This window comes from Bidens hawaiensis, unplaced genomic scaffold (assembly GCF_021521415.1).
Source record: "Bidens hawaiensis isolate Kalapana, Puna unplaced genomic scaffold, B.hawaiensis_p1.1 tig00015811_1, whole genome shotgun sequence".
NCBI classification, from domain to species: domain Eukaryota; kingdom Viridiplantae; phylum Streptophyta; class Magnoliopsida; order Asterales; family Asteraceae; genus Bidens; species Bidens hawaiensis.
Window position 1 is genome coordinate 195,215 of NW_027492412.1, and position 72,089 is coordinate 267,303.

The 72,089-nt window shown below is 35.3% G+C and overlaps 3 protein-coding genes across 3 annotated transcripts; all 3 read left to right on the forward strand.

Moving 5' to 3' along the window:
- The first annotated feature begins 8,326 nt into the window (after positions 1 to 8,326).
- LOC143549815 (uncharacterized) lies at positions 8,327 to 16,230 on the forward strand. The gene is made up of 7 exons (XM_077040614.1): positions 8,327 to 9,404; positions 9,891 to 10,016; positions 10,543 to 10,679; positions 13,494 to 13,704; positions 13,782 to 14,019; positions 14,121 to 14,271; positions 15,925 to 16,230. Exons 1-7 carry the CDS (start codon positions 8,327 to 8,329, stop codon positions 16,228 to 16,230), a joined length of 2,247 nt encoding a protein of 748 aa, XP_076896729.1.
- A 3,537-nt stretch (positions 16,231 to 19,767) lies between these two features.
- On the forward strand, positions 19,768 to 35,149 carry LOC143549816 (uncharacterized). The gene is made up of 8 exons (XM_077040615.1): positions 19,768 to 20,386; positions 27,908 to 28,330; positions 28,818 to 28,943; positions 29,470 to 29,606; positions 32,413 to 32,623; positions 32,701 to 32,938; positions 33,040 to 33,190; positions 34,844 to 35,149. The coding sequence occupies exons 1-8, from the start codon at positions 19,768 to 19,770 to the stop codon at positions 35,147 to 35,149; spliced, it is 2,211 nt and encodes a 736-aa protein (XP_076896730.1).
- Positions 35,150 to 38,687: 3,538 nt separating this feature from the next.
- On the forward strand, positions 38,688 to 45,361 carry LOC143549818 (uncharacterized). The gene is made up of 6 exons (XM_077040616.1): positions 38,688 to 39,765; positions 40,991 to 41,151; positions 43,981 to 44,191; positions 44,294 to 44,531; positions 44,630 to 44,750; positions 45,056 to 45,361. The coding sequence occupies exons 1-6, from the start codon at positions 38,688 to 38,690 to the stop codon at positions 45,359 to 45,361; spliced, it is 2,115 nt and encodes a 704-aa protein (XP_076896731.1).
- The last annotated feature ends 26,728 nt before the right edge of the window (positions 45,362 to 72,089 follow it).

Consider the following 72,089-nt stretch of genomic DNA (forward strand, 5'->3'; position numbering starts at 1 on the left):
ATTTTTGGTACCGGTATTTAAGGTAAAATTCGGGAAATATCGGTACCGTACTGTACCGTACCGTACCGGTGCCGTACAGGTCCCGAAAACTCAAAACCTTGGTACCGACGGTACCAAATCGGTACCGGTACCAATCGGTACCATATCGATTTTTGCTCATCCCTAATGTTTTCTGTAAATCGTTTGATTATTACTTGTTTAATAAATGGGCAATTTCATAAATCGTAACCAAGTTTCAAAAGTTTTTCAATGAAGTCACTCAAATTTAAAAAGTGTTCCAATTAAGTTACTCAACTTTCATATTTGATTAAATTAAAGGTTTTAACATGGTTTTTTAACCTTTTTATTTTTTGTTTCACACCGTAAATCTTTTTTTATCTTTTTTTATGTTGACGTTGAGTGGTGACGTGAATTTTATTTTTAAATTAATATAATTAACGTTTTCTTTTTTAAATTTAACTACATATATTGCAAATCTCGACCCCACATCTTATCCTTCATTTCTTTCTTGACACACAAAAATCAGTGAGACTTAATTTGAAGATTTAGTGACCCAATTTAAATAAAATATGCATAAATGATCTAATTGAAACACTTTTAAAACTTAGTATTTTATGATATATTTTCTTTAATAAAGAAGAGAAAGTATGGAGGCAATAGTAAATCACATGTCTAGATCATGTTGATGCAAAAAGAAGATATTTTGACCATCTAGTTAAAAACTTAAAATATTATAGTTTCGTCAACGGCCTAGATTATAGCTCGGTTAGAGTACTCCCACGATCGGGTTTTTTTAATAAAGAAAATATAAAAGCATTTAACCCAAACAACCAAGGTCAACCTAAGTCGGTCCACCAATGTCACAGCCCCTGACCCCTATACTTTGGGAGGGGAGTCGTGAACATTGAGTGATGGTATCGGTGTTTATTAAAATAATTTGCAGCGGAATATCTTAACAGAACTGTAGTTAGGAAAAATGATCAGAGTTGTAAAAACACCATAATCCTTATTTCATAAGTTTTATAGGGATAAACCCTAATTTACAAAACACGTTTCTTTATTCTGGTGGCAAGCCACTTATTTAAGCTGGAAGCCCGCGGGCATCATTCTTTTGTCTCTAACAAGTCACCTGAAACATGTTTAAAAATATTTGATCAGCAGGAAATACTGGTGAGTACATTCATTTATAAATAACACATTTTACAGTTACAGCATTAAGATGTTTTTACATCTGTCTGCTTACAAATTACCGAAAGGTACTTGTCACTCGACCGTATCTGTGACTGTGGTCATGTTACTTATTGGCTAACACTTGTCCAATACGTAACGTGTAATAGCCCAGCAGGCAAGCCTTGTATACAAAACCCCACAATACCAATAGTAACCATCCCGTAAGTCTACAGAGACTTAATCACTGTAATGTATTTTAAATCCTTTTAAAATATTTAAACTATTCATCATGAGTTTGATGGTTTTGGAAAAGCATCATGACAGTGTTGGAAAATCAATTGTCTTACGCAAATGTGAGTTATGCAAAAATTCGAATGTCTCACCTTGCAAGTTTATATTTAACAAGCCTTCTGGTGTTAAGCACCTAGATTAAACACAATGTAGTATATCTCTATTAGTATAAACCCATAATCATAACGATAATCACGAGACATGAAACTTTACACGATAGCACAATGTCATACCCTGGTTAGGTAGAGCTTTTGGATTCGTGTTATAAAAGTTCCTTTCGATCGGAGAGGTACCGTTACAATTACTTGGTATAATACTAGCCTTATATAAGAAAATGTTAGAGAGAGATCAAAAGTTTTTGAACGATTTGTGCAGTCCAAGATGCCTCCCTATTTATACTCGAAATTGAGCACTCCCTATTTATACGCGAAGGTGCAAAAATACTAAGGCGGCCCTTAAGCGGCGATGCGAAGTGCAAAGTGCGCCATCAAAGCGCTACCGTGCGCGTCAGGTGCTTCGCATCCTCCACTAGGACTGCTAGGTGTGATTTGGCACATAGGAATATTATCATGTGAACTCTCTTCCTTATAAAGAGCTTACAAGTTTTGTAATCTAGCGATGTGGGACAAGAGTTAGAAATCTTATTTATACCATGGTGGAAGCCTTCTATTTTCTTTCCTCCACCAATGTGGGATGAAATTTTCCTTTATATTTTCCATTCTTCCTTTTTATTTCTTCTCTTTTCTTTCTCATTTCTTCATTTCTTTCTTTGATTATTTTATTTCTTATTATGGTTTGTTATAACCAACCAAAGGGTCGGGTTTGGTTGCGCATTATTTATATATATATATATATATATATTAATTATGAACTTTCTTTTACTCACATTTTAGTACTGTGCTAGGCCTACAACATTTACTGCATTGTGTACAATCATGTGATGTATTGTTCTCACGAATTTGGAGGTTTGACAGTTAATGTGAATTGTCAAAGGATTCTGCCTTTATAGCAAAAATGTACAGCTCATTCTGCTTATGGTACAATCACATGAAGCATTCTATTAAATCCATTCTTTATTTCAATGAGAAAAAGGAATAGTGGCGTTGAACGAGCTTGATGATGATGATGATGATGATGATGATGATGATGATTCGACGTCAACATAGAGGACACCGGTAATCCACAAATCAATTCCACCTTCTACTCCTGATCATCTCTAATCTTCTTAAATATGTTCAACTTGGTTGTTTTATGTGTCCATTTTTGCTTCAATTCAATCAGCCATGGTAAAGGTATTATCGCCCAATTTTGATTATATCTTGACTCTGTTATTGTTATATTCAAGAAGCTGATTATTTGCTCAATTTGATATATGAAACTAACAAGATGGGCTTTGATTGATTTTAGCTATCATTTATTATATTATGCACATAAGTTTTTCGATATAATGCTCCAACTGAAACCACTTCGGTTGCAGCCTATCCAACTACTCCATGGCTTCTCTTAGTTTAGCTTTGATACACAGTTTCCAGATTCTTAAATGTTTACCCCTTTTCATTTGCAGGTTTTTCTTTCATAGGTAACAGCTACTGACTTTACAATTATGCTTATTTTTCTTTTTATTGTGTGATCAAAAGTGCATAGCCCATTTACATGCATAGGTTTTTGTTAAAGGTTAGAACTGGACGAGTTGGGCTACAGGTGAAAAATGGTTTGGTCGGCCAGGCTACGAGTCAAGACTAGGCGGATCCGTGGGTTCTGGTTCGGGTATGTAACATTTGCACTTTATTGAAATTTTAGTTTGTTGCACATTTTGAAACGAATTTGGGTTTCGGTTTTCTGTCCTTGAAAATAAAGATGACATATTAAACAAAACTTTTGAAGTAAAATTGCTCGGCTCCAAACTGATTGGAAAATCTTTTTGAAGTAATTAGATAGTGCAATTGTCTCATTACAAAGACTATATGAACACGTCTAACACAAACAAAACATAAACAAAATATGGCCCCAACTTAGCCCGCGGCAACGCGCGGCGGCCGCATATAAATTTGTTACTGCTTAAATATATATTATATTACTAAAACTTATCATCAAAAACATCTAATATTATGTGATTCATAAAAGCTTTAAAACTTTTTATATTTGAAATAAGTAACTTATTAGTTTCTAAACAAAACAAATTAATTTTAATCTCTATATTAGCTGCATGTATAGAATAAAGAACCACATTTATATTTAAAATAAGCCTTAAAGCTAATTATAATATGTGTTATATTCATAAAAAGAAATGGTTTGGTTGGGTTGTGAACGGGAGTATAAATTTGGGTTTGGTTGGGTTTAGATGAAAGAAAGAGAAATTAGTTTTTTAATAAAAAGTTGGGTTAAGTTAGATTGTGAATGAGAATAGTCTTAGTTTATGATATTTTATGTGTATTTAGGTGGTCACTTGGGGCCCTCATAAATCCAAAAATGAACAACCCAGATTAACCATATATTCTTTTCATAGCCCAAATTAGGGGCGCCATCGTATCGGGTTGGCGGGTTAATAGGTTTTGGGTTGACAGGTTAGCGTGTTGAGATTCTTCAACCCTAACCCAATCCATATTTTTATTCGTGTCATGTCGTGTCGATTCATTTAAATTCGTGTCGGGTTGTGTTTCTGGTAAACCCATTTTACATTCATATACGAGTATAAGTAATACCTATTGACTTGGTAATAAATTAAACAATTACTTATTCTTAGTCATAAAATCTTGTTAATAATTTGTGATAAATCTTATTGTTTTTGTGTATTTATATCTCATTATCAATTAAAAAACTTAGGTTCACATATTTAGCTCAAGATAAGAACAAATGAATAAAGTAACTAGAGAATAAATAATTAGAACTAATAAAATGTAACTGTTGTAAGTAAAAAGTAGATACAAATGGTATAAAATAAATTAGTTTTACTTTTAAAATTTAATTGATATATGAAAAATTAAAAATGTATGTATTTAACTTTAAAACTTAAAACTTTTTATATCTAAAATTAAAATATTAACTTCTCTAAAATTGTTAAATGGGTTAACATGTCAACCAACTTTTTAACGGGTTAGGTTCGGGCTGACCAGTTTTTTAAACGTGTCGGGTTCGGGTTGAACTGTTTAAGAAAACGAGTCGTGTCACCAGACCCAAAACCTATATTTTTTTTGTTTCGGGTTTCGGGCCGTGTCAGGAATTGACACCCCTAACCCAAACCAATTAAGTTATTAACTGTATAAAAACTTTTTTTTTTTTTGGAATTTATGGTCTTTATTTGTTGAAATAATTTTGGTTACTTTATGTGTAATATTTTCGGCACCCCAATTTAAATATTTATGTTCCGCCATTGGCCTTTCTCATCCATTATAAATCGTATAAGTAACCAGAGCGAGGCCATACATGAAGACAAAAAACCGGACAGTTGATCAACCATTTACAAAACACAAGAAAACCAAGGCTTTAATGTTTTCAATTTTAAGAAAACCATACTTTAATTTAAGTTAATGTTGACGTCCCAGTCCTCATTCTCCATCTCTGTTTCTACATATATACACACACATATATTATAATTTCTTTCTCTTTCTTTCGTTCACGAGATACAAACCGCAATGCTAGAAGTGCAATCTATAATTTTGGGGATGTGAATAATGAATAATGAATCTTTATATATAAAGATTCACTATTGCAAAATTCTTATATTTTGAAGATGTGAATAATGAATCTTTAAATACTATTGCAAAATTCTTATATTTTGGAGATGGAACTTCGTTTGAAAATTAAAGTAGAAAAAATTTCTAAAATTTTGAAAAACTAAATGCAAGAAGACTCCAATGTGAATCCACTAAGACAACAATGTGATACTATAGGTCTATGGTTACTTTCGTTTATGTTTTCTTGGTATTTTAGGTGCATAACTTGTAAGTATTTTTTTAAACTTCTTTCTGTATTATATATATATATATATATATATATATATATATATATATATATATAGGGTAAGGATCCTAAGAGAACTACTGGTAAATTGAGAACTTTGAGAACCACTTTGGACAAAAAAAGCCTCTAAAAAATATTTAAAAAAATTATAAAACAAAAAAAAACAAAAAATGTAAAAAAACCAAAATTCTTATATTTCATTGCGGTTTAATTAAAAAAAAACTGAAATTTTTTTTTTCTTTTTAATTCGTGTTATACCTATACACATATGTATACTTTCATTTAATCTCTAGTTACGTAATGTACACATATGTACATTATCATTTACCTTAAATTATACATATGCGTATAGGAAAAAACATGTGTGTATGTATTATACATATATGTATAATAAAAAAAACTGATTTTTTAATTCGTATTATACCTATACATATATGTATACTTTCATTTAATCTCTAGTTACGTAATGTACACATATGTACATTATCATTTACCTTAAATTATACATATGTGTATAGGAAAAAATCATGTGTGTACATATATGTACATATTATACATATATGTATAATTTAGCTACATCGAGAAATTTTTTTTTTTTAGAAACCGGGATGATAAATAAGAACTTTGGTTTTTTTACTTTTTTTATTTTTGTGTTTTTTTTGTTTTATGATTTTTTTTTATTTTTGGGTTTTTTTGTGGTCCAAAATTGTTCTCAAAGTTCTCAATTCCCAAAAAGTTCTCACATGATCCTGATCCTATATATATATATATATATATATATATATATATATAGGAGAAATATAGTTTGAAAACCCTCTTGAGTTGAGAAAACCCGTGAAAACCCTATGTAACATCGGTTTTTTTTGCTACATATAATATATGTTGTAACATTTAATACAAAACATCGAAAACATAAAAAAAAATGTTTTACTATTTTTTTAGTAATTTTTATATATGTTTTCAAGAGAGAGAAAATGTAAATAAACTTTTATATTTTTTATTAACTTTAATTGTGGACCACAAGATTTAATCTTTAATTAAAAACATATGATTGAGAATGAGTTTCTAGAGTTTTCTTAACTCAAATAGGTTTTTATTCTAACATGACCTATATATACATACCAGATGCAAGTTGGCTTGTAGAGATAAATTAAGATCACATGGGAAACAATGACCGTTGTATGAAAAGAGGGTCACCATTGATCTTTGGTCAAAAGAGAATGGGTCTCATTAATGGATAAACTCCTACTAAATAGAGGACACGACATCTTTGAAGTCAGTTTTGCTAATCAGAGTCACCATTGATCTCTGGTCAAAAGAGAAAAAGAGAATGGGTCTCATCACCAACTAATTAGAGGACACGACATAAATTATATCTTTGAAGTGAACTTTGCTAAAAAAAAAGAATAAAACATCATTAACTTTAACAACTAAATAAATAAAAAATGATCTTGCCCTTCATCCTTCGTGCGCATTCTTTTCTCGAATGGTAAATTTTTGTAAAAGGCAAGGCCAAAATCTGAACAAACAGAGACAGCCTCTAATTATATGGAAACAAAATTGACACAACCTTTCCATATAACTTACTTATCTTTAGACCTATTTTTAACCCAAAGAAATCCAATCACTTTTGACATGTTTGTTTGTTTACAAAGGTCACTTCGTTCTGAGCTTTCTACAAACACCACAATATGTAATTATACTGATTCCGTGCACTACTTTTTTCTTTGCCGATCCGGACTATATATATTTGTGTAATTCAAGCAAGTCTATTATTGAAAATCAAATATTTGTGGTATGTTGCACCACCTGATCATGAGATACCAAAGTCTCGCAACCATAAAACATGAAGCGAAAAGATGACCCTCCGTCTCTGTAGCACTATTACATAGTACACATAGATGTTAATCCACCTGAACATTCGCCCTCCACCCCCAAAATGTTACATTTGCGGGGGAACCATTTGCATCCTTCCATAACAAGAGTTTGCTCGCATCTATTTCCGAGGCCATGATGTGCTTAACTGATTAAACCAAGAATTGCCGTGACTTGCCGGCCAACCACGTCTAGACTCTAGAGTCTTTTCGATTTGAGGTCTTTAACAGTTAAGAAGGTTGTAGCATTGTTTTAGTTAGCTTATCTTAGTATTAGTTCGCTTATCTTAGTATTTAGAGTAGCGGACACGACTCATGCTTTATTCTTTGGCTCGGGTAATCCATAGCGGCAATGGTTGTGCCAAGAGTGTGCACGGGTGTCTTAGCCGACGTCGAAGCTAGGTACTTTTGACAAGCCAAAGACTTCCAAACAGGAGGGGACGATTTAAGGGTTGTAGGAGATTACAACATTACTTGCAAAAGTATATAAATCAGTATTTATTAATTCATAATAAATAAAAATCAACAATATTCATTATAAATATAGGGTTTGAATCACATACAAATGAAATTAGCGTGATAATCGTAAGAATCAAGTACTAAAGTAATTATATATACAAGTAGAGTAATTATGTAATTACACCATAAAGTAATTTAGCACGTTAATTTAATTTGTACGTTAACTTTCCCCTATATATCATTCTATATTTCTATTCCTTATTTCACCAAATAATAAATATACAAGTATAAATAGTTTTGGCACGGTTTAACTACGTACAGTTTAATCACAGTAAGCGTATCTTGGATAATATTGCTTAATTAGTGTCTGACACTTGTAATATCATATATTAATAGTCACATGAATAATTGAATGTGTAACTGATGTGATACATAGTTGCACTTTCAAAAAGTAATTTTACTTTCAGATATTTATGGAGGGAAAGAGTTAATTAAAACTTGAATATTAATACAGAATGACTGGAGGAGCAAGAAGTTGTAACCAAATTTCCTTGTAATTGTTTTCCAAATTCATGACTCTTCTACCCCTCTTCATCATCCTCTCTTTACAATGCAAAACTTCAACATCACAACCATGGATCAAAGCCGGTTATTGGTACACTGGAAGTGTAAACCCAACACCCAACATAAACTCGGCTCTTTTCACTCACCTCATATGCGCTTTTGCATACATAAGCCCTTCAACCCACAAGATGGTTTTACTAGAATCAGATGAGCCATACATATCGACGTTTGCGTCCACGGTCAAGAGGCGCAACCCATTGGTTAAACCACTTTTATCAATTTCGATAGCGAACGAGACATATGAGAAGACGGTGGGAGATTCATCCAACTTTTTAGTAGTGGCAGAAAACCCCGCTTATCGAAAGATTTTCGTTGAATCTTCAATAAAAATGGCTCGTGCTTACGGGTTTGAGGGACTAGATCTTTCTGCTACTACTTTATTAAGCACAAAAGGAAACATGACCAGTTTAGAGATCGTATTTAAGGAGTGGCGAGTTGCGGTGGACCGAGAAAAACTGATCTTGACCATGGGAGTTCATTACTCGCCTGATCTCGACTCAGTGAGTTACCCGGTTGACTTGGTAAGCAAGACTTTTGATTGGGTGCATGTTCGATCATACGACTATCATACACCGATGATCAGTAATTTAACGGCAGCTCATTCAGCCCTATACGATCCATCTAGCCACATGAATACAGATTATGGTATAAACCAATGGATCAAAAGGGGACTGCCTGCTAGCCAACTGGTGCTTGGTTTAGCATACCATGGCTTTGCTTGGACCCTTGTGGACCCTAAACATAATGGCATCGGTGCACTGGCTAAAGATCTGGCTATTACACCGGATGGGTCCATGAGCTATGAGTATATCAGGAAGTACATGAGAAGTTACAACATTTATTCGGTTTATAATTCAACGTACGTGATAAATTATTGTGTGATTGATTCGTTTTGGATCGGGTTTGATGATGTGGAGGCTATCAGAAATAAAGTTTCTTACGCGAAAGAGAAGGGACTTTGTGGTTATAACGTATGGCAGGTCGCTCATGACTACAACTGGGAACTCTCAATAGCTGCTGGTATGTGCTATAGGTTTATGATAAATGAAACTTGCTAATGATTTACACAGGAATATATGATCGTAAACTTGCTAATTATAGATTACTGATCGTTATATTACAAATGAAGGGGATAAGTGAAAGGGCGTGATAACCCTTCTTGAAAGGACGCACTGAACTCCGGATTAAATCAAATCAATATTATGCTAAGTAGTAAGTACTAGCAAGTACAAATCAGATGAGGTGAAAACACTTTTTATCCCAACCCTTCTTGGTAGGTAATTTCAGTTCTAATATGATTACAAAATGGGCGTTTTAAGGAAAAGCTTTTCATTTTCATGAAATTAACGACTTTTGGAAAATATAATCAATTTTTAATTAAAAGGATTTAGTAGATTATATGGATTAACAATATAATTTAGTGACTTTGGACCCCTTTGACCAATTACTATACACACAAAACTACCAAAGTAGTTTAAAAAGAGAATGCACTTACCATGACACACTTTGCAGCTCAAGAACAAGATATATACAGCCACCACAAGCTATTATTGGTGATTACTTTGTGCACAATTGCTTCTTTTATCCTGCTACTAGGCTGCATAATCTATTACCTGAGAGAAAGGATCATATCAAAAGGTAAACCTTTTATCTTCCAAATTTACTTGTCAATTTCCACCATTCCCAGAAAACAAAATATATTAGAAATTGTTAGGATCTTGGTTGTTGCAAACACCCACACGATCAAAATGCAGAAAAATAAACGAACACGAGACACAAGGATTTACATGATTCGGTCTAAGCTAACCTACATCACGGGCTCAACCAGCAATTTATTGTCTTTCATCTCTCGTGATAAGAGAATACAAGTACAAGGATTACAATATATAGAGACATATGGCAAGCTACGAATAGCTTAGGGAACAGAAAACATAAACGGACCATAATAAAGAGATGTAGAGCCGACTAAAAACCTCAATGTTTTCTATCTGCATTAGACCCAAATAATAATCCTTTGAGTAAACAGGGCGCAAACCGAGCCCAAGCCTCCACAAACTTAACAAAAATGATTTTTGGCTTTATGTTTATAAAGATGATATTGATATCATATACTTAACATCCTGTCATCATCGAATTCTGATAACATATTCCATTTGTTTAATAGTGAAACAGGTGATGAATCAAGGAAAAATATCATATCATAACCACCAAGTAACTAGCTTTGTAGACATAAGGGAAGCTACGAATAGCTTCTCAGAAGAAAATAAGCTTGGCGAGGGAGGATATGGACCCGTTTATAAGGTACTTATTTCTTTTAGTTTAAAATTAGTACCAAAATCTTATATTCAACTATGATTCAAACGACTCTGCACCAACATCAACATAAGTGTTACACGTCTGTAAAAATGTGAGTACATTATACTCGTTTGATTACATAGGGACCATGGTGTAGTGATCGAGCCATCATGATAAATATGTAAATCACATCTTGAGATGGAAATATCATAGGTAAGATATGTAGCCCGGTATCACATCTCACACAAATGTTAAATGGGACTCTAAAATTTCTAGAGCATGCACAAGCCCTCAATATCATGAGGAAAAATCTCTAATGCATAATGCATTATACTATCATGGACAAGTCTACATGTTACATGCGAGACCAGTACCATGGACGTTGTATGGATATTTCTAAATTTAGTATACTAGTAAGTAAGAAATACTATATAAATAGGGCTGCTCATTTGAGCAAGACACCTCTAAAATTAATCATCAAGGTTACCTTGTATTGCATCCTTCTAAAAATAAAGCTTTCTTTGGTTACGACATTTTGTATTTCGCTATAATCACTTCATTTCAAATCCGTGTAGAGTTGGGACAAAAGGTGAACTTAGAAAGAAAGTGCCAAACAGAAGAGTTAAAGGAATAACTCCCTCACAACTAGCATGCTAAGAGAAATATTGTTGTTGCATGTCAATTATTTTACAAGAATATATTAGTTAATCTAGAACATAGAAATGGCTTATCTACTAGGAGTGACTACAAATCAACCAAAATAGATCTGTAAGACCCTGAACTCGGTGCCCTACACCGGACGTTGGATTTACTCATAAACACAGTTTTAAATATCAGAGTGAATTAAAAATTTTCGCGGAATACATAACATTCAACTATATCTTACATAACCATTCGCTTCTTGTCTTAATTAACATTCAATTTGTCTTACATAAATAAAAACATAACAAAAGAAACATCATCACATTCCTCCTCGAGATGCCATCCTCTTCAGTCCAATGCCATGTGTCTCCATCTAGCCAGCTGTTTTAACCTATTTGCCTACGTGCATACTAAAAGTCTGCTACGCTGAGTGAGTTCTAGTTAATCAGGCAACATACATCACATTCGCATACTTAAATATACGTATAAGAAGATACACATTACATACTTAACCTGCTTACCTTTCTTTCATACATACATATATACATTCTTACTTTCATACTTTCATACATTCATACTTTCATTCTTTTATACTTTCTTGTTTTAACTTACCTAATACATACATAATTATCTCCACGTTTTAAAGAGCCTTTTGTCCTATAACCTCACATATATTATAAGGGTTTGGTCCCCACTCTCGTAGATATTATTAGGGCCTGTTCCCACATTCGTAGATATTATTAGGACCCATTCCCTACATTCGCAGATATTATCAGGGCCTGCTCCGTAAATTCGCAGATATTATTAGGGTGATTTGTTCCCTACATTCATAGATATTATTATGGTCTGTTCCCTCCTTCTTTCCATACAACCATTCATACATTTCCATTATACACACACACACACACACACACAACTCCTAACATTTCCTTCATACATTCCACATTTCTGTATCATTCATAAAACATTCACATAACATACACTTACCACTTAAGGTAAGTTATTAACTAGTCACATAGGGGTATGCACACAACGCCGAAAAACATAATAGAGAAAGGTGCTAGAAACTCACCTAAATCACGTTCCTCTCTGAGTTAATGGTAATTTCTCTCTTCAACTAGGCACGACTAACTGTTTAACAAGTATATGTGCCAAATAACTATCTTTCTAACTAAACCATGCTGCCCAAACTAGGGACTGATTTAACTTAGTGAATGGGCTACTGTTCTGAACTAAATCGCATATGAAACCAATCGGATCGTATATTCAATCTATCGCATCGCATATGAAACCAATCGGATCGCATTTGCAACCAATCGGATCACATATGCAACCAATCAAAATTTTAACCAATTGAATCGAATCACATTTCAACCAATCGAATCAAATCGCATTTCAACCAATCAAATCGAATCACATTTCAACCAATCGAATCGAATCGCATTCTTATGAATGCGATCCAAAATGGGTTTTCTTGTTTTCTTTTAGTATAATCGTTTTCTTTCGACCCTCTAAGACTCATCTTACCATTATCACGAGTTCTGGGCTACAACGACTTCATCTACTAGTTCTTAAACGGTCCGAACATACTTTTTCATACCAAATCACACCCGTTAACTCTTTTACTACAAAGTTTATGCTTTTCATACATATTATAACCCGATTTGTTACTCTACAAAGTCCTACAGCAAAACGACCTCAAAATCTAGTGTTTTAACCTTAAAACGTACCTTAAGAGATTAACACTTGAATCTTGGTATGTTCCTTGCTATTTGGTGAAGATTGAACCACAAAACATCTTGGTTTCTCTTGGATCTTGGATCCGATTGAGAGAAGGGAGTGTTTGCATGTGTTTTTGAGTGTGTGGAGGCAATATGATGGAAATGAGGATTTTTGGGTTTTGAGAAGGTTTGTGGTGCTTATATAGGATAAGCTCATGGACCTTAAGTCCCATCATAACCATTCCCTTAATCCATCTTTTGATTCCAAGCCCACAACTCCACTTATTATTATCCTAATTATATGACAACGCTTAATTAAGTAAATGAAACTTCTTTATTTATTATTTTAAAAAACGAATGTTACAAGATCACTATATAACTTTTTTTTTCATGGTTATCTCAGCTTAATGCTTGATCTTAAGGCTAAGATATATAATTTACTTGTAATCCCAACCAGGGAAAATTATCAAATGGACAAGAAATAGCAGTAAAAAGACTTTCACATAGTTCTAAACAAGGAATTGAGGAGTTTAAGAATGAGGTTACGTTTGCAACCAAACTTCAACATGTGAATCTAGTGAAACTCTTGGGGTTTTGCACCGAAAGGGAAGAAAAGATGCTGATCTATGAATATATGCCAAATAAAAGCTTAGACCTCTACCTCTTTGGTGACAAACTTTCTATATTCCTAATATTAAATTGATTATATGAACTCACATACTGTTTTACTTAAAATTACTTGTAGATCCAACTCGTAGGTCAATGTTGAACTGGGAGAAATGGGTTGAAATAATTGAAGGGATAATTCAAGGACTTTTGTATCTCCAAGAATACTCGAGACTTACAATAGTTCATAGAGACTTGAAAGCAAGCAACATTTTACTTGATGCTAATATGAAGCCTAAAATATCAGATTTTGGTATTGCAAAAAGCCTTCAAAACAATGAAGTTGAGGCAAATACTGACAGGATTGTTGGGACCTAGTAAGTACGCTCAAAAGTTGATATTATCATTCCACATACTTTTCAATATTTACAATATCATGATTCTTTAGTCTTATTACTATTTTCTTGGTGCAATGCAGCGGATGTGTTCCTCCTGAGTATGTAAAAGAAGGTTTATACTCTCGAAAATATGATGTTTATAGTTTTGGGGTTCTCCTTCTGCAGATCATAAGTGGGAAGAAGAACTATAACGTCTATGGACCACATCAAAACCTAAATCTCCTAGAATATGTAAGCTTCTTTCCCTTGTTCTTTTATCTTTTAAATTGCAGAATACGTAAGCTACACTGCTAGAAAAATACGCCTTTACCATAACTAAGATCTGTTGGTTGGCATTTTCCATTGGTAATTTCAATTAACAATGGGAAGGGGTTATCAGTAAAATCTGTATGGATAAACACATTACCAATGGAATTCATAACTTCTTGGTGGTTGGTGACTATAATTTATCCTTGGTAGCCAAGTCCCTGTAGTCAAATACTAAATTTATAATTTACTGAATTTAACGGTTGTGTTAAAAGACATTAGTTTCTCCATATAATTGTGAGTGAGTCCTCTATATTATATATAGTAGTTATAAGTGGTTGTGATTGGAGGAAATAGAAAAACTTTTGTTTATGAGTAAATTTAGAGAAACAGTGTTCACTCTCTATAATTTCTTAATGCTTCTTGAAAGTGATTATGAGTGGACGAGGGAGAAAATGTAATGATAAAAGTATAAAAAATATTATTTAATTGAAAAGGAGAGAGAAAATACAGCTTTTGTTATATAATTATAGAGATGGAGATATAGGTGCTGCTAGGAATGCTATTATATCTTTAGTAACAACCTACAGTTTTAGCTTTAGTCTAACACTAACTTATTATTTGGTTATCATTGCATTTGAAAATAATTGGTTTGCTGTACTTAATCCAAGTGAAGATCCGCTTTTGGATTGATGCATGGATCATTGTGTAAGCTTAAGAAATAACTGATAGGTATCGTTAGTATACAAAATTGGTGAATTACTTGACGTTTTGTTGATAGTTGAACTTTATATTATGCCTGTAAAATTCCGCGAACCAAATGGACCCTTAAGGTTTGAGTGCGCGTGATAGTTTTTGCGCCCAACCAACCGAAAATCTTAAATCGAGTTGAAAGAAATCCTAACAACCAAACTTAGTGACTTAATTAGTGAACCCCCCTGGGGAAAAAATTCATTCACTGATCCTTTCTTCATAAATCACAAATCCATTCTTCATGTAAATATTAAAACATTAACAGCCCAGATTTTATTTTCGAAACAAAAAGAAAATATATCTGCCTTAATAACCCAAATTTGATCCAGAATATTTGTAGTCTCAAGTTAATGCTGTTGCACAATTAAGTCACTAAGTTATTGCTAGTGTTTATATAACTTATTTATTTGGCCTACAAGCATTTTATCTAATTAAAAACAAAAAGAAGACATATAAAAGGACTAATTAGTAAGACAACAATGTATTCAAGATCGCTTCTAGGAGTACATGATTTTTCATCCCATTTTTTTATCGTTCACAACGAACTCCTTAAGTTCGATTCTGAATTTGTTTTTTGTTTTCTTTTTAAATCTGAATATTTGCATATGCAAACTCGTATTATAAACATGAATTCCATGTCTGGGCAGTTTTGCTGATTCTGAAATTTTCTTATTCTTGGGAAAAAATTTTCAGACACAATAATTGGACAGAAAAAACACGACGGAAAAACTTGGACAGAAAGTAAATTAGGCAACTAGTACTTTTTCTCTTGCCCATATTCTGACTTGTTTAATATATTTTACAATCAACGGTTATACTGACATCCTGTTTGCACAAATGATCAGCACAATGTTTAATTATGATGTCTGACTATGAATAATGCAGGCCTATGTTCTATGTAAAGAAGGCAAAGGAATGGAGTTTATAGACCCTTCATTGGATGATGAATCTTCAACATATAAATTAGCCAGATGCATTCAGGTGGCCCTGCTATGTGTTGAAGAGCAATGGTCACACAGACCATCAACGCTGGAAGTTTCAGCCATGCTAAGGAATGAATATCAAAATCTGCCTATGCCCAAAAGACCTGCTTTTTCAACAAATAAATATGATGAAGAAAAGAAAAATAAAAGCAGTGGAAATGCCTCTTCTGTTGATATTGCAACCATTTCCCAACTTTTACCTCGTTGATCGTTTACCATTGTGACCAGCAGTGGTGGAATCAAGGCATCTTTGACGAGTCTAGAGTTTTTTACGCCTATATTATAACTTGGGGTTCCAACTCAAATTCTCCTAAAGATATCACTTTTAGTGCTCGATATGGATTGACCACCACCTTGTGTGTGAACGAACGATTGGGTTGTAATCCTCATTCGAAAATTGGCAAAGCAAACAATCACCGTATGTTGGATATGTTATACACAATCATTTATAACTATACCATATAACTTACAAACCTCACTCACATAATTATACGGCACGAGCTAAGAATGCTCTCATAGCCATATCGTTTACAAAACTCACTCACATAATTATGGGACACTGGTTGAGAATGCTCTAACTAGTTCTAGTGGTACCATAAATCATAATATTTTAAGTTTGCCTTATATATATAACAACAATCATACATAATAAAAATCCCACTGTTAGCAAAACTATTAACACGGTCTTGGATGATGGAATGTAGGTAAACCGTACCTCTATCCAAAAAATAAAGATGTTGCATCCATAGAAACCACTAGATCTAAAACTATATGTATGGAGTTGTATAAAAGAAACACAAAAGTTCATCACTAGACCTCTAGAAAGCAAAGACAAAATCAATCAATGTATAGGTTATAATAATAATAATAATAATAATAAGGAGGAAGAGGAGGAGATGTTTGTAAAAATCCCAATATTTATTATAAAAGAGTAATGATTTGATACGTCGGTCTAAAATATAAAACCTAGCATGACGAATACTAAAGTATAAGAAAATAATTTAAAATAAAATATCACAATAATATTTCATTTGGAACTTAAAAATAAATAGATAAATACCTAAACATATTACGTTAAGTTGAATTAATAAAAATATGACGATAATTAATCAAAGCGACACGAAACATAATAAGGTAAAGAAACATCCTAAGATATGTTTCTATAAAAAAACAACTATGCATTGCCTTAGAATTCTTTAACGTTAATCCTACGTCTTCAAAAATTCTTATCCTCAACCAGGTCCTCGGATAGGTGCATGTCTATCAAATCATGCGTAATCCACTCATCCAAAGTTAGTTTGGTCTATCTCTACCACTCCCTTCTATAATAATCTTTTCTACAGACCTAACATAACAGGAGTTATCCCCTGTATTCTCTTCCCGTGTGTATCAGCAAGGACTACCTTGCAAGGCTAAATACTCCTGGGTGACCAATAGCGAAGTAGTACCGTGAGGGAAGGGTGAAAAGAACCCCATCGAGGAGTGAAATAGAACATGAAACCGTAAGCTCCCAAGCAGCGGGAGGAGCCGGGGGCTCTGACCGCGTGCCTGTTGAAGAATGGGCAGGCAACTCATAGGTAGTGGCTTGGTTAAGGGAACCCATCGGAGCCGTAGTGAAAGCGAGTCTTCATTGTCACTGCTTATGGACCCAAACCTGGGTAATCTATCCATGACCAGCATGAAGCTTGGGTAAAACTAAGTGGAGGTCTGAGCCGACTGATGTTGAAGAATCAGCGGATGACGGGATGAGTTGTGTCCAAAACCATCTCATATCCCCTCTCTTATCTTATTTGATATCCTAGTCATCCCTAATCTCGCTCGAAGACACCATTTCTAATTTAGTTCAACCTTGTGTGCCCACACATCCACCTTAACATTCTCATATCTACCACCTCCAACTTACGCGAATGTGTCTTCTTGATGGCCTAATAATCTCTTCCATATAACATCACAGGTCTAACTGCACCCATGTAAAATGTCCCAATAGTTTAGTTGGGAATCTCCTGTCATACAAAACTCTAGTAGTAGCTCAACATCTACAACTATCCCCTATTCCACACTGTATGTTCGTTTGTATTAAAATTTAAGTTATGATTTTTTTTATTAACTTTTTATTTTTTTTATTGTTATAAATTCTTTTCATTCTTCTATTTTTTGTCTCCTCTTATAAAATAACTTGACCCTTATCTATATATCCTGATTGTTCCTGATAAAATTTTGATTAAGGCCTTCAATTGATTCCATAAATATATAAGGGTCTTACCACTTTCTTGTTTCACACCCATTCACACACATATTTTCAATAAATCAAATTTGAATTGATAATAAGTCAAGTTCATAGGAATAACTTGATTGTAGGTCTTAACGAGGTGGATCTAATAACTATTTTTGGATCAATCAAACTCGGTGCTAGCGAATATCACACCAAGCCATCATTGGTCTCGAATCTTGAAGTTTATTTTCGGGTAGGGAGTAAGAGTGAGAGCAAGAAAGATGGAAAGGTAGAATATTAGAATTGGACAAAAAGTTTGTTATTCTCGTGACATACTTCCTATTTATAGGAAGCATGCATGAGAACTTTATTTCATATAATAATGCCCATTGGGCTTATTTACAAGGCCTTGGGCTCAAAAGCATACAAATACACAACGCGAGCCCAAACACATATATATTTCAATACAAAAGACTCAAATAAACAAAACGGGGCCTAACATTGACATTTTCCTCCACTTTCTTGTTTCACACCCATTGATACATACTTCCAATAAATCAATTTTGAATTGAAAAGTCAAGTCCATAACAATAACTTCGTGGCAAACCTTGAGAATTCACATGAAAGTTCTATCAAAAGATTAGTTGATAAGCTACCTTTACGTGGAAGAATTGAATTGTCTTTAGGTGATCAATACAAACAAAACAGACGACTTCCACCTCATAAAAGTAACAACTAAACAAAATAATAGGATATTACGATGCTTATATATATATTTAGTAATATTAATACACATAAATCATATAGATCAATATACATTATATATATAGTATAAAAGAAAAGTTTGGTGCCACAAAGTTTGTATTTTGATAAACTTTTATTTTGGTACATAATAGATAGTTTCCACTTAGAAAATAACTTGACTTCTAGCATGTTGGTTGTGTGGAGATGTTCTTATGTCTAATATAGTTTGCCACCCAAGTTCAAATCTTTCCAATGGAATATGGTTGTTATTTTCTTAGCTTTTTTTTGCTAAATTCAATTTGGTGTGTTGTGTATACCTTTTTTATTTTTTTGTTTTAGACCAAATTTGTTTAGACTCACCGTCTCGCGCCTGGGTTTTACAAAGACTGAGTTTTACCAACCGACGATACGCCCATAACGCACATAACCAAAATCACCTGAATTCGCGTCGACTTACAAATTCAATGCCCGGGATTGACAACACTTGAGTTTTACCACCGTCCGAATTTACCCGGTGCAACGCGCCGGTAAAACACTAGTTATCACTATTTTATATTAATTATCATGAAAACAAACCAAAAATATTACCATAATCCAGGATAACATCTATCATCTGACCTATACATAATAATAAAATAAGTATATTTATAGTAACAAAATAATGATGTAAAACCAGTCAAACATCACAATTAATAGAAAGCATGGAGGAGTAGTTTCCTGCATATAAAGAGTGACTCGACTGCCTAAACAAAAAACAACCAAATTGGCATTTAATTGTTGTCCAAATTGATGAGCGTCCTTTCCCTTATACTCCTCTTCATCTTCCTCTCTTTACAATGGAAAACTTCAACATCACAAACATGGATCAAAGCCGGTTATTGGTATGATGGTAGCGAAAACCCGATGCCCAACATAAACTCAGCTCTTTTCACTCACCTTGTATTTGCTTTCGCATACATCAACCCGTCAACCCACGAGCTGGTTCCAATAGCATCAAATGAGCCATATATATCGTCGTTCGTATCCACGGTTAAAAAAAGCAACCCATCGGTTAAACCACTTTTGTCAATATGGACACAAAATGAAAACCCTGGAAACAATGGGAATTCATCCAACTTTTTATTAATGACTCAAAACCCCGCTTATCGAAAGATTTTCATCGAGTCTTCAATAAAAATGGCTCGAACTTACGGGTTTGAAGGGCTTGATCTTTATGTTACAACTTTGTTAAATACAAAGGGAAACATGACCAGCTTAGGGAACTTATTTAACGAGTGGCGAGTTGCAGTAGATCAAGAACACCTGATCTTGACCGTGGGAGTTCATTACTCGCCTGAACTTAACTCAGTGAGTTATCCGGTTGACTCGGTGAGCAAGAATTTTGACTGGGTGCATGTTCGATCATATGACTATCATACTTCTATGACCGATAATTTCACTGGGGCCCACTCAGCCCTATATGATCCGTCTAGCCACATGAATACTGATTATGGTGTAAATGAATGGATCAAAAGCGGATTACCTTTTATAAATTGGACACCTTTTATAAAAAAATAAACGAACCGATCCAATGTTAAAAAAACAAATGAACCGATCGACTTTTTTAACTAAAATAAACGAATCGAACAATATTTTTAAACAAAAATAAACAAAACGGTCTACTTTTTTAACCAAAGTAAACGAACCACTTTTCTAACAAAAATAAACGAGCTAGACCACTTCTATTCAACAAAAATAAACGAACCGAACAAAAATAAAGGAACCAAACCATTTTTTTAACAAAAAGAAATGGACCGAACTAATTTTTTTAACAAAAAATAAACAAATAGAACTACCATTTCAACAAAAATAAACGAACCGAACTAATCTTTCTAACAAGTATAAATGAAACGAATCACTTTTAAACAAAAATAAACGAGCCGAAGTAATCTTTCTAACAAGCATAAATGAACCAAATCACTTTTAAACAAAGATAAACGAACCGAACTACATTTTTAACAAGAATAAATGAACCGAAAACTTGTTTTAACAAAAATAAACGAATCGAACCACTTTTTTGAACAAAAATAAATGAATTGAACAACTTTTTTTTAACAAAAATTAATGAGCTGACCTACTTTTTCTAACAAAAACAAATGAACTGAACCACCTTTTTTAACAAAAACAAGCAAATCGAACCACCTTTTTTTAACAAAAATAAACAATCCGAACCTTATTTTTGTCATATAAGTGATTCGGTTCATTTGTTTTGTTAAAAAAGTGGTTCAGGTCGTTTGTTTTTGTTAGAAAAAGTGGTTCAGTTCGTTCGTTTTTGTTAGAAAAAGTTGTTCGGTTCCTTTATTTTTGTAAATAAACGTGGTTCGGTTCTTTATTTTTGTTTGAAAAAGTAGTTCGGTTCTTTTATTTTTGTTAAAAAAAAGTGGTTAGATACCTTTATTTTTGTTCGGTTTGTTTATTTTTGTTAAATAAAAGTGGTTTAGTTTGTTTATTTTGTTAAAAAAAGTAGTTCGATTTGATTTTTTTTTGGCTAAAAAAGTGGTTTGGTTCGTTTATTTTCGTTAAAAAAAGTAGTTGGTTTTGTTTATTTTTTTGGTTAAAAAAGTAGTTTTCATTTATTTTGTTCAAAAAAGTGGTTCGGTTTGATTATTTTAGTTAAAAAAAGTAGTTCTCCGTTTACTTTTGTTAAAAAAAACTAATTCTGTTCGTTTATTTTTGTTAAAACAAAGTGTTTGGCTCGTTTATTTTTGTTAAAAAGTATTTCGGTTGTTTTATTATTGTTAAAAAAAGAGTGGATCGTTTTGTTTATTTTAGTTTTAAAAAAGTGGTTCAGGACTTTTGTTTTCTATTAAAAAGGTAATTCGGTTCGTTTATTCTTGATAAAAATAAGTTAATGAATATATATATATAGGGGATGGATCATGCGAGAAGTGATATTATAGCGAGAAGTGCGAGAAGTCGATCTCAACCATTGATTATCTTTGATTTTTTTAATGCATTAATTCCTTTAATTTCTCCTAAAATATTCTCCATATTAATTCTTGTATAAAGTTACAAATTTGAATTATCTATTACCTACATATAAAAAATGTATATGTAGGTGAATTGTATTAAATCGATCACCTACACAAGTAACATAATAATCTACGCATAGCTCATATTCAATTATACAAATTGTTAGTTATTTTTATCAAAATGTAACTCGTATTTAACAACACAAATTATTTTCTCCTACACTAATTTTGTTTCTTTTATTTTTCACCAACACATAACTAATATTTATCTACACATATATCGTATTCACCTACACAGCTTGCTAGTTCATTTTGTTTTCACCTACATAAATAATATTCATCTACACATAACTCGTATTTGCCTACACATAAAAGACAGATAATAAATAATTAAAATTATAAAAAAAATATGATGTGTCCCTACATTGCGAATATTTTACAAGTTTAGGTTAATACTATTAATTGTATGTGATATCATGAATAAGGTTTGCTTGTATAGGTTAATATTCTGATATGTGTAGGTAAATACAAATGGTAGGCTATAACATTCTGTTAATTTGTATATGTAGGTTATTATTGTGATTTGTGTAGGTTAACATGAATTAGTTATGTGCACATATATAAATATTGTGATCTGTGTAGGTGATAACATGAACTAGTTTTGTTTGTTTAGGTTAATATTATGATTTGTGTAGGTATTTGTTTTTATGATGGTTAATATATTTATATTTTTTATATTATGAGTATGATGGTTTGTTTTATGAATTATTTAAAGATTAAATCAAATATAAAAAAAATAAATGAATAATCATTTGTAACTTAACATTAAATAGTATTAATTACTAAAAGAAACTCCTAAACTTTTTACTAATATACTTCTACAATTAAATAATCCTAAATTAAAAAGAAAACTTATGATTGGCCAGAATCTCTTCTCGTACTTCTCATACTTAAAACACTTCTGAAAAGAATCAAAGCCTATATATATATATATATACACACACACATATAACTCTTTTTATTGCAAAATATATTTTAAATTTTGGAATGGTACAAAATCTTTAATTATATTACACAAATAGTCTATTAAGGGTAAAAAGACTAAAATACTTATATTTGCACATGAGATGATTTAACAGAAAAACTTAATGTTCATTATTGTAAAGGACTAAAACTGTGACAAACATGTAAATAAAGAATTAAAAGTGAAACTCATTTTTGAAAATAACCCATTCTATAGTTTTGATAATTTAAAAGAACAAAAATTATAATTTTCTCCATTAAAAAGTGATGTAAATATAAAATTCGTCCATTTATTCTTATATTTCAACATCGGACTTATTCATACGTATTAGAAAAAATCTTCTGGAGTCATTGGTCCCCCCGAATGCCTTGTTTCACACCCATTAATACGTATTCTCAATAAATCAATTTTGAAATGACAAAAAGTCAAGTCATAAATAATAACATGCGTGGCAAAGCTTGAAAATTTTACATGAAAATTCTATGTAAAGACGAGTTGATAGCTACCTTTACGTGCAAAGAATTGAATTGTCTAGAGGTCAGCAAAAATAAAGGACTTCTCTGTTTGCACTCATAAAAGTAACTCATTTTTTTAAATAACCAGTACTCCGAATTTTGTGAGGGGTACTGGTTAATTTTCTTATTTTAAGACTCAAGCCTTTGACCTTCCTCATATATGATCAAATATACATCATCTCTATTTTATATTAATAATTATGAAAAAAAACCAAAAGTATTGCCATATACTTTAATCATTGAAAACGATGACTCAGAAAGAAAAGAAGCAAAGATGCAGAGAAAGAAAATTTTATTTCAATCAGAATGAAAGTTACACATACAAATAACAAGAAAACTTCTCGCGAACAAAATAACAGTCAATCTCTATGTGTTTAGTTCGCTCATGAAAACAGGACTCTTGGCAATATAAATTGCAGCCTGTGAGCCAACTTGATATTTTGGTATTATCGCCACAAAGAAGAAGAAAAACTTTCAGATTTTTTTTATTCTTATCTTCATAGCAGATTGAATCGGAAAGTAAGAAGTTTCAAACTTTCTATTAAATATCCGTTCCAACCAGTATTTGGGTGTTTTTGCTTGAGCTGTACGAGATGAAAGTCTCATATACAGTTCTCGGAGGGGGGATCGCACCTATCTCAATAAAGTTTATGATTGGTTTGAAGAGCGTCTCGAGATTCAGGCGATTGCGGATGATATAACTAGTAAATATGTTCCTCCTCATGTAAACATATTTTATTGTCTAGGGGGGATTACGCTTACTTGTTTTTTAGTACAAGTGGCTACAGGATTTGCTATGACCTTTTACTACCGTTCGACCGTTACTGATGCTTTTGCTTCTGTTCAATACATAATGACTGAAGCTAATTTTGGTTGGTTAATCCGATCAGTTCATCGATGGTCGGCAAGTATGATGGTCCTAATGATGATCCTACATGTATTTCGTGTATATCTCACCGGTGGATTTAAAAAACCGCTATCACATTTAAGCTTGACAGGATGCAGCCTGACTATCACATTTAAGCTTGACAGGAGTAATATTAGGAACATTGAACTCTAAGAGAAGTCTTGTCAGCCAAGCAAGTTCAGCAGACACCCGTCTAAGAGATCGATACTCAGCTTTAGCCGAGCTTAAAGAAATAGTTGGATGCTTTTTAGACTTCCAAGAAACTGGAGAGCCCCCAAGAGAAACATAAAAACCACTGACTGATCGACGAGTATTAGGACATGCTGCCCGGTTTGAATCATGAAATGTTTGCATATCAAAGAAAGAACTATTATTGAAGAATAATCATTGAGATAAAGTTACTTTGACATATGAGAGGGTATGAAGTGCCGCATTCCAATGAGAAATCTTCATATCTTGCAAGAACTGACTTAGAAACTAAATTGCAAAAGCAAGATAAGGTCTTGTGTGAGTAAGCTAATTAAGATTTCCAACAAGCTTCCTATACTGTAAAGGATCCTCAAGAACAAGTCCCTCATGAGTTTTAAGTTGTAAATGATGAGGCAACGGTGAGTTTGTGACAGGAAGATTGGAAGTATCAAACTCAGAAAGCATGTCCTTAACAAACTTCCTTTGAGGCATGATAACACCTTTGGTAGTATAAAGAACTTCCATAACCAAAAAAATAATTGAGACTTCCTAGATCTTTGATTTTGAAAGTTGAGTCTTGGAAACTCTTGAGATTAGTGATCTCTTCCAAATTTTTCCCAGTTACTAATATGCCATATTCTTTATTTTGAACAGTTTTATATCATTTATTCTTCATTCTCACACAAAAACTTGTCAAACTGTTCATTATCTCCTTTGCATCGTATATCTTCTTTTCCGTATATCTCTCACGTCGTATAAGTCAATTTTTTGTGAGCGTGTAACTTAGACACCACATAAATCTTATACGCTGACTTATACGTTGTATAAGTCAATCCAACGTATAATTTGTTCTTTTCCACTTCTTCTCGTGCGTTTGTTGAGTTCAATGGTATACTCGAACAGTTCTGTTGTTCCAAATATGTCTATCAATTCTTCGAACCCTCTTTACCTTCACCCTTTGGATCATCTGGGTATGATCCTAGTTTCACAATTCTTTGATTGTACTGGATCAGAGCTTGGAAAGAGCAACGACGATTGCTCTGTCGGCTAAAAACAAGTTTGGTTTCATCAACAACACTTTAACCATGCTGAATAACGAGCAACAGTTGGCAGTTTGGCAACGTTGTAATGACATGGTGATCTCATGCATTCTTAACACTCTCACTCATGACATCAGAAATAGTGTCAGCTTAGATTCTTTGGAATGAGCTTAATTCTTGCTATGGTCAGGCAAATGGTGCTAATATTAAGGTCATAGCTAGGATTAAGGCCAACAAGAAATTAAGTTCATTCCAAATAATCTGAGCAGTTTCAGCATACATGACACTATTAATGATGTAACGAGTGAGAGTATTAAGAATCCATGAGATCACCATGTCGTTACAAAGCTGCTAAACTGCCAGTTGTCGCTCGTTATTCAGCACGGTTAAAGTGTTGTTGATGAAACCAAGCTTGTTTTTAGCTGAGAGAGCAACGTCCATTGATCTTTTCCAAGCTTCGAATCCAGTATCATCAAAGAATTTTGAAATAAGGATCATACCAGGATGATCCAAAGGGTGAAGGTAAGAGGGTTCGAAGAACCGATAGACATACTCGGAACAACAGAACTATTTGGGTCTGCCATTGAATTAAACAAACGCACGAGAAGCAGAAGCGTAAAAGAACAAATTATACGCTGGATTGACTTATACGACGTATAAGTTAGCGTATAAGATTTATGCGGCGTGTAAGTTACACGCTCACAAGAAAATGACTTATACGTCGTGAAAGATATGCAGAAAAGAAGATATACGACGTATAAGGAGATTATGAACAATTTGGCAAGTTTTTTGTGTGAGAATGAAGAAGAAATGATCAGACACTTTGAGAAACTGTTCAAAATACAGAGTATGATATGTAGAAAACTTTCTGGTGAGATTTGAACGGTTAAATCTTTTGGAATAAAGAAACATGATAGAAAAGAGATGAAATCTCAAAAGAGATTGAATGAAACAAACGAAATTGGTCAAAGAACAATCAATTCCCGAACAGAACACAAAAATTATCAAAGAATATGATCAAAGGAAGATGAGAAAATCAGCGAAACGAGGGAACCGGTGAGGCGAAGAGCAGGATAAAGAACCTTCCTCTGATACCATGTAATAATTGAAAACGATGACATAGAAAGAAAAAAAGTAAAGATTTAGAGAAAGAAAATTGTATTTCAATCAGAATGAAAGTTATACATACAAATTAAGAACAAGAAAACTATATATGTATATATATACATAACACATATGCGACGCATATGTTATACGGCGTGTAAGTTACACACTATATAACATATACGACGTATAGTGTTTACAAACACAAGTGTATAACATATGCGCTTATATATGCCAGGATAACCTCTTGATTAATAGACCTTATACACTATTCTAAAATAAGTATTAACTATAATAACAACATAAATTATGTAAAAATAGAAACATTACAATTAACACAAAATACGGAGTAGTTTCCTACATAGAAAAATTACAAGTAATACAAAATATGGAGTGGTTTCGTACATATAAAGACACGATTGCCTAACCAAAAAAAAAAAAAAAACAAATTGCCATTTAACTATTGTCCGAATTCATGAGTATCCTTTCCCTTATGGTCATCTTCATTTTCCTCTCCTTACAATGGAAAACTTCAACGTCACAAGCATGGATCAAAGCCGGTTATTGGTACACTGGAAGTGTAAACCCAACACCCAACATAAACTCGGCTCTTTTCACTCACCTCATATGCGCTTTTGCATACATAAGCCCTTCAACCCAAGAGCTGGTTATAATAGCATCAGATGAGCCATACATATCGACGTTTGCGTCCACGGTCAAGAGGCGCAACCCATTGGTTAAACCACTTTTATCAATTTCGATAGCGAACGAGACATATGAGAAGACGGTGGGAGATTCATCCAACTTTTTAGTAGTGGCAGAAAACCCCGCTTATCGAAAGATTTTCATTGAATCTTCAATAAAAATGGCTCGTGCTTACGGGTTTGAGGGACTAGATCTTTCTGCTACTACTTTATTAAGCACAAAAGGAAACATGACCAGTTTAGAGATCGTATTTAAGGAGTGGCGAGTTGCGGTGGACCGAGAAAAACTGATCTTGACCATGGGAGTTCATTACTCGCCTGATCTCGACTCAGTGAGTTACCCGGTTGACTTGGTAAGCAAGACTTTTGATTGGGTGCATGTTCGATCATACGACTATCATACACCGATGATCAGTAATTTAACGGCAGCTCATTCAGCCCTATACGATCCATCTAGCCACATGAATACAGATTATGGTATAAACCAATGGATCAAAAGGGGACTGCCTGCTAGCCAACTGGTGCTTGGTTTAGCATACCATGGCTTTGCTTGGACCCTTGTGGACCCTAAACATAATGGCATCGGTGCACTGGCTAAAGATCTGGCTATTACACCGGATGGGTCCATGAGCTATGAGTATATCAGGAAGTACATGAGAAGTTACAACATTTATTCGGTTTATAATTCAACGTACGTGATAAATTATTGTGTGATTGATTCGTTTTGGATCGGGTTTGATGATGTGGAGGCTATCAGAAATAAAGTTTCTTACGCGAAAGAGAAGGGACTTCGTGGTTATAACGTATGGCAGGTCGCTCATGACTACAACTGGGAACTCTCAATAGCTGCTGGTATGTGCTATAGGTTTATGATAAATGTAACTTGCTAATGATTTACACAGGAATATATGATCGTAAACTTGCTAATTATAGATTACTGATCGTTATATTACAAATGAAGGGGATAAGTGAAAGGGCGTGATAACCCTTCTTGAAAGGACACACTGAACTCAGGATTAAATCAAATCAATATTATGCTAAGTAGTAAGTACTAGCAAGTACAAATCAGATGAGGTGAAAACACTTTTTATCCCAACCCTTCTTGGTAGGTAATTTCAGTTCTAATATGATTACAAAATGGGCGTTATTAAGGAAAAGCTTTTCATTTTCATGAAATTAACGACTTTTGGAAAATATAATCAATTTTTAAATAAAAGGATTTAGTAGATTATATGGATTAACAATATAATTTAGTGACTTTGGACCCCTTTGACCAATTACTATACACACAAAACTACCAAAGTAGTTTAAAAAGAGAATGCACTTACCATGACAAACTTTGCAGCTCAAGAACAAGATATATACAGCCACCACAAGCTATTATTGGTGATTACTTTGTGCACAATTGCTTCTTTTATCCTGCTACTAGGCTGCATAATCTATTACCTGAGAGAAAGGATCATATCAAAAGGTAAACCTTTTATCTTCCAAATTTACTTGTCAATTTCCACCATTCCCAGAAAACAAAATATATTAGAAATTGTTAGGATCTTGGTTGTTGCAAACACCCACACGATCAAAATGCAGAAAAATAAACGAACACGAGACACAAGGATTTACATGATTCGGTCTAAGCTAACCTACATCACGGGCTCAACCAGCAATTTATTGTCTTTCATCTCTCGTGATAAGAGAATACAAGTACAAGGATTACAATATATAGAGACATATGGCAAGCTACGAATAGCTTAGGGAACAGAAAACATAAACGGACCATAATAAAGAGATGTAGAGCCGACTAAAAACCTCAATGTTTTCTATCTGCATTAGACCCAAATAATAATCCTTTGAGTAAACAGGGCGCAAACCGAGCCCAAGCCTCCACAAACTTAACAAAAATGATTTTTGGCTTTATGTTTATAAAGATGATATTGATATCATATACTTAACATCCTGTCATCATCGAATTCTGATAACATATTCCATTTGTTTAATAGTGAAACAGGTGATGAATCAAGGAAAAATATCATATCATAACCACCAAGTAACTAGCTTTGTAGACATAAGGGAAGCTACGAATAGCTTCTCAGAAGAAAATAAGCTTGGCGAGGGAGGATATGGACCCGTTTATAAGGTACTTATTTCTTTTAGTTTAAAATTAGTACCAAAATCTTATATTCAACTATGATTCAAACGACTCTGCACCAACATCAACATAAGTGTTACACGTCTGTAAAAATGTGAGTACATTATACTCGTTTGATTACATAGGGACCATGGTGTAGTGATCGAGCCATCATGATAAATATGTAAATCACATCTTGAGATGGAAATATCATAGGTAAGATATGTAGCCCGGTATCACATCTCACACAAATGTTAAATGGGACTCTAAAATTTCTAGAGCATGCACAAGCCCTCAATATCATGAGGAAAAATCTCTAATGCATAATGCATTATACTATCATGGACAAGTCTACATGTTACATGCGAGACCAGTACCATGGACGTTGTATGGATATTTCTAGATTTAGTATACTAGTAAGTAAGAAATACTATATAAATAGGGCTGCTCATTTTTGCAAGACACCTCTAAAATTAATCATCAAGTTTACCTTGTATTGCATCCTTCTAAAAATAAAGCTTTCTTTGGTTACGACATTTTGTATTTCGCTATAATCACTTCATTTCAAATCCGTGTAGAGTTGGGACAAAAGGTGAACTTAGAAAGAGTCTAAGTGCCAAACAGAAGAGTTAAAGGAATAACTCCCTCACAACTAGCATGCTAAGAGAAATATTGTTGTTGCATGTCAATTATTTTACAAGAATATATTAGTTAATCTAGAACATAGAAATGGCTTATCTACTAGGAGTGACTACAAATCAACCAAAATAGATCTGTAAGACCCTGAACTCGGTGCCCTACACCGGACGTTGGATTTACTCATAAACACAGTTTTAAATATCAGAGTGAATTAAAAATTTTCGCGAAATACATAACATTCAACTATATCTTACATAACCATTCGCTTCTTGTCTTAATTAACATTCAATTTGTCTTACATAAATAAAAACATAACAAAAGAAACATCATCACATTCCTTCTCGAGATGCCATCCTCTTCAGTCCAATGCCATGTGTCTCCATCTAGCCAGCTGTTTTAACCTATTTGCCTACGTGCATACTAAAAGTCTGCTACGCTGAGTGAGTTCTAGTTAATCAGGCAACATACATCACATTCGCATACTTAAATATACGTATAAGAAGATACACATTACATACTTAACCTGCTTACCTTTCTTTCATACATACATACATACATTCTTACTTTCATACATTCATACTTTCATTCTTTTATACTTTCATGTTTTAGCTTACTTAATACATACATAATTATCTCCACGTTTTAAAGAGCCTTTTGTCCTATAACCTCACATATATTATAAGGGTTTGGTCCCCACTCTCGTAGATATTATTAGGGCCTGTTCCCACATTCGTAGATATTATTAGGACCCGTTCCCTACATTCGCAGATATTATCAGGGCCTGCTCCGTAAATTCGCAGATATTATTAGGGTGATTTGTTCCCTACATTCGTAGATATTATTATGGTCTGTTCCCTCCTTCTTTCCATACAACCATACATACATTTCCATTACACACACACACACACACACAACTCCTAACATTTCCTTCATACATTCCACATTTCTGTATCATTCATAAAACATTCACATAACATACACTTACCACTTAAGGTAAGTTATTAACTAGTCACATAGGGGTATGCACACAACGCCGAAAAACATAATAGAGAAAGGTGCTAGAAACTCACCTAAATCACGTTCCTCTCTGAGTTAATGGTAATTTCTCTCTTCAACTAGGCACGACTAACTGTTTAACAAGTATATGTGCCAAATAACTATCTTTCTAACTAAACCATGCTGCCCAAACTAGGGACTGATTTAACTTAGTGAATGGGCTACTGTTCTGAACTAAATCGCATATGAAACCAATCGGATCGTATATTCAATCTATCGCATCGCATATGAAACCAATCGGATCGCATTTGCAACCAATCGGATCACATATGCAACCAATCAAAATTTTAACCAATTGAATCGAATCACATTTCAACCAATCGAATCAAATCGCATTTCAACCAATCAAATCGAATCACATTTCAACCAATCGAATCGAATCGCATTCTTATGAATGCGATCCAAAATGGGTTTTCTTGTTTTCTTTTAGTATAATCGTTTTCTTTCGACCCTCTAAGACTCATCTTACCATTATCACGAGTTCTGGGCTACAACGACTTCATCTACTAGTTCTTAAACGGTCCGAACATACTTTTTCATACCAAATCACACCCGTTAACTCTTTTACTACAAAGTTTATGCTTTTCATACATATTATAACCCGATTTGTTACTCTACAAAGTCCTACAGCAAAACGACCTCAAAATCTAGTGTTTTAACCTTAAAACGTACCTTAAGAGATTAACACTTGAATCTTGGTATGTTCCTTGCTATTTGGTGAAGATTGAACCACAAAACATCTTGGTTTCTCTTGGATCTTGGATCCGATTGAGAGAAGGGAGTGTTTGCATGTGTTTTTGAGTGTGTGGAGGCAATATGATGGAAATGAGGATTTTTGGGTTTTGAGAAGGTTTGTGGTGCTTATATAGGATAAGCTCATGGACCTTAAGTCCCATCATAACCATTCCCTTAATCCATCTTTTGATTCCAAGCCCACAACTCCACTTATTATTATCCTAATTATATGACAACGCTTAATTAAGTAAATGAAACTTCTTTATTTATTATTTTAAAAAACGAATGTTACAAGATCACTATATAACTTTTTTTTTCATGGTTATCTCAGCTTAATGCTTGATCTTAAGGCTAAGATATATAATTTACTTGTAATCCCAACCAGGGAAAATTATCAAATGGACAAGAAATAGCAGTAAAAAGACTTTCACATAGTTCTAAACAAGGAATTGAGGAGTTTAAGAATGAGGTTACGTTTGCAACCAAACTTCAACATGTGAATCTAGTGAAACTCTTGGGGTTTTGCACCGAAAGGGAAGAAAAGATGCTGATCTATGAATATATGCCAAATAAAAGCTTAGACCTCTACCTCTTTGGTGACAAACTTTCTATATTCCTAATATTAAATTGATTATATGAACTCACATACTGTTTTACTTAAAATTACTTGTAGATCCAACTCGTAGGTCAATGTTGAACTGGGAGAAATGGGTTGAAATAATTGAAGGGATAATTCAAGGACTTTTGTATCTCCAAGAATACTCGAGACTTACAATAGTTCATAGAGACTTGAAAGCAAGCAACATTTTACTTGATGCTAATATGAAGCCTAAAATATCAGATTTTGGTATTGCAAAAAGCCTTCAAAACAATGAAGTTGAGGCAAATACTGACAGGATTGTTGGGACCTAGTAAGTACGCTCAAAAGTTGATATTATCATTCCACATACTTTTCAATATTTACAATATCATGATTCTTTAGTCTTATTACTATTTTCTTGGTGCAATGCAGCGGATGTGTTCCTCCTGAGTATGTAAAAGAAGGTTTATACTCTCGAAAATATGATGTTTATAGTTTTGGGGTTCTCCTTCTGCAGATCATAAGTGGGAAGAAGAACTATAACGTCTATGGACCACATCAAAACCTAAATCTCCTAGAATATGTAAGCTTCTTTCCCTTGTTCTTTTATCTTTTAAATTGCAGAATACGTAAGCTACACTGCTAGAAAAATACGCCTTTACCATAACTAAGATCTGTTGGTTGGCATTTTCCATTGGTAATTTCAATTAACAATGGGAAGGGGTTATCAGTAAAATCTGTATGGATAAACACATTACCAATGGAATTCATAACTTCTTGGTGGTTGGTGACTATAATTTATCCTTGGTAGCCAAGTCCCTGTAGTCAAATACTAAATTTATAATTTACTGAATTTAACGGTTGTGTTAAAAGACATTAGTTTCTCCATATAATTGTGAGTGAGTCCTCTATATTATATATAGTAGTTATAAGTGGTTGTGATTGGAGGAAATAGAAAAACTTTTGTTTATGAGTAAATTTAGAGAAACAGTGTTCACTCTCTATAATTTCTTAATGCTTCTTGAAAGTGATTATGAGTGGACGAGGGAGAAAATGTAATGATAAAAGTATAAAAAATATTATTTAATTGAAAAGGAGAGAGAAAATACAGCTTTTGTTATATAATTATAGAGATGGAGATATAGGTGCTGCTAGGAATGCTATTATATCTTTAGTAACAACCTACAGTTTTAGCTTTAGTCTAACACTAACTTATTATTTGGTTATCATTGCATTTGAAAATAATTGGTTTGCTGTACTTAATCCAAGTGAAGATCCGCTTTTGGATTGATGCATGGATCATTGTGTAAGCTTAAGAAATAACTGATAGGTATCGTTAGTATACAAAATTGGTGAATTACTTGACGTTTTGTTGATAGTTGAACTTTATATTATGCCTGTAAAATTCCGCGAACCAAATGGACCCTTAAGGTTTGAGTGCGCGTGATAGTTTTTGCGCCCAACCAACCGAAAATCTTAAATCGAGTTGAAAGAAATCCTAACAACCAAACTTAGTGACTTAATTAGTGAACCCCCCTGGGGAAAAAATTCATTCACTGATCCTTTCTTCATAAATCACAAATCCATTCTTCATGTAAATATTAAAACATTAACAGCCCAGATTTTATTTTCGAAACAAAAAGAAAATATATCTGCCTTAATAACCCAAATTTGATCCAGAATATTTGTAGTCTCAAGTTAATGCTGTTGCACAATTAAGTCACTAAGTTATTGCTAGTGTTTATATAACTTATTTATTTGGCCTACAAGCATTTTATCTAATTAAAAACAAAAAGAAGACATATAAAAGGACTAATTAGTAAGACAACAATGTATTCAAGATCGCTTCTAGGAGTACATGATTTTTCATCCCATTTTTTTATCGTTCACAACGAACTCCTTAAGTTCGATTCTGAATTTGTTTTTTGTTTTCTTTTTAAATCTGAATATTTGCATATGCAAACTCGTATTATAAACATGAATTCCATGTCTGGGCAGTTTTGCTGATTCTGAAATTTTCTTATTCTTGGGAAAAAATTTTCAGACACAATAATTGGACAGAAAAAACACGACGGAAAAACTTGGACAGAAAGTAAATTAGGCAACTAGTACTTTTTCTCTTGCCCATATTCTGACTTGTTTAATATATTTTACAATCAACGGTTATACTGACATCCTGTTTGCACAAATGATCAGCACAATGTTTAATTATGATGTCTGACTATGAATAATGCAGGCCTATGTTCTATGTAAAGAAGGCAAAGGAATGGAGTTTATAGACCCTTCATTGGATGATGAATCTTCAACATATAAATTAGCCAGATGCATTCAGGTGGCCCTGCTATGTGTTGAAGAGCAATGGTCACACAGACCATCAACGCTGGAAGTTTCAGCCATGCTAAGGAATGAATATCAAAATCTGCCTATGCCCAAAAGACCTGCTTTTTCAACAAATAAATATGATGAAGAAAAGAAAAATAAAAGCAGTGGAAATGCCTCTTCTGTTGATATTGCAACCATTTCCCAACTTTTACCTCGTTGATCGTTTACCATTGTGACCAGCAGTGGTGGAATCAAGGCATCTTTGACGAGTCTAGAGTTTTTTACGCCTATATTATAACTTGGGGTTCCAACTCAAATTCTCCTAAAGATATCACTTTTAGTGCTCGATATGGATTGACCACCACCTTGTGTGTGAACGAACGATTGGGTTGTAATCCTCATTCGAAAATTGGCAAAGCAAACAATCACCGTATGTTGGATATGTTATACACAATCATTTATAACTATACCATATAACTTACAAACCTCACTCACATAATTATACGGCACGAGCTAAGAATGCTCTCATAGCCATATCGTTTACAAAACTCACTCACATAATTATGGGACACTGGTTGAGAATGCTCTAACTAGTTCTAGTGGTACCATAAATCATAATATTTTAAGTTTGCCTTATATATATAACAACAATCATACATAATAAAAATCCCACTGTTAGCAAAACTATTAACACGGTCTTGGATGATGGAATGTAGGTAAACCGTACCTCTATCCAAAAAATAAAGATGTTGCATCCATAGAAACCACTAGATCTAAAACTATATGTATGGAGTTGTATAAAAGAAACACAAAAGTTCATCACTAGACCTCTAGAAAGCAAAGACAAAATCAATCAATGTATAGGTTATAATAATAATAATAATAATAATAAGGAGGAAGAGGAGGAGATGTTTGTAAAAATCCCAATATTTATTATAAAAGAGTAATGATTTGATACGTCGGTCTAAAATATAAAACCTAGCATGACGAATACTAAAGTATAAGAAAATAATTTAAAATAAAATATCACAATAATATTTCATTTGGAACTTAAAAATAAATAGATAAATACCTAAACATATTACGTTAAGTTGAATTAATAAAAATATGACGATAATTAATCAAAGCGACACGAAACATAATAAGGTAAAGAAACATCCTAAGATATGTTTCTATAAAAAAACAACTATGCATTGCCTTAGAATTCTTTAACGTTAATCCTACGTCTTCAAAAATTCTTATCCTCAACCAGGTCCTCGGATAGGTGCATGTCTATCAAATCATGCGTAATCCACTCATCCAAAGTTAGTTTGGTCTATCTCTACCACTCCCTTCTATAATAATCTTTTCTACAGACCTAACATAACAGGAGTTATCCCCTGTATTCTCTTCCCGTGTGTATCAGCAAGGACTACCTTGCAAGGCTAAATACTCCTGGGTGACCAATAGCGAAGTAGTACCGTGAGGGAAGGGTGAAAAGAACCCCATCGAGGAGTGAAATAGAACATGAAACCGTAAGCTCCCAAGCAGCGGGAGGAGCCGGGGGCTCTGACCGCGTGCCTGTTGAAGAATGGGCCGGCGACTCATAGGTAGTGGCTTGGTTAAGGGAACCCATCGGAGCCGTAGTGAAAGCGAGTCTTCATTGTCACTGCTTATGGACCCAAACCTGGGTAATCTATCCATGACCAGCATGAAGCTTGGGTAAAACTAAGTGGAGGTCTGAGCCGACTGATGTTGAAGAATCAGCGGATGACGGGATGAGTTGTGTCCAAAACCATCTCATATCCCCTCTCTTATCTTATTTGATATCCTAGTCATCCCTAATCTCGCTCGAAGACACCATTTCTAATTTAGTTCAACCTTGTGTGCCCACACATCCACCTTAACATTCTCATATCTACCACCTCCAACTTACGCGAATGTGTCTTCTTGATGGCCTAATAATCTCTTCCATATAACATCACAGGTCTAACTGCACCCATGTAAAATGTCCCAATAGTTTAGTTGGGAATCTCCTGTCATACAAAACTCTAGTAGTAGCTCAACATCTACAACTATCCCCTATTCCACACTGTATGTTCGTTTGTATTAAAATTTAAGTTATGATTTTTTTTATTAACTTTTTATTTTTTTTATTGCTATAAATTCTTTTCATTCTTCTATTTTTTGTCTCCTCTTATAAAATAACTTGACCCTTATCTATATATCCTGATTGTTCCTGATAAAATTTTGATTAAGGCCTTCAATTGATTCCATAAATATATAAGGGTCTTACCACTTTCTTGTTTCACACCCATTCACACACATATTTTCAATAAATCAAATTTGAATTGATAATAAGTCAAGTTCATAGGAATAACTTGATTGTAGGTCTTAACGAGGTGGATCTAATAACTATTTTTGGATCAATCAAACTCGGTGCTAGCGAATATCACACCAAGCCATCATTGGTCTCGAATCTTGAAGTTTATTTTCGGGTAGGGAGTAAGAGTGAGAGCAAGAAAGATGGAAAGGTAGAATATTAGAATTGGACAAAAAGTTTGTTATTCTCGTGACATACTTCCTATTTATAGGAAGCATGCATGAGAACTTTATTTCATATAATAATGCCCATTGGGCTTATTTACAAGGCCTTGGGCTCAAAAGCATACAAATACACAACGCGAGCCCAAACACATATATATTTCAATACAAAAGACTCAAATAAACAAAACGGGGCCTAACATTGACATTTTCCTCCACTTTCTTGTTTCACACCCATTCATACATACTTCCAATAAATCAATTTTGAATTGAAAAGTCAAGTCCATAACAATAACTTCGTGGCAAACCTTGAGAATTCACATGAAAGTTCTATCAAAAGATTAGTTGATAAGCTACCTTTACGTGGAAGAATTGAATTGTCTTTAGGTGATCAATACAAACAAAACAGACGACTTCCACCTCATAAAAGTAACAACTAAACAAAATAATAGGATATTACGATGCTTATATATATATATTTAGTAATATTAATACACATAAATCATATAGATCAATATACATTATATATATAGTATAAAAGAAAAGTTTGGTGCCACAAAGTTTGTATTTTGATAAACTTTTATTTTGGTACATAATAGATAGTTTCCACTTAGAAAATAACTTGACTTCTAGCATGTTGGTTGTGTGGAGATGTTCTTATGTCTAATATAGTTTGCCACCCAAGTTCAAATCTTTCCAATGGAATATGGTTGTTATTTTCTTAGCTTTTTTTTGCTAAATTCAATTTGGTGTGTTGTGTATACCTTTTTTATTTTTTGTTTTAGACCAAATTTGTTTAGACTCACCGTCTCGCGCCTGGGTTTTACAAAGACTGAGTTTTACCAACCGACGATACGCCCATAACGCACATAACCAAAATCACCTGAATTCGCGTCGACTTACAAATTCAATGCCCGGGATTGACAACACTTGAGTTTTACCACCGTCCGAATTTACCCGGTGCAACGCGCCGGTAAAACACTAGTTATCACTATTTTATATTAATTATCATGAAAACAAACCAAAAATATTACCATAATCCAGGATAACATCTATCATCTGACCTATACATAATAATAAAATAAGTATATTTATAGTAACAAAATAATGATGTAAAACCAGTCAAACATCACAATTAATAGAAAGCATGGAGGAGTAGTTTCCTGCATATAAAGAGTGACTCGACTGCCTAAACAAAAAACAACCAAATTGGCATTTAATTGTTGTCCAAATTGATGAGCGTCCTTTCCCTTATACTCCTCTTCATCTTCCTCTCTTTACAATGGAAAACTTCAACATCACAAACATGGATCAAAGCCGGTTATTGGTATGCTGGTAGCGAAAACCCGATGCCCAACATAAACTCAGCTCTTTTCACTCACCTTGTATTTGCTTTCGCATACATCAACCCGTCAACCCACGAGCTGGTTCCAATAGCATCAAATGAGCCATATATATCGTCGTTCGTATCCACGGTTAAAAAAAGCAACCCATCGGTTAAACCACTTTTGTCAATATGGACACAAAATGAAAACCCTGGAAACAATGGGAATTCATCCAACTTTTTATTAATGACTCAAAACCCCGCTTATCGAAAGATTTTCATCGAGTCTTCAATAAAAATGGCTCGAACTTACGGGTTTGAAGGGCTTGATCTTTATGTTACAACTTTGTTAAATACAAAGGGAAACCTGACCAGCTTAGGGAACTTATTTAACGAGTGGCGAGTTGCAGTAGATCAAGAACACCTGATCTTGACCGTGGGAGTTCATTACTCGCCTGAACTTAACTCAGTGAGTTATCCGGTTGACTCGGTGAGCAAGAATTTTGACTGGGTGCATGTTCGATCATATGACTATCATACTTCTATGACCGATAATTTCACTGGGGCCCACTCAGCCCTATATGATCCGTCTAGCCACATGAATACTGATTATGGTGTAAATGAATGGATCAAAAGCGGATTACCGGCTAGCAAGCTAGTGTTGGGTCTAGCATACCACGGCTATGCCTGGACCCTTGTGGACCCTAAAGATAATAGCATCGGTGCACCAGCGAAAGGTCCAGCTATTACACGGGATGGATCAATGAGCTATGATTATATCAGGCAGCACATGAGAAGTTACAAGACAAATTCGTTGTACAATTCAACATACGTGATAAATTATTGTGCCATTTATTCGTTTTGGATTGGGTTTGATGATGTGGAGGCTATTAAAAGTAAAGTTGCGTATGCAAAAAAGAAGGGGCTTCGTGGTTATAGCGTATGGCAGCTCCCGAATGATCACAACTGGGAACTCTCAAAAGCTGCTGGTAAGTACAAATAGTTAGATGAACACTTTTTGCCCAATCTTTTAGACCACTTTAATAAATTACTTAGGTGCTCAATATGATTAGAGAAAGGGCAATAAGTTCCGTAGTTAATTAAATACAATGACAATTCAGGTGAAACGTATAACATTTTTATGCAATTTATACCCTTTTACAAAATATTATTAATTTTTCATTATAACAACTTAGTAGATTGAATGGATGAGCGTCCGAAACTTCTTGACGCAGTGCAGAAACATAAATAATAACGAATTTTCATTGAGGAAATTGATAAACTATTTAATTCTAGGCTATACTGTATTAAGTCAGTTTTGGAACTCTGAAACTAACTGCCTAATCATATCATGTTAATAAGTTCCTAAATAAACACGCAAATTACTCAAATCAAAAGATTCATGTGTTTTATATAGAAAAGTAAATAAATTGAAACTCGTAAAATTGGAGAAAACCGTGAGTTCAAAATCAGGGCTCCAGCTGTTGAAATTTGGGTCCGAGGGTTAGTTTGTTACATGATTCGGTTTATTAGGACTTTTGTGTACCTTACTTATCGCCTGTTAACTCTAGATATGACGCAAGTTATGCCATTTTTAAGTTGGGCTATTTTCTAGCCATGTTGTCTCCATCTTGGTCCACAGAGCTGACTAACTCTTGATGGTCCGTATCTCTTCTGACCGCTACTATACACACACAAAAGTTCAATATAATAAAAAACAAAGCTATGTGTAATATAAGAACATGCATCATTTTTTTTTATCCATGATAAACAAAGGTAGTTTGAAAAGCTATTGTACTTACAATGAAAACTGTGCAGCGCAAGAAGATAATTACCGCGGCCACCACAAGCGATCATTTGTGATTGCTTTGTGCACAATTGCTTCCTTTATCCTGCTAGTAGGCTGCATAATTTGTTACATGAGAAAAAGGATCATATCAACAGGTAGACTTTTTACCCTCCAAATTTTACTTGCCGATTTCCACCATTCTCAGAAAATAAAAATAATGTTAAATCAATATCAACTTATTAGAAATTTTGATCAATCATTATCCTGTAAATTGCAGTAATCTGATATCGATATTAACTTGGTGACCTTTATAGTCAAATCATGTTTATCTAAGGAAAGTGAAATTTAAGTGTGATATACCTGTATCGTTATGTTAAAACAATTTCATGTATCTAAGCATATATAACATGTTCGGTTTGCTATAGTAGTGAAACAGGTGATGGTCTTGATGATGACGATGATGAATAGTGGCAACTCATCATATCATAATCAGCAAGTAATTAGCTTTGCAGACATAACAGATGCTACAAATAGCTTCTCGGAAGAAAATAAGCTTGGCGAAGGGGGGTATGGACCAGTTTACAAGGTACTTAGTTCTTTTGTTTACAAGTACCAAATTATTCATAATCAACCATCATTGAAATTGGATCTGCACCAAAATTAACTTAGCTTTTTTATAAAAAAAAATGTGTACATTATGCTCATTTGATGGCATGAGAGGGAATTAGCATGGGGCCTAGTGATCGATGCCTAACGCTAAAACAGACAATTAACATCTTGAGATGAAAATATCATAGGCAGTGTATGTATGCTATCCACTAGGAATGATTATAAGTTTTAGACAATATCATGTAATAGTGTATTAAGTGTGATATTGACGGCCACATGATCGATTAAAACGAACAATGCTACGTAAATAATAATAATTATAACGAACCAATCTTGTAATATTGATTTTGTATATGAAACGGGATGTTTACAATGGTGGTGGCCGGTGGTATTTATACCCACCGGCGGTTACTCTGACGGTTACATTCTGACCGTTGCGATGGTTCATAATACGACGCAACCTTTCGTTTATTTTCTAACTAATTACAATAATACACACAAACTATCTACTAATTACATTTTGTACCCTAATACACTAACAGAACATTCTAACGGAGTTTATCTATCCGATAATAAACTAACGAAATATTTAACGAAACTTTAACGAGATCGATGATTAACCAACAATCACCCCCTTAATCTCGATCTTCAACATGGCTTGCTTTGTCTTCACAGTAGTGTAGTTAAACTATGTATGAGATGTGCCTCCGGATCTTTCTCATTTTCTTTGTTTTTCCACTTTGGACATTTATATGCAAAGTGACCATATTCATTACATTCATAGCATTTGAGGTCACTTTTGTCTTTGGTTCCGCGACTCGCATTTCCACGCTTTCTTTCTTCTTTGAAAGGTTCTCTTTCTTGATCTTTGTCTTGGCTTCCATTACCACGACCTCTTCCACGACGCCAATTCTTAGGATGATTGCTAGCCATCAGGAGCTTTCTTTCGTTATCGTCTTCTAGTTCGTCTTTACTTTTAAGCGTTCTTCAAAAGCTATTATTCTTCCTACCGCTTCTTCAAATGGCATTTTGTCAATTTCCAAATATTGCTCGATAGAGTAATTTTCTTACAAGTATCTTATCTTTGAGATTAGAACCAAAACTTTTAAATTTGGCTCTTATGCTTCCCAATTTTCCAGAGAAATCACTCACGGTTTCATTTTCTTTCATTTTTAACGTCTCTAACTCGCTCCTTAATGTTTGTAGACGTGCCTTCTGAACTAGATTTGCTCCTAAGTGTCAAACTTTTATCGCGTCCCACACTTCTTTTGTTGTCGGGTGTTGTGCCACTTGCATCAAAATATCTTCTGGCAATGTTTGTAGGATCATTGCCTTGATCGTATATGCCTTCTTCTCATCAACTTCTTCTTTTGAGCTTACCGCTTCCCAAAGACCATAAGCCTGTCTCCATCAACAATGCCCATGTTGTATAGTTTGACTCATTCAACTTTGGACATTGAAGAGATATATTCCCTTGCTCACGAAGTTTTCCTGATCCACTTGACGAATCTTCTTTGCCAGACATATTTTCTTACTTCTCAACTGAACCACACTGGTTTTTCTTCTTACCACACAGGATTTGTACCACACAGGATTATTTGCCACACAGGTCTTTGTTTGCCACACAGGACTTAGATGCCACACATGTTTTACTCTTGTTCAACGAATCACGAAGGTTCGAAACCTCTTCTCAATAAATCACGAAGGTTCGGAGCGTTTTGATTTTTTGGTCAAGTTCTTTATTATTCTTTAGAAAAGAATAAGTATCTTGAATTTCCTTTTTTTCTTTTGCTAATAATAAATTAATAATTATTATTATTTATAATAATCTATTAACCTTTTCCTTATATTTTGGTCAATATATAAATTGACTTTCTAGATGCACAGATGCGGTGTCCAGTTATATTTCCCAATCACCGTTGTAATCAAACGTCTCCAATTAATTTCACCGGTGCAACGACGATTTTATGGTCGGAATTTCACACAATTGGTCACGCTTCTTCTTTTAATCGGCGTTTCTTTTTAACACTTGCACGCCGGATGCTTTAATTTAGCCGGATTCTCTTGCCGGAAATATCTATCGCCAACATGTACTGCTTAACCATATTTTTCCCCTTCTTCTGGAATTCACCGATTAGGGTTCCGAAATTGGGGTTTTAGAGCCTCGCTCTGATACCAATTGACGAAACGAACAATAATTATAACGAACGAATCTTGTAATATTGATTTTGTATATGAAACGGGGCGTTCACAATTAACTAATTACAATAATACACACAAACTATCTACTAATTACATTTTGTACCCTAACTACACTAACAGAACATTCCAACGGAGTTTATCTGTCCGATAATAAACTAACGAAACTTTAACGAGATCGATGATTAACCAATAGATATACCTCTATCGTTATGCTATGCATACTTTTACGTGTATATCTACTTTTTACACATCCGAATCTAAATATTTTATTCTATAATCGAATGATAATACATGGGCCGATATATATGTGATATAGTTTCATTCAACACATTAGTTTAAGTTTGTATTGGTGGAAAAAACTGTTAAACAAGAGTAAAAGTAGTAGGCAACTCCCAGTCGCCTATTTCACTACTAAATAATGAGTGATTTGTTTATATAGCTGCAGCATACTCAGAATAAATGTCTACTTGTTTGTGATTGACTCTAAATTTAATAGACTAGCCAATATTGGCCATATACTCATATATGGTCTAGCATAGTTTTGATATATTATTTTTCCATGCTTATATTAATTTATTGTTTGATCTTACCGATGGATCATCAGGGAAAATTATCAAATGGACAAGAAATAGCGGTAAAAAGACTTTCACGTAGTTCTAAACAAGGAATCGAGGAGTTCAAGAACGAGGTTACATTTGCAACAAAACTACAACACGTGAACCTAGTAAAACTCTTGGGGTTCTGCACTGAAAGAGAAGAAAAGATGCTAATATATGAATATATGCCAAATAAAAGCCTAGACTTCTACCTCTTCGGTGAGAAATCTTATATATTTCTGATATTTAATCGATTATATGAACCCATGTCTTGGTTTACTTCTAATAAAATTTACTAATGATATAAAATTACTTTTGTAGATCCACACAGAAGGTCAATGTTGAACCGGGAGAAATGGGTTGAAATAATTGATGGGATAATCCAAGGACTTTTGTATCTCCAAGAATACTCAAGACTAACAATAGTCCACAGAGACTTGAAAGCAAGCAACATTTTACTTGATGCTGATATGAAGCCAAAAATATCAGATTTTGGTATAGCAAAAAGCTTTCAAAACAATGAAATTGAAGCAAGTACTGACCGGATTGTTGGAACCTAGTAAGTATCTAACAATATGCATTATTAATCCACAAAATTTTTAGTATTAATATTTCCTAATTATTTAGACGATTAACTATTTTCTTGGTGCAATGCAGCGGATGTGTTCCTCCAAAATATGATGTGTATAGCTTCGGGGTACTTCTTCTGCAAATCATAAGTGGGAAGAAGAACTACAACGTCTATGGACCGCATGAAAACCTAAATCTCCTCGAATATGTAAGTTGTTCACTTTATTTTTCTAATAACTAACAAGTGAGTTCCACTGCTAGAAAAATGCCATAGAATCTGGAAGAAAGAAAATAGCATAAGATTGTTTTGTGGAATATGTTTAGAGTTTTACAAAATGTGTTTTGCTAGAATAGGTATTAAAAGACGAGAGAAATAATCACTAGAAATACGAAGTGGGCTAGCCCACATTGGCACATATGTATATTAATTAATTATATTTAGTAGTGTAACTTATGATGTTATAATGTAACACAACTTGTTTTTCTTTGGTGATTGACCATGAAAAATTTCAGGCATATGTTCTATGGAAAGAAGGCAAAGGAATGGAGTTCATAGATCCTTCATTAGATGACGAATCTTCAACATGTACATTAACAAGATACATGCAGGTTGCCCTGCTATTTGTTGAAGAACAATGGTCACACAGGCCATCAGTGTTGGAAGTTTCAACCATGTTAAGGAATGAATATCAAAGTCTGCCTATGCCACGAAAACCTGCCTTTTCAACCAATAAATATGATGAAGAAAAGAAAAATAAAACCAACAGAAATATGTATTCTGTTGATATTGAAACCATCACCAAACTTTTACCTCGCTGAGTTATAACTACAATTAGCCGTGGCCGAATCATTACTTCTTAGCCTTGTAAGCAATATGAAGGTCCAACTAAAATTTTCTCAAAAGGTTCAAATTTTGGAATGATAATCGGACAAATTCCAATGGCGGAGGACCCCTGATTCACTGATGATGATTAGGGTATAATCCTCATTTACTATGTTTTCTTTCATTTTTAGGGTCAAGAAATTCGACAAAGCAAACAGTCATAAAGTTCTTTTTATTTTTTTACTTTTTATGAGAATTCTATGATATTACCACATTTTTCATCACACCAAAAGAAAAATATGCCCCAACAAATCTGTAAATAAGAATCATAATAATTGAATTCCAGCAAAATGCGCTTGAACGTTATGTTCCCCAAATCAACCTTATTATCTTTTTCTAAGAATGGTGACTTTGTTGTGTATTAGGCCACTGCATTTTTTAAATTTGGAAAATTTTGTTACCCCACTCTGGCTAGACTATGCTGTCTTAATCGGGCCACCGCTGGCTTTCAGAGTTTAGCTTGGGCGTTCCCCAAGAAACCTTACCACCGTCTACCACAAGACAGTCATTGTGCCACTGTAGGGCCAATATTCTATATTGTTATTAGGATTGTGTATGTCTTTCCGTTTTACTTTTAATCGATGTATTACGTACTCAGTACATTTATTTTGTAAGTCTTATAGAAATGGCCCCCCTATAAAAGGGTTACTTTACCCATTTCTCCAGACAACTCATTGGACAACATCCTTGGAAATAAAAAATCTTCTCTCCACCCTTTTCTCTCTTTTATTTTTACAAACTAAGATCCGAGATCCGAGTGTTGTTGGTGATTTTCGTTAACTAACAATACGGATTGATCCGAGTAAAGTTGTGAGATCCATCCAGATGACCTACAAGTGGTATCGGAGCGGGTCGATTTAACTGATTCAAATTTGTTCTTGATATTTGGGTTCTAATTCTGCGATTACTCGAACCGAGATATTAATTTCTTGAAGACCCGTTGAAATTTTGAAAATAAAGTTTGAAGATCTTGGAAATAAAGTTAAAAATAATCGTGCTAGAAGCTCGCCTTTTTAGATTCGGCGATTCGGGACGGTTCCGTCATGCGCTGAAATTCCGGCGAGCCTAGGGTTCTTCTCCGGCGACGATTCTAAAGATTGGAGATGTACAAATCAAACTCCGATGTTCAGTTTCTATCCCGTGAGTTTCGGTTATCTCTGATTTTTGTGGGAGGTAGGTATTCCGGTGGAAGGACGAAGAGAGCGGGTATGGTGCCGGATTATAGTTTTCCGGCAGACGGTACCGTAGTTCAAGGTGGAGATGGTGATGTTGGTTCTTGTCGGTGTTTGGAGGGTGGCTGGACGGAGGATGGTTGTCCGGTGGATTGTGGCAGGTCTATGTTTTTCTGGTTACCGTTAGCAGCATCGGTGATCTTCGGTGGTTGCTGATGATGACCGTGTTTGATGGTGACTCATGAAAGCTCGTGTTTCCGATGAATAAATGTATGAGGTTTCTGGTGAGGGGTGAGCCAGAAACAGCATCTGCGGCGGCTCTGACGAGATTATAGGTAGTAGAAATGACAGTGGTTGTGTAGTTGGGTTTGCTAATTGAAGATGGGTCGTCATCTACCATCTGGGCCAGTTTCATAAAGATGGGCTGCTGGGTTTTTCTTTTGGGCCATGTGGAATGCTTGTGATGACTCGTTTATTTGGGCTGATTATATGGAACGATTTTTGGGTCGAGAAATTGAAAATGTCCGGATTGACCAAACTGAAAAGACTCAAAATTGATTAGGTTTTCGTCATTGTTTAACCGTGTTTAACGCTTGTTATTTTTATATTATTTTCAAGGCGTTTGAGAAGTTGGATCCATGTGGTGAACTTTGAACAAATTGGATATGGATTTAGATTTATAGATGAAATAATGAGTTTAGTCATTTGATCGTTGAATCCAGTAATTTGAAATCGATTTGTGAATATTCGAGCTCTTCTCAACCTATATTGCTTAAGATCAGAGATGGATAAAGAAGCGGGAATTCCTTCACGGATGAATTAGGTGGGTCATACCTTGAGGGGGAATTGAAACGAAGAGGCTTCGGTTTATCGGGCAATTTGTAAAGATGCGAGACACTGTGTTACAAAGTTTTGATATCACAAGTCAAGGGGGTGATTGTAAGGCTAAAAAAATGTGACTTTAAAAAAAATTATCTGACCAATATTCTATATTGTTATTAGGATTGTGTATGTCTTTCTGTTTTGCTTTTAGTCATCGTATTACGTACTCAGTACTTTTATTTTGTACGGTGAAAATGTAAACTTTGAAGAAATGGAGACCTTATAAAAGGGCCACTTTACGCATTTCTCCACAACTCAAAAAACAACTCTCTTGGAAATAAAAGTTCTTTCCCAACTTCCACCTTTTTCTCTCTTTTATATTTAAACTAAGATCCAAGATCCAAGTGTTGTTAGTGATTTCCGCTAACTAACAACATGGATTGATCCGAGTAAAGTTGTGAGATCCATCTAGAGTATATACAATCACCACAAGAGTATAACTCTCTAGCGTAATAAACGGTGGGATGAAAACCCGGGTGGGCTCGAGATTTGAACTGACAACCTTTTGCACAATGCCTAGCTCAAATCCTTCATTGCCAATATCCACCCAAAATGACACAAAGGAGAATCAAACTTGGGTCTCTAGTGAAAAACACAAGCCTTCTACCAGTAGCACACTAGGCCATAACTAGGGGATAAATCTGTCTTATAATCTATCAACTATTACTATGGAAATTGTTATTTCCATGTATAGAAAGAGAGATTTTTTATTTTTATTTTCTTATTTATTATTTTGTATTTATACCCTTAGGGTATTTTCGTTTTGAGAGAGATTATGAATAAACCTACCAACTTGTTTATGGTATCAAAATGGGTTTTTCACAGCTTGATCCTACCTAAACCCTAAACTCACTGTAGCTGCAGCCACCCAACATCAACCTCAAACCACTGTCTCTCTCAACAATTGAATCATTCGTATCTTCTCTTGAGCTACATCATGCGTAGCGTTGATTTCTCAGTGAAGCGGTGACCCGCCAATGTTAAATATTTGGGCCATAGCATCGGTACAAGTGTTTGCTGTAAAGCCACTTGATATTATTTCCCTCAAATTTCTATTATTATAAGCATACATATTATGTTTGAACTTGGAATCCTACAAACAAAGCCAATAACTTTTTGACTTGGGAAGTTATAAAGCCAAAAGTAACAACCCAAAAAACAAGACTACAAATTTTTCTTTATTAAAAAACTTATCGTTAGAAGCCGAGTGTGATGTTGATCGAATAGTCAAAGAGAACTGCACATTAATGGGCTTGGGTCTAACCGTTGAGATGATAACTGATGGGGTTTAACCCAATGATCATGTAGACCTCGGTAGAGATATGAATAGTGAAATAACAATACCTTAAGTTATAACATTGGCTCTACCCAAATTAATCAAACGAAACTGAGACTCATTTAAACCAAAAATTTTATGAAGCTTTCAATAATTATCCAGTTTTATCGGGTATCCAAATATAAAATCCAAACATCAAACATTTTCTATATAACTGTCAGTTCACCAAACCAAACGAAATGAGAACCGATAAACGAGAGTTATGGCAGGTATCAAACACACACCCCTACAATATATAAACCCTATGATTTTATATATTAACCAGTTCATATCTACATTTATATAAAATAAATAATGAAGTTTATAAAACAACAAATCTAAACTAATCTAACTTTATATTAAATATATCATGAGATATTATTGGATCTTCAAAATAACCAAACCAAATCAAATCCTTGTCCACACAATTGTAACTGACGTTCCTTTCTTGCCAAATTGACATCGATGTCAGTCTGCCACCAATCCGTCTCCTTCTCCAATCAAACTCATGCAAAACTGTTTCAAGATATCTTCCCCTCATCTCTTAATATTTTCATTTTTCACAAATGTCATTCAAACTCTCTCTGGAGAACCAAACCACCAAGAACAAGAAACCAGCAGCCATATCTAGGTTTCTTCCTGTTTATGCTCGCGGATTTAGTTCAAGCACCGGGTAATTTGTTATTATACTATCCATTATGTTCCATTACTAACCTTCTTCTTAATTCCAATCTTGTTTTCCAGCCCTAATCTCTCTTCCTCTGTGCTCTCAGAATTATCGCCCAGTAAACCCAAACCTTGTGAAAACCTTCTTTTCACACAGGATCAGTTTCCAAGCACGCTTTTCACCACCAATGAACTTGCTCAAGAACTCAAATAACACAACACACCAAAATACCAACTTTCCACAACAAAAAACAAAGAAACCGTGAGTTTCATCTTGTGAACCCGTAACCCACTTTTTCACACAAACCACACGTCTCAACCACTCAAACAAGATCAAGACTCAAGGTTGTGACCCAAGAACAATACCTAATACAGCCGAAAGCTCTGATACCAATTGTAGGTCCCATGACGGATCTAACAACTAAGTTCTCGAGTCAATCTGGATCACTAGCTAGCTGAATCACTAGTGGTTAACCTAAATCTCGGATCTTGGAGTGTTTGGTTATTTCCAAGAAGGTAGGAGAAGAAGAGAGTGTAGAGAGAAAGAGCAGAAGGTTGTATTAGGATAAGTTGTTTGGCAAAAGGCTTATTTTTCGTGTATAAGTCTCCACTATTTATAGTAGAAGACTTCCATGCTTCCATTCACATTATTTACGGCCCAATGGGCTCAAACATACAAGTATACAAAAACCGTCAAGCTACCTAAGTACAACGATTATGGTCTAAGTAAATACAAAAGACTAAATTAGGCTCAACATGGTTGTCTACATTTATTGACTTATTTCCATCGAAACCTCGTGAGTCGGGTTATTTCAAAAGAAGATTCGGTTCATTTTTAATATAGTGGGTCACATGTTCTTTTCAGATCAAAAATTGGTTAAGGGCTTATATGGTTGAGAAAGTGGCTCATATTGTTTTCAGGCATAGATTGCCAGTTAGTACCACATCATATTGTTAGTGTAAAATTGAAATTTCTTAACGGGTCACCAAAACTTATTCTGTTTGTCAGTTATGAGATAAAGGTTTTACTACTGTTTAATGGACCAATTTGGGGAAAGCAAACAAAGTACTTGATGGCTCATGCTTGTATTTTTATGCAGAATTGGGATTGAATGTGAATTCAATTAACGTGAGAAATAGATTCCTTCTCCAGATGAAAATTTGAAGTTTCTCATATCACAAACGTGTACTCAAGGTGAATCCAAAGCTGTGTATGTGTATATATATCAAAGTTTTATGATTTTGACCATTATTTACATGATTTTGCAGAAGTTATGCTGAAAGGTTAATGGCTTGTGTTGAACTTGAGATGAAGGTACCCTTCAATGATTTGATGATTTTGTAACTATTTCATTGGATTCAGTGATTAATATTCACATAGTAATTTATGTATTACACAGTTGACAAATTGAACTTTTATTATTTGTTTTTTCAATGCACAGATGTGAAACAATTCTTGAAGATATTCCAACAAATGAAAGTTAGCAGCATTTTATGTAAATGGATTTTGGTAGCATGTATGTACGTATACATGTAAACTCAGCTAAACTTAATTTTTGCAAGATAAAAATGTCAAAATGGTTCTACTGTTGATGATTAGATAACCACACATCAAGGATTTTCATTGTATCGTAAGAATACTTGATGATTAGATCACCAATAAATTAACAGAAAATGAGTATTGTGTTGTAATTATTGTTGTCTTCGTATTGCGCAACTTCCTACTAGTATGTATGTAATGCAGTGGCGGATCTAGAAAAACTTTTCAGTGGTAACCCAAAAATTATTTCTTAACCTATGGCTAGCGATGATTCCAAATTTCCCGATCTTGATTTTCTAAAAAACTGGGTATCGGAACCGAAAAAGTTCGGTTAGGTATCGGTACTCGTACGGTAGGCAAAAACTTAAAACTTAGTAATTACCGATATCGATCCCTATTTTCCTGATCCTAGTTTTCTTAAAAATTTGGTATCGTTACCAGTAACGAAATGCTTCTTTCGGTACCAGCACCATTTGCTTATCCCTACTTATGGCCCCTGATGTTACCAACACATTTTAATTGGAGAGTTTGGGTTAAGTTTTATTGTTGTATCAATGATCGTACGATGACTATTATCTTTTAATAATCAATGTGTTACAAACGCCCGAACGTAAACTTCTTTTTAACATTATCTTAATATCAAATTGATATATAAATGCCATAATAGAAAAACTTTTTTTAAAATAATTAATATCAAATTGACATTAAATAACTTGATTCGTTTAATTGTCTGGATGAAAATATATAAAAAAAAACTATATAAAAAAATAAATTTAGCCGTCGCATACTAACAAAAAATGTTACTAAATATTAGTTTAACATTCTTTTAGACTTCTAACAATAAGAAAATATTATTCAAATATTAAAAATAAAACTAATGCTTATTCTAAAATAATAAATATAAATAATAAACACTAAAGTAAACAAACTTGAAAATTATATAAAAAACGGATACCAAGTTTGTTAAAAAGAAATAAGAGTGATTTAGACCTTGTTATTAACTCTCACCAACTAAAAAAGCGCATATCATTTTTATATAATTAAATGGGACATGGCTTAGTTTTTTAAAAGGGCCCAGTAATCATATAGTAATGTATTAGGTCATCTTCCTCATAGTCATGGTATTGTTGCTGCTTTTAGCAGAGCCGTTGGTGACCAGGAAAAAAAGTCCGGCTGGTCGATTTCACGATTTTTTCATCTCATTTCTCTTTAGGGGTATCCTAGTATTTGCTCAGGGGTATCCTATTACATAAAGCAAAGACGAAAAATTTTTTTTTGCTTCATACACATGTTCTTAGAGCCGAGGGTCTCTCTGGAAGCCACCTCTTTATTCCTTTGGATAGAGGTACGGTGTGCCTACATCCCACCCTCCCCAGACCCTACCTATAGCTCTACTGTCGGTGGGATTTTACTGGGTATGATTGATTGATTGATTGATATAATTTTACACTTCGCGTGAAAGTTGAGGGGTAACCTGGGTTACCACTAGACACACCATAGATCCGCCCTTGTATGTATGTATGTATGTATGTATGTATATATGTATGTATGTATGTATGCAAACTTTTATTTTAAGTGTGTATTTTTATTAGTCACACAAGGCCTTCAAAGTCTATCGTGAGAGATTGTATAGGTTGACCCAATTCACACGCAAATACACCAAGGTAACAATTGTTTGCATATGGGTACGTGTATAATGCTAGGAATATTATTCAACAGGTCGGCAAGCTACAGTCATGTTAGGTCCCGTTTTGTTTATATTTAAGTCTTTTGTATTGGAATTATGTATTGGGCTTGCTTGTATTTTGTGTTTATTTGTATTTGGGCCTGAGGCCTTGTAAAGAAGCCCAATGGGCATTATGAAATGAAAGAAAACCTCATGCATGCTTTCTATAAATAGGAAACATGTCATGAGAAACTAAGCTTTTTTTGGTTAATTCTCATTCTCTTATCTTTTCCTCTTTCTCTCTAAACAAAAGCCGAAAATAAACAACAAGATCCGAGACCAAGGTGCCTTAGTGTGATATTCCGCTAGCACTAAGTTGGTTTATCCAAGATTAGTTGTTAGATCCGACCCCAAGTGGACCTACACTTGGTATCAGAGCTTCGGCTCAACTAGTTGAGGTTTTGGATCACAACCTTGGGTTTTGATCTTGTGAAAGTGCAAAGAAAGTGGTGTTTTAATTAACTTGTTCTCATGGGTTTGTGCAAAGAAAACTACAAATATACAAAAATATTCGGGTTTAAAAGTTCCACAAAATGACTTAAAAAGTATTCTTGGTAGAAATCATAAGCCTAAAAGTTGATAAATCTCAAGAAATTAATATTTAAAAGTTGTTAAAATTGGTATTCTGAAATTCACATTCGCATGTACCAGGAAAGGTGGTTGTACTTACCTTTGACAGGAATGACAAGTTAGGTGAAGTACAAAACAGATCCCCAAAAAGATTGTTTCTAGAAAATCCTAAGAATTCGCATTCGTAATAGCATGATAATGAATTCGCATCGCATGAGAAGTTTTTCGCATTCGCTTCGCGTCACCTGAAGTTTCGCTTCGCATCAGAGTTTCGCTTCGCATTCAAAGGATTCACATTTCTTGCGAACTGTTTGAGTTTGGTTTCTATTCGCATCCTGTGCGAACTGTTTGTTCTGTCTTTGAGAAATTCCAACTGTTTGAAGCCTTTTTAGTGTTTAAAACTTGTGTGTAATCATGTCTTCCGACTCAGAACTGTTGAAGAGTTACATGTTGCTTGAGAACCAAGTAGGAACAATCACCAAACCTCCTAAACTCATGGCATTGGAGGATAACTTTGTTGATTTCAAATGGAGGTTTATGAACTTCATTGCATTTACGGATTCTGCCTGATGAGATGTTTTAAGATTGGTCCACATGTTCCGATGTCTGACACACCAAATGGTCCTAGACCAACTCCAGTTGCTGATTACAGTGCACGTGATAAAACTTTGATAGAACAAGACAAGAGAGCCTTTCTCACACTCACTGTGTGCTTGTCCAATGAAATCACCAAAACACTCTGAGTGCACACTACTGCCAAGGCTCTGTGGGAAGGACTGGTTGAAAAAATTGAAGGAAATGCTGAAATAAGGGATAGCAAAAGGGCAATCTTGAAAAAAGAGTTCAATATGTTCAATCACAGGCAAGGTGAAAGTATAGGGGATTTAATCAAGAGGTTTGAAAAGTTGTTGGCTAGGGTAAGGGCTGCTGAAGTTAACATCATAAACTCAGAAGTGAATCATTAATGAACTCATTGCGTAACTCATGGAGTACCAACACTGTCACAATCAATAGAACCATCAATATGAATGCTATCTCAACCACAGATCTGATCTCAACAATCAAGTCTTTTGAGCTGGATGAGCAAATGGGCATAAGTGATCATATTAGTTCTTTGAATCAAGCAGGAATCAATACTGGTGCTGCAACATCTACTGCTTTCATCAGCAAGTCTCAGCAAAACATGTATCCAGTAACTACTCCTAGTATTCCTCGTCAGTTCCCTCGTAGTCAACTGCATTCATCTCCTCTGGAAGTTCATCAGCACCCTCCAACTCAAGTTCAATCCAAGATACTGTGAACAAAGCTGTGGAACATGCTTTGAAGACTTATGGAGTGAGTTCATTATCAAAGGTTCAGTCAAACTTAAGTGCAAGTCATGCTGATGTTCTTTCAAGACTCGATGATTCAAATATTGCACTAGTTCATGCATTCTTGTCAAACCATGAAGAATTGCTCCAAGGAAAGCTATTGCCTCCATCATTTGAGCAAGGTGATTTGAATGATATCAACAAGAAAGATCTGAAGAAGATGGACATCAAGTATCAGATGGCTATGATTGTTCACAGAGAAGCTAATTTCATGAAGAAGTATGGAAAAGATAGTTTCAAGGATGCTGACAACACGAGAAAGCTAATCGGGTTTGATAAGGAGAAACTTTGTTGCTACAATTGCAATGAAATGGGTCATTTTGCTAGGGAATGCACTAATCCTCCTAAGCCAACAAATGACATTCGAGTAACTGAAGTTTCTGATGATAAGAACAGCAAAGCAGCAGGGAAGAAGCAAGTGAATCAAAGGCCAAGTTCATCAGTTCCGAGAATCGGTGGTAACCCACATAAGGGCAACTCAAGTTCAAACACAAGAGCCCTTGTCTCTCAAGCAGAGGTCTAGAAGGGTGTGGATTGGGGTGACCAGTTTCAGGAACTTCAAAATCCGTTGAACATGGCAGGCATGGCTTTTGCAAATGACAATGAAGCCTTATCATCTTCAATAGCAGCTCCCAACACATCATCCTGTGATGAGGTAAACTACAATTTATGCACTCAAGATTGCATTTATAAGGTTGCGTATTACAGAAATAGCTACGAAAAAATCTTAAAATAAATATCTGAACTTAAAAGACTTAATGATGAACATGTAAAAGCTGATAAGATATATGTTGATAAGATCAAAACTCACTATGATGATCTTGCAAGTCTTAGACGGAAAATTTTTGTACATCAACATGAAATTCAATATTACAAAGACATTGTTTCAAAATTGCAAGTTGAAAATGAAAATTTAAGAAAAGAAATGTCTGTAAATAAATCTAATATTGAGAAACATGAGAAAGCCGTCGAAAGATTTGAATCTGCATCATGTCAGGTGGATGAAATTATTGGAGCTCAGAGAAGTACTAAACTAAAGTCTGGGCTGGGGTATGATTATACTACTGTACCCCGTCCTTTGAATGATAATTATACCAGCCTGCCTTACTTTAGTTATAATACTTCTCCCAAGGAAGAAATGTCATACGGGGTTGGTAAAATACCAAAACCTATGAAATTTGTTTCTCCAGTTTCTCAAACTCCCACTCTAGTTGTTACGTCTAATAAAACTAATCTCAATGTATCTTCTGAAGCAGGTGATGTAACCAAAAGTGGATATGGGACGGTTAACATGGGTTGTGAGAGGAAAGAAGTTTTAGAACCACGTTTTGAGTTTGTTGTGGAACTGAATAAATCTATTAATAACCTAGTTTGTAATAACGTTTGTAAATATATGTTGGAAAGTCTGGTTTCTGGCCCAAATCTTGTATTTTGTCAAAGTCAGACAAATGAAAGTTGTAATGATGATATTAATGAAAGTGATTGTTCTTCTTCTGATTCAGAGTGTGAAACAATTTTTGATGAAACAATTGAAAACAAGGTTGATGAACAGAGTATGCCTAGCTGCTCTTCAACTGATCATATAAATGAGGATAACAAGAATAAGAAATTATGTTTTAAGAATGAAAATGAAAAACCAAGTACCTCTAGTGAATATATACCACCAATGAAAGCATCATTTTCACAAAACACAAATTGTCATTGAAATCCTCAAGCATATAATCAGTTTGACTGTGACTACTATTACTCTCGTAGTCAACCTAGACATTCTGATCATTTTCATGCAAGTTATGATAATTGTAGGCCAAACATAAATTACAAGCATGTTAACCCACCTGCATCAACCTCTCGGTCATATCGCTCATATTCAAGTTCAGAAAGTTTCTGTAATACCAACCAAAGAAAATGTTGTTTTGTATGTGGGAATCCTTCTCATCTTGCAAGACATTGCAAGAACTGGCACAGACAGCAGAAAGATTTAAACAGTAAGTTTGGTAAGTCATTTCCTAAGTTTGCTCCTAAACCTAAGAAAATGACTTACCAAACTCACTCCTTTGCCAGTGAGACGGATTTAAAAGGAAAAAGGGATCAGAAGGCCAAGAAGCCTTTTTGGCTAACTCAAAGGGAAAGAAAACGAATGGCTAAGGGTTTAGAAGCTGAAAAGCCTAAGAACCTGACAAAGGTTTTCACAAAGGGAAATTCAGAGGACTTTGTAGTTAAACCCAAACAAAAGTAAAGGCAAACCAGAAAACCTTTTCAAAACCGAGGAAATCATAACTCACGTTCCTCGAGGGATTACTCTTCAGATTCCGATTCACCAAAAGATTATATTTTCAAGAATCATAAAATTAACTTTGGTGATTTTCTGTTTAAATTTCCCGAGACAATCAAGTCTCAGGACCCTACTGCTAACTAGCTGTTCATGTGTGTAGGGCCATTCAGGAAGGCCTGTCAACAGTATCTGGTACTTAGACAGTGGCTGCATCCGACACATGACTGGAGATGAGTCATTGCTGTTTGATATTAAACCATTTAATGGCGGACACGTCTCTTTTGCTGGTGACGTGGGAGGAGAAATAACAAACAGGGGAAGGTCTCAAATGGTACTTTGACATTTGAAAAAGTCAATCTGGTGGAACAGCTCAACCACAACCTTCTCAGCGTGTCTCAGATCTGCGATAAGCATTACTCTACTATTTTCACTGAGAATGAGTGTTTTATCTTGAAACCTGGTTTTAAGGTCCCTAAAGAATGGATCTTGATGCGTACTCCGAGGCACAATGATGCATATATTCTGGACAGGAGAAGCAATTATTCAATGCGTTCTGCTTCATGTTTATTGTCCAAGGCCTCGGAAAATGACTCATCTTTATGGCATTGACGTTTGGGTCACGTCAACTTTAAGAACTTGAATAAGTTAGTTAAGGGTGACCATGTGAGGGGATTGCCTGTCAAGACTTTTCATTGTGCTGGAAAATGTCTTTCTTGTTCAAAATGCAAACAGCACAAACTTCCTCTCAGACCCAAAACCGTCAATACCATAGATTCCATTCTCCAACTGTTACATATGGATCTCTTTGGTCTAATTCAACCTTCAGCGATAGGACGAAAATCCTATTGTCTGGTTATTACTGATGATTACTCTCGTTTCAGTTGGACTTTTCTTCTAGGTCACAAGGATGAAAATGCTCAATTTCTCCTCAGATTCATTATTTCGGTGGAAAATTAAACTGACAAGCGAGTCAAGTGTATCAGAAGCGACAATGGCACTGTATTCTGCAACAAAGTGGTGAATGATTTTTGTCACAACAAGGGGATTCTTCGTCAATTTAGTGCCCCTTACACTCCTGAAAAAAATGGGGTTGCTGAAAGACGAAACCGAACACTCGTTGAAGCTGCAAGAACTATGTTATCTTACTCCAAGCTTCCTTTGTTTTTCTGGGGAGAAGCTATAAATGCTGCTTGCTTTACTCAAAACCGAGTGTTACTTAACAAGAAAAGAAACAAGACTCTATACAAAATCTTTTATGGGACAAAGCCAAGGGACAACTTCTTCAGAATGTTTGGATGTCTATGCACCTTGCTTCACAACAACTCCTCCTCAACATCAAAGTTTGCTGAAAAGGCGGATGAGTGTTATTTAGTTGGTTATGCTACAGACAAAAATGCTTACCGGGTGTACAACAAAAGAGCAAGAGTGATCATAGAATCCTATAATATTGATTGGCAAGAGCTAAATCCCACCGATGCACACACGGACCCTAATTGGATGTTTGATTATGAAGGATTGTTCAAGCAGTTTCGGGGAATGTATGTAACACCTGTTGTTTCCCCTTCACCTCCTTCTGTTTCTGCACCTGTCCATACTGATGATCAGTCATTCTTAATGCATGCTGTATTGAGAGGTCTATATGGTATTGAAGTAGCTTCTAGTAAATGTAGCAAATGTGCAGATTGATCCCACTCAGAATGAAGCTTCTAGTAACACCGACTCCACTCCTGTTCCAGCCATTGTTGTGCCTTTTTACGAAAACCTATGGGATGGTCCCATTGCTCAAGAACATCTGGTTGATCAACAAGAAGATACTGGTGATCCTCAACCAAGTGCTCCTGCCAATATACCAGCTGTTTTTCATCCCAAGGGGTTATCATTAGAAACAAAGCCCAACTTGTTGTGCAAGGTTTTTGGCAGCATGAAGGTCTTGATTACGAAGAAGTTTATGCACCCGTAGCCAGATTGGAAGCAATTCGTATCTTTTTGGCCTACGCCTCGTATATGAACTTCAAAGTTTATCAAATGGACGTGAAGACAGCCTTCTTGTATGGAAAGGTAAAAGAAGAAATCTACGTCAAACAACCTCCAGGTTTGAAGATCCGGATCATCCTGACCACGTCTATCGTCTTGACAAAGCACTCTATGGTCTTCACCAAGCACCCCGTGCATGGTATGCCACTCTGGCTGATCATTTAGTGAAAAACAGGTATAAAAGAGGTATTGTTGATCAGACACTCTTTGTCAAGAAGGTTGGGGGTGATCTGATTCTCGTCCAAGTGTATGTTGACGACATCATCTTTGGGTCTACGAATGAGAATTTGTGCAAGGAGTTTTCTGAGGTCATGCAAAAGTGATTTGAGATGAGTTCTTTGGGAGAAATGACTTTCTTCCTGGGTTTACAAGTTGAACAAAAGACGGACGGGACTTTAATTCATTGGGAGAAGTACGTCCACGACATTGTTCAAAAGTTCGGGTTCAAGGATTCATCTGCGTTTATGACACCAATCGCTACACGACCGATTCTCGTTCCTGATCCATCGGGAAAGCTAGTCGATCAGCACCTGTATAGGTCAATGATTGGCTCACTGATGTATCTCACGGCAAGCAGACCGGACATCATGTTCCTTGTCTGTTAGTGTGCCAAATATCAATCTGATCCGCGAGAGTCTCACATGACTGCTGCCAAACGTATTTTCAGATATCTCAAGGGAAGACCTCGATTGGGACTTTGGTATCCAAAAGAATCTCCCTTGGAACTTCATGCATACACTGACAGTGATTATGGGGATGCAAAGACCGAAAGTCAACATTAGGTGGATGCCAATTTCTGGGTGATAGGTTGATTTCATGGCAATGCAAGAAGCAAGTCACCGTGTCCACCTCAACTTCTGAAGCTGAGTACATCGCCGCATCCAGTTGCTATTCCCAAGTCATTTGGATCCAGCATCAGCTGCTGGATTACGGTTTGAATTTCTTCCATACAACGATCAAATGTGATAATGAGGCTGCCGTTGCGATTATCAAAAACCCGGTCCAACACTCAAAGACAAAACACATCGACATCCGAATACACTTTATTCGTGATTGTTTTGATCGTAAGCATGTCAACATAAAAAGGGTCCATACTGATTTTAATTTTGCTGATCTCTTTACAAAAGCTTTCAGTCGTGCCCGATTTTTATTTCTCGTTGAATCTTTGGGCATGATTTATTTTGAGTAAATCTTTTGTTTTAAAATTGTAAATATTTTTAAAATATGTTACAATTTTAGAGGGAGAAAATGAGTTAAGTTTAACTCACTAAAAGATTTTCAGTTTGCCTTTATGAAAAACTAAATCGAGTCACTTTACTTAACAAAAAGATTTTATGTTTATATATAATATTAATTTCATTTTAACTCCTATTTAAGAAAATTCAAAAAGAACTGTCCCACTTAGAGGGAGTCGGATAATTTAAATTTTTGATTAAGAATTTGATCCGACCTTATGGAAAATGATAGTACATTGGTTTGTAATGATCTCAGTGCATGAAAAGAGTAGATCAAAAGTCTACAAGGTCACTCATAGATGTGTAGATAGACTTGACAAACAATTAAGTGTCGTGTGATATAAACCTAAAATCTTGCCGGTATTAGTGGTTACACGTTTATGAAGCGGTTGCATGATTCCGTTGAAGTCATATCAATAAAGGATGAAATGTAATTACACATATCATACCGAATCCTCTCTTTACCTGATCACAGTTGTCTTATGAAAATCAGTGTCATTTTTAATTTTTATTTAGTCAAGAAAAGCAAGAAAAAGGAAAATTCAAGAAAAAGAGTCAGTCCTAGGAATTTTAACTTCTGCTTTATTTCTTCATTTATTTTGATTCAAGCATTGTGTTGGGACTTATATTTTAGACCGACGCATCGAATTATTATTATTATGGGTGAAAAATTATTATTTTTATATTATTTGTTTGGTCTTATCCAAGAGGTGGATGAAGTACAGACCAAGGCACAAGACCACTATCACTATAAATAGACGATTAGGTCATGTGTTTCATGGTGTGTGATATGTGTTTGTATTGAGAGTTTTCCCCCGGGGAAGAGCTCTCCCTGGGTGGCCGAGCGTTTATGATTATGTATGTATGTATAAATGTTATTTGTGACAATCTTTTGATTAATGAAATCATACTACTATATCCATCTATTTGTGTTTCGATTACAATTGTTCATCCTATTATTGATTGTTAATCGAATCGAACTCTCCACATCCGTCCATTATTATCTTTCAAGAGTGAATACATGTTGTTGATTCGATCCTAGCTCAGATCCGAGCTCCTCCGTTAATACCGACTATTCACTCTTCTGCACCGGGGCTCGGGTTTCACAGTTGGTATCAGAGCGGGTTACCGAATCGTTCAGATTAACCGCTGAATCTGATTCAATTCGCTCTTGAATCCGTCATGGACGTTAAAATTGAAGTTCGTTGAAGTTTTGTGGGTTTTTGCATGGATTTGGATGAATTTTGATGCTTCAAGGGTGATTTCTGTGATTTGATGTTTGAGTTGATGATTAGTTCGGAGATTCAACATCGATTTCACGTTTATATGTTTAGTTTCGTCCAGATCTACATTTTTCGGTTTGTTTAAGGTTAAATTCGTTCATATTTGATGTTAGTGTTTGGTGAAATTGTTGAGTGATTGATGATAGAATGATGATCTGATGATATTTCAATGAAAAATTTTGGGTATAAAGTGTTTAATTTCGGATCTAGGAATTTAGGGTTCGTATGTTTAAGATTTGGGGGAAAACGATTATGATGTTCGAGCAGAAGATGTTCATCATGAACACATGTTTGAGAATTTAGGGGTTGCTACAGTGGCTCGTGTTACTGTTCACGAGTTGCTACAGTACCAATTTGAGTTGCTAGAGAGTCGTTTTACTGTTGATGCAAAATACTCCTATGTTGTAATTTCACGAGCAGATGTTGTTGCTGAATTATTTGTGATCACGAATAGGTAACAATATCAACGCGCAGGTTTGCTGGTGCAGTTTGACTATTGTTAATTTAACTTTGCTGATATGAAACTTGATTCACGGATTATTGCTGCTGCAATTTTTAATTCACGAACAGAGAGACTGCTGTTGTTTGGTAACAAGGGCAGATTGGTAATTACATGTGCTTCAGGGGCAAAATCGTAATTGGCTGCTGTTAAGATTCACGAGCTGATATGTCACAAACAGTTTGCTAATTTGGACTCGAACAAATGCTGAACAGTTAGATTAAAATCTGGTCTCGACTGAATGTTGCTGCTGATTTTGCCCAACTTTGCTGCTGATGCACTATTGAAAGCAAGGGTACTCTTGTTTACTGCTGATATATTTGCTGCTGCTGCACTATTTCACGGACGGAAATGAGAGCTGAATGTCGCTGCTGATATGACTTGCTGCTGATATGTTTTAATCATTGCGTGTACTTTTTGTAATTTGCTGCTGCATATTCATACATGAATAGTTTGCTGAGATGCCAAGTGTTCGAACAAAATTGCTGATGTGGTATAATACTTGTCGAGTTTTTATTTTGGGTTGCTGAAGGTATTCGTTTATTTGCTGATACATCAGCTACAAGCGGATGAGGATGAATCAAGTGTTCAAAAATTGTGTTTGCAGCTATGATGTGTTCGGTCTGAAGCTGATATATGGATGGTGTTCGATCAATTGCTGTATGTGTCTTCCTGTGTAGATAAGGTTGCAGCAGGTATGAATTGAGTCACGAGCATATGCTTATTCACGAGTATTTACCAGCTACACTTGCTGATATGTGTGTTCCCAGGCAGTTATTTTGTTCATGATTAGATGTTAGCGAAGGCAGTTTGGGAACTTATCAGTTTTTACAAGTTATTTACTGCTGTCTCACGAACAGATATGGGGTTTAAACAATTTGTTGCTAAAATGCGGATACTATATGCTGCTGATCCAACTTTCTGCAGGGGTATTTCTGTAATTTTGTGCTGATAAAAACGAACAATTGCAGATGTAGTTTCAGCGGCAGTTGCTGTTGATATGCTAATACAATTGTTGATTCACAAACGGTTGCAAAGCTTATTTCACGAGTACTTGGAGTGCTGCTGCTAATACAAGATATATGGGTTGCGGAAATCTGATTTTTCGAGCTCTTAATGCTGCTACAGCTTCTGATGTATATTTGAGTATTCAAACAAGTTGCTGATGTGCGTATTTACGAGTAGAATGCTGCTGATATGGCTGTTTACAATTGTTGCTGATAATGTGCTATTAACGGGCCAAAATTGCTGTTAAAAGTGCTGTTAACGGGTCAAAATTGCTGTTAAAATATGCTGATTAAAACATACTGTTAACGAGTTGATTGTTTGCTGATTATAAAGTGCTGTTAACGAGATGTTGATGCTGCTGATTTTAGTGCTGCTGTTGATGATTTTGGTGCTGAAAATGCTTACTTTAGTGCTGAAATTGATGATTTTGAAGCTGAAACGAGTAGTATGTGTGCAGAAAAAGTTAAGTTGTTACCCCGAGCATATAATCCTTTCTCAAGTACATCTTGTTTTTATTCAAGCATTTGCCTTCTCGAGCACACTATTGTTTTGTCATGAACAATTAGAGTTTAATATTCTAAGCATACGTGCTCGAAAAGAGTTATCTCAAGTTTGTGTCTCGAGCACACCTTGCTCATGACCATGCTCGTGAAGAAAACCTTAATGATCACTCACTAGGCATATCTTTTACCCTCGAGCACACCTTTACTCGCGAGCATATCTTTGTTTGGGCATGCTCGAGAAGGGATTTAAAGGAAATATGTGTGCTCGTGAACAAAAGTTAGTGTATGTGAAATATTTCAAGCGTTTTGAAAGATTTTTGGGACTTGCTTGATGCAGTTGACTTTCTAAAGTCAAATGGGCCAAGATAGAGAAAAGACTTAATATTGGTTTATTTGTTGACTTTTCGACCATGTGTTCTAAATGAAAGATGTTTGCCCAAGTTTGAGTGACCGTTTGTAAGTGACTTTCTGGTCAACTCGGCTGTTGACCGTGCCGGGTCAACGATGGGCATTTTGGTCATTTTTAAAGACTTTTTGAGCAAAAATTCGGCAAAATTCACCAAAACTTCACGACTTCAACAAGAGGCTTACAAGATCAATATGGTTGATTTTCAGGATCATTTCATGAGTTGACCAAGTCAATCGTTAACTATCAACCACAAAGGTATCAGTTTATTTCATTTATTTTGAATTTTATCAACAATTCTTGATAGGGATGGTCAAGATTGTTGGAATTGAAGAGTTTCATATTTTCACCCGCACTTGATTTGAAGACACGTTCGTTAAAGATGATTGCAACGAAATTGGAGGAGAAAAACTCTATAAATTTCATTGCAAATTGTTAGCTTCAAATCAAGTGAAAGACTCATGTAAAGGAAAATATGATCAAGATCGATTCACAATTTAATTTTCTTCAAAGATGTTTGTTGGTTTATGAGTTCTCGGATTTCCTAGTACGTGTAAATAGTTGGAATCTCTTCCTAAGAAAAGAAGTCACTTGAAATTCAAGAACGGATTATAGTTTGATTCCAAATTCGGTTCTTAATTTGGGAAGGATTTGAAGGGAGATTGCTAAGAAAGAGACGAGCTTTTAAAGAAAGTTGGATTATTTGATGATCATACCGTGTTTATTTCCTTTCTTGTTGACCAATTGAAATGATTCCGATTATTGGAGTTTGAAACCTCGTTCTTATGCACATATAACTATATCCAAATGACATAAAAGAGAAGATGGTCTAAATAGACAACGGGAGATGCTTAATGTGAGGGGGAGAATTTTAATGAAAGGCGTCGGGATATGAGGTGATCATGAAAGTAATTTGATGGCATCGGTCTAAGGGGGAGATTGTTGGGAATTATATTTTAGACCGACGAATCGAATTATTATTATTATGGGTGAAAATTATTATTTTTATATTATTTGTTTGGTCTTATCCAAGAGGCGGATGGAGTAAAGACCAAGGCACAAGACCACTATAAATATACGATTAGGTCATGTGTTTCATGGTGTGTGATATGTGTTTGTATTGAGAGTTTGCCCCCGGGGAAGAGCTCTCCCCGGGTGGCCGAGCGTTTATGATTATGTATGTATGTATGTATGAATGTTATTTGTGACAATCTTTTAGTTAATGAAATCATACTACATCTATTTATTTGTGTTTCGATTACAATTGTTCATCATATTATTGATTGTTAATTGAATCGAACTCTCCACATCCGTCCATTATTATCTTTCAAGAGTGAATACATGTTGTTGATACGATCCTAGCTCATATCCGAGCTCCTCCGTTAATACCGACCATTCACGCTTCCGCACCAAGGCTGGGGTTTCACACGTTGGACTTTCTACGTTTGTAGTCATACAAGATCTGATTGTTATGGCCCTGAATCTTCTGCTTTGTTTTATTTTCTTTCTTTTGTTCAAGCCTTAGACTTTCTCTACTCGATAATCTGGTATTATCTGACTTGATTGTTAAGGCCCTGAACTTCTACTTTATTTTAATCTTTCTAGATCGAATCAAGTGTCTAGATCAAGTCATGTGTACAAAAATAAAGTGTCAAGAGTGTTAATAAGAGTACTTTGATCAAATAAGAAATGTTTAAGTCAAGTTGAGGTGATATGTCAACAGAAACTAGGCCCGAGATATGATGGAATCAGTAACATGTCTGATTAAGTGGGGACCACACAAGCACCGCACCTAGTTGAACTTCAAATGTATCACGTTGACATCAAAACACTTGTCGAGTTAAAACAGGTGGACAATATCTACAATCGATGATGAACTTGTATCGCAATAATATCAAAATGGAAACTCGATCTATGGCTTTGCAAACCAATATGATTCCATGTTGCGATCATTCTTATAAATTGATTAATCAAATCAATGAAAAGAATTGTGCAAATTAATTTAATATTAATTTTCTTTTTATCTTTCTTTATAGTTGGTTCAAATTTTATTTTTATTTGTGTTTCATTTTTGTTTTATTTTGTTTTGTTAAATATTATCTATACTAATATATTATTTTTAATTTTTCATTTTAATTTTAACTTTATTTTCATTTTAAATTTTTTATTTTATTTTATTTTACTTTTATCTTTATTATTTTTACTTTTATTTTTTTTCTTTGTCAAAGAGATCGTCTTCGCAAACGTTAACAATCATGGACCGAAAAAAGAAAATTAGAAAAACAAACGAGTGTTTGGATTCGGTGAGTAAGTGTTTTTCGGGTTTGAGTTTGTAAACATTTTTAAAGACCGAGGACTGAGAGAGTACTTTCGGTGAATACTCGTGATGTTTTGATCTTATCGTGAGATAGGCTGACCTATATATAAGGGTCACTCAAAATATCATTCACTATTCACAAACACTTTACCAAATCACTTTCTCTCTCTCTCTCTCTCTCTCTCTCTCTTTCATCGTCTTCCACCAAACCCTAACTATTTTTCATCGATATACAATCATTCTAGCCTCATAATCATACTTTGATCACAAACCATGGAACCCACACCCATGGTATTTCATCACAATCAATCATCTTCATTTTTTTCTTTCTGGGGTCTCTCAGATCTGGCGACGGTTCATATGAACCGTCGCCCAGATCTAGTGGTGGATCTTCATGATCGTTGGAACTAATCATGATATACAACTTTTATTAGGCTTTTAGTTCACGGTTTGCATCATTAGATCATAGGTTATAGGTTTAGGTTTGTATAGTTTGTAGATCTAGGGTTTTTCAGACTTCATGGGGTCCGATTAACAGGGTATATGAAAGGGCTTTTGTCTCAAACTCTCCAGATATCTAATTCGGGTCAAGGCGATCTGCTAGAAAGAAAAAGGAGCAAAAAATGGGCAAAGTGGATTTTTTTCGCAAAGAGAATATTTCGCAAAGGGATGGTTTTCGCTTCGCATGGCTCATGCGAAGAGAATAGGAAATCTCATTCACTTCGCACAAGCGCGCGATGTGAATTTTATTTCTTATTCGCTTCGCACAACCATGTGATGCGAATTATTTCTCTTGTTTGCTTCGCATGGCTCATGTGAAGCGAATAGGAAATCTCATTCGCTTCGCATACCCATGCGATGCGAATTTTATCTCTTGTTCGCTTCGCATGAATTCGCTTCTCACGATTCATGCGAAGCGAATGGAATGTTTGATTCGCTTCGCACAACCATGCAAAGCGAATAAGGGTCCATGTGAATTTCTCTCCATGTGAAATTCTCACACTTAGGAAAATTTTTAGAATGTATAGACTGAACTACTACTGGACTATTTTGACTATTAAGGACTGTTTAACTTTAAGACCAGTATGGAGATATTAATACAACGACTTATGGACTTATTAACCAATATAAATTATAATTTGACTTGTTAACATATTAAAACAAATTGTGTATGATTAATCAAGAATATGTGTATATATACTTACTTAAAACACTTTGTACAAAACTAAATTTTGTATGTAACTTGTTTTTTTTGCCTTATTTGATGATTCTCATGATCTTAATGTTTGATTTCAGTTGCATAATCTATTCTGTCCTCTCGAGGAGCCGAAAGACAGAAAAGAAAAGGTGTTCACTTTCATGATCAAGGAGCTAAGGCAGTCACCCCTGGAGTATGCTATTTGTGCTAACCCTGCCATTTACACTAAATGCGTTACAAAATTCTGGGCAAATGCAACACCAGCAGATGATTCTCTATCGATCAACACTAAAGTGGCTGGAAAGGTATTAAAGATTAAGGAGGGAGACATTAGATGAGCCCCGAAGATTAAGGATAAACCACATCATCTATTTGAGAAAAGGGACAAGGCCAAACTCAGTGGGTTTGTGACTGATACGGTTTATGACACGGAATGGAAGAGTTTGGAGAAGAAGCACCTTCCACCTTATTGGAGGTTTCTGTTCCATGTGGTGATTCACAGCTTGTCGGATTTACGAGGTGGTTTTGATAGTATGAGAGCATGTTGGGTACGATTATGTATGCACTAACATACCGGGAAGAGTTCAATTATTCCCGGATGTTATTCTTGTGCATGCTGGCGAACGCAACTACAGAGGCAAAATGGCTAATGTATCCACGTTTCGTTCAGCTGTTGATTGATGATATGCTCCCCAATGTATCTAGGCCACCACACAAGCCTGCAAAGGAGAAGAAGGGCAAGAAAATACCTCCAGAGCCTTGCCATGTGAACATGATCAGACAAACAGTATTTGGTCTCATGTTGAGCACGAAAGGAAAACGTCATATTTATCAAGGAGAAAGGTCGGGACCCAATTTTGGATTGTTTGAGGAGACTGAGCCTGCTGGGGATGAGCCTGAAAAGGAAAGTGGGGAGATTGTGGCTTATGAGCCAGAAGCAGAAGCTGAGGAGGTTGACTTGTCTGAGGAGGAGCCAGAGGATAGAACGAAAGCCAGACATTATCTCAAAAGGAAGGCTGCCGACAAGCCTTCTGTTGGTGGTACTTCTGGTAAAGCTAAGGTAGCTGAAGAAGAGGAGGAAGAGGAACGCCAGCCATTGAAGCGTTTGAAGAAGCTTGCAGACTCCTAGAAGTCTTCAAAGCTCATTGTCAAGCTTTCCAGCAAAGGTAAACCTTCCTCTACACCTGACCCACACATAGTCTCACCCAAAACCTTAGCTAAAACCCCAAAAGACCTAGACGTAGCAAAGATTAAGATTCCCGTTTATAAGAAACCAAAGACCAGAATCAAAGCCAAATCCAAACCAACCAAGACCATGCTACACGACTCACCAGATGAATCACCTGAACCCTCACCCACACAACAAGACCAACCCATTTCCACTATCCTAGGACAACTACCACCCTCACCACCTCCACAACAACCTCAAACCAATACACCACTCGAACAACCAAAGCCAACCGAACCCTTACCAACCTCACCATTCACATCATCCATCTTTAGCTCACCAATCAAATCCACAAGCCTATGGACCCAAACCTTTACATCTTCATCACCTACTAAACCTACATCATCATCCACTCAACCTGAAGCCTCCACACCACAATTCTCAACACCCCCCAACCATCATAACCTCACCACTGCCTATCCAATCCATCACTCTAGCACTCCAATCAACCTCACCACCCATCCTATCTGAAACTCCACCATCCACAATCCTCTCACCCAAACCCATAGCCAAAGGAAAGTCCTTGACACCTCTAGTTTACGCTGATCATATCCTCGATAGGATAATCGCCCGGAGGAATCAAACGCCAAAAGGGCTGAGCGAATACGTGTGTTGCTGGAATACATCAAGACTCAGAAGAAGAAAGAGCTTGAGGACGCCAAGGAAAAGGCAAAGTTGGTAAACCATGTTGAGAGTCTGGAGGAGCAACGGGATTTGCATGGAGCATTGATTAATAGTCAAAGAGATTGGATCAAGCTTCTCCAGAACTCTTTCAATAATCAGCAGGAACTCCTCAACAAAGAAGTGTTGGATAATGCCTATCAGAGATCTGAATACAAAAAGGTGTATCGAGTGGAGACACTTGAAAGGAACTTACCAGCCGCTAATATTCTTGAAGAACGTTTGTTCAAGAAGATAGAGGACGGAACGAGAAAATGGGATATTGAGCAGGAGGCCACTAACTCTCGGGTGTCTATGCTTGAGGGACAGTTAGCATCGTCCACCTCTCTCGGTACACTTATTGCTGAAAACACACAATTCAGAACCGAGATTGAGGCAATCCAAGCTAAGATTGTTGCCCAGGATCGTCTGAACCAGCTGCAGCTTAAGACTAATGAAGACTTGGTGAGCAAGTATCAACCAGCTTCAGATCTTATGGGTATGCGTGACGATGATTTCCATGCTTTGGGGGACAGATTGGACTCGGTGTTTAACAGTTGGAAGTCAACTTCAAAAACACACACTGTGGAACAACCACACACTGCTGGTCCTAGTGTTGCTCAGAAGGAGCCGATAATGAGTTCAGGAGGCGAGGCGACCGTGGGTCGGATAGTACCACTGGTCGGCCAAGTAAGAAGCGTAGTTGGAACCAGCTTGGGACTTTCTCAACTAGAACAACCACAAGCCCAAGCTGGTGGAGATGGTGATGATGAGGAAGAAAGTGATGATGAAAGTGATGATGAGGATGATGAAGACGGTGAAGATGTGGATGACAATGTCCACGATGGCTTCAATGATGAGGATGGAGGCAATGATGGAGGTGATGGTGGGGATGGCGAGGCCGGTGCCGCAGGAGGAGATGGAGGTGGAGATAACACTCAATCACCTCCACATGATCAAGAACAACATCAAGACCCTGCCGCATACGAAGCCGCTAAGAAAGTGAGAGAAGATGACGCGGGGATTCAGAGTTTGTATAACAAGCTGTTTGATGATGCAGGTACTTTTGCAGGTGTTATGGATGAGTTCATTGAGGCTAGGAAAACGCTGGAACCAGTTCTCTCTCATCAGGCAGAGGAGGTTGAAGACGACGACTACATTAACTACTCGCCAAATCCGGACACACCACATGCACAAGCTCAAACTTTTGAAGCATTTGTAGTTGATCCCGTGGTTGATCCAGCAGCAGACTCGTCACAAGCACCAAAGAAGAAGAAAAGGAAGACTCACATTGTGACGAGTCGTGACAGGTGCCGCTCTCTCAACTATCCTAACCACGATGATTCTCTGATCATACGCGCCAGATACGACAGAGAAAATAGCTGTTGGGCCATTCGAAGAGTAAGCGGAGACCTCATTTACCTTACCCACAAAGAACTACACTCACTGCAAGAACTTGGCATAAACTACCTAAGAAAGGCGTTATGTGGTGGTCATTATGATGAGAATCTATACGGTTGGATCACACATCATATGAAACATCAAGCTAAGGTAGGATATAAAGATTTTGGGATCAATAAGGGGAGAAAGTTCAAGAACCCAAGAGAGATCGACCCGGCTACTGTAAAACCAAGAGTGATGTGGAGATATAGGGCTCCCAAAGACAGTCACATCGTCTATCATGGTGAACCATATACTCCAAACCTTTTTCGAGAGTTTATTGGTTGGGAGCTCGACAACACAACCGGTGAGGCCATCATACACTGCAAGGATATGCACAAACTTCGTGTATTTGACGAGCACGAGCTGATGGGGCTTAGCAAGGAAGACATTCTAAAGCTCTACAACTCACCCCTGCCGAAGGTTGAAGATATTGGCCGTCAAAACACTAACTGGATAGTTGATGCTTTCAACAAGTTTGTCAAGAGACTTGTTGAGATTCCACTATCTGAGGAAGGCATTCTGGAGTACGACACGGACGGCTTCTAATACTAAAGACTAGAGGGAGAATGTTAGGTCCCGTTTTGTTTATATTTAAGTGTTTTGTATTGGATTTATGTATTGGGCTTGCTTGTATTTTGTGTTATTTGTATTTGGGCCTAAGGCCTTGTAAAGAAGCCCAATGGGCATTATGGAATAAAAGAAAACCTCATGCATGCTTTTTTTGGTTATTTCTCATTCTCTTGTCTTTTCCTCTTTCTCTCTAAACAAAAGCCGAAAATAAACAACAAGATCCGAGACCAATGTGCCTTAGTGTGATATTCCGCTAGCACTAAGTTGGTTGATCCAATATTAGTTGTTAGATCTGACCCCAAGTGGACCTACAAGTCACGAAGACATGCGTCGTCTTGTGTTATATGATGAGTTCAAAAGAAGTCGTAGATGTTAAAAGTGGGTAGATGTGAAATTTTAAGGTCTAAATTAAGTAAAGATGAAATTTTAAAGTTCGAAAAGAATAAGGATATAATTGTGATTTTCTGGTTTGTTTATTACTAATTAGATAAATATTATATTATAAATAGTTTCTAGTAGTATTTCTAATATTTTAAATTTGGATTAGATATATATAATATTTAAAGGAGAAAACTATAATTTTTAACCTTTTTAATTAAATGAATTATGGAATTTTTTTTTTCTGAAAATGAGTTACACTTTTTATCCTTTATTTGCATGTTTGGCATGATTTTAGTCCTTTACACTAATGAACGTTAAGTTTTTAGTTAAGTCACCCCATATGCATTGAGCATTAGGGCATTTTAGTCTTTTTATACTTAATAGAC

Bases quoted from the DNA above. Each gene is read 5' to 3' on its own strand.
- LOC143549815 (XM_077040614.1), top strand. From the start codon at position 8,327: ATGACTCTTCTACCCCTCTTCATCATCCTCTCTTTACAATGCAAAACT. The intron at 9,405-9,890 runs GCTATAGGTTTA...CACACTTTGCAG, and splicing joins CTCAATAGCTGCTGGTATGT to CTCAAGAACAAGATATATAC. The intron at 14,020-14,120 runs GTAAGTACGCTC...GGTGCAATGCAG, and splicing joins GACAGGATTGTTGGGACCTA to CGGATGTGTTCCTCCTGAGT.
- LOC143549816 (XM_077040615.1), top strand. From the start codon at position 19,768: ATGAGCGTCCTTTCCCTTATACTCCTCTTCATCTTCCTCTCTTTACAA. The intron at 20,387-27,907 runs ACTATCATACTT...CGGCAGCTCATT, and splicing joins GGTGCATGTTCGATCATATG to CAGCCCTATACGATCCATCT. The intron at 28,944-29,469 runs GTAAACCTTTTA...TTTGTTTAATAG, and splicing joins AGAAAGGATCATATCAAAAG to TGAAACAGGTGATGAATCAA.
- LOC143549818 (XM_077040616.1), top strand. From the start codon at position 38,688: ATGAGCGTCCTTTCCCTTATACTCCTCTTCATCTTCCTCTCTTTACAA. The intron at 44,192-44,293 runs GTGAGAAATCTT...TTACTTTTGTAG, and splicing joins CCTAGACTTCTACCTCTTCG to ATCCACACAGAAGGTCAATG. The intron at 44,532-44,629 runs GTAAGTATCTAA...GGTGCAATGCAG, and splicing joins GACCGGATTGTTGGAACCTA to CGGATGTGTTCCTCCAAAAT.